The sequence below is a fragment of the Elaeis guineensis genome, chromosome 11 (genome assembly GCF_000442705.2).
Source record: "Elaeis guineensis isolate ETL-2024a chromosome 11, EG11, whole genome shotgun sequence".
Lineage (NCBI taxonomy): Eukaryota > Viridiplantae > Streptophyta > Magnoliopsida > Arecales > Arecaceae > Elaeis > Elaeis guineensis.
The window spans coordinates 4,807,911-4,877,677 of NC_026003.2; the positions used below are offsets into that span (position 1 = coordinate 4,807,911).

The 69,767-nt window shown below is 39.2% G+C and overlaps 3 protein-coding genes across 7 annotated transcripts; 2 read left to right on the forward strand and 1 right to left on the reverse strand.

Annotated features, from left to right (window-relative positions):
* The first annotated feature begins 28,446 nt into the window (after nt 1–28,446).
* On the forward strand, nt 28,447–38,741 carry LOC105053704 (uncharacterized). 4 transcript variants are annotated; one of them, XM_010934959.3, is made up of 7 exons: nt 28,447–28,684; nt 31,287–31,368; nt 32,568–32,698; nt 37,493–37,644; nt 37,849–37,996; nt 38,094–38,253; nt 38,358–38,741. In XM_010934959.3, the coding sequence occupies exons 2-7, from the start codon at nt 31,356–31,358 to the stop codon at nt 38,450–38,452; spliced, it is 699 nt and encodes a 232-aa protein (XP_010933261.1). In that variant the 5' UTR covers nt 28,447–28,684; nt 31,287–31,355; the 3' UTR covers nt 38,453–38,741. The 4 variants fall into 4 exon arrangements, with proteins under 4 accessions (XP_010933261.1, XP_010933265.1, XP_010933264.1 ...); XM_010934963.3 differs by having other exon boundaries at nt 38,361–38,741; XM_010934962.4 differs by having other exon boundaries at nt 28,463–28,684; nt 31,275–31,368.
* A 1,554-nt stretch (nt 38,742–40,295) lies between these two features.
* Nucleotides 40,296–47,564, forward strand: LOC105053702 (peptidyl-prolyl cis-trans isomerase CYP20-1). 2 transcript variants are annotated; one of them, XM_010934958.4, is made up of 7 exons: nt 40,296–40,463; nt 41,056–41,134; nt 41,612–41,659; nt 41,832–41,855; nt 46,765–46,947; nt 47,058–47,133; nt 47,211–47,564. In XM_010934958.4, exons 1-7 carry the CDS (start codon nt 40,377–40,379, stop codon nt 47,347–47,349), a joined length of 636 nt encoding a protein of 211 aa, XP_010933260.1. In that variant the 5' UTR covers nt 40,296–40,376; the 3' UTR covers nt 47,350–47,564. The 2 variants fall into 2 exon arrangements, with proteins under 2 accessions (XP_010933260.1, XP_010933259.1); XM_010934957.4 differs by having other exon boundaries at nt 40,317–40,475.
* A 524-nt stretch (nt 47,565–48,088) lies between these two features.
* On the reverse strand, nt 48,089–59,574 carry LOC105053701 (histone-lysine N-methyltransferase ASHH3). Its single transcript, XM_010934955.3, has 12 exons — nt 59,404–59,574; nt 59,033–59,162; nt 58,406–58,517; nt 58,011–58,110; nt 56,551–56,629; nt 56,247–56,418; nt 56,093–56,173; nt 55,809–55,986; nt 54,523–54,550; nt 54,269–54,362; nt 48,580–48,631; nt 48,089–48,471 (listed from the first exon to the last, which is right to left on the reverse strand). Exons 1-12 carry the CDS (start codon nt 59,413–59,415, stop codon nt 48,406–48,408), a joined length of 1,104 nt encoding a protein of 367 aa, XP_010933257.1. The 5' UTR covers nt 59,416–59,574; the 3' UTR covers nt 48,089–48,405.
* Between the last annotated feature and the right edge of the window lie 10,193 nt (nt 59,575–69,767).

Below are 69,767 nucleotides of genomic sequence, written 5' to 3' on the forward strand. Positions count from 1 at the left end.
GATCGAGGAAAGATGCCGGATAGCATTGCAAATATGGGATCTGGGCGTGTCCTGCGTGTCTGGGCCTCGGATCACAACTGGCGTCTAAGGGATCTAGTCCTCACACACCCAGTGCACTCAGACCAATGGAAAGTATCGGACAGCATTAATTATGTATTAATTTTAATAAAATTCATATTGCATGGAGCGATAAATCCATCAGTTGATTGGTGTACATATTCTAATGTATTGTACATTTATTTATTTTTATACGAATAAAAAATTATGTATATTAGTCAATTGATTATCCACTATGGATAGTTTAAAAAATATAAGTAATTCTATATATCATTACAATAATCAAATGTATGCTGAGGGTTCGAAAAAATTTTAGATAATATTTTTCTTTTGTTGTCCCTATACGGGAGAACTAAGGAGAAATACTGTCAAAATTTTTTTTAGCTCCTATTATGTATCATTTAATTATTGTAATTGACCTATAAAACTAATGTATTTCTTAAATAGGATAGGACCTATCTTTACCTATTAGTTGATGATAGGATGCATTTACTATATTAGCCATTTTGAATGATAAAATAGTATTTAACAATTATCTTGTATTTATGTATATACAGAATTCTTAGATGATTTATCTGAAGTGAATTTTAGTCAGGGGTAAAACAATAATTTTAAATTTTTTTCAAAATTATAATTTTATAGTGGAAATTATTAATTAATCAAATTAACTAACATGTATTAACCCTACACAAGATCTAAATATGATATATATAGCATGCATTTAAATTTAAAATTCAAACTTCTACAGTAAATATTTTATTGTTAAGTGTTCAGAACACATTACCTTTTGCGGGTAGTCGATCGTCGTAATTTGATCACTGTCGGAAGGGTCTGATCATCGCAACGTAGTCACATAGTGTGTCTGGCCTATGCGGATCGTCCACACGAAGCTCCAGGTCTGATCGGCTTCTCACGAATGCTAGTTCGTGGCAGAACCCTTTCGACGATCGATGTTAATGGAACTCTTCGATCTTGATCTGCTGATTTTTGGATGCTCCAGATCGTCAGTAGAGGTGCTTGAGAGGTTGATGAATCTCTCCTGAGATCTGGTGGGCTCACGACACTCGTAGCTCACTTTCTCACTTTCGAACCCTAGGCAGTAATCCTAAGGTACACACAGAAAACCCTACACCCATTCTCTTTCTTTTCTTTCCTCTCGGAATATTTGACCTTTTCAAATTCATGCAAAAAGCTTCCTCACGCCCACTTTTCTTTCTCAGAAATCTCGTACGCATGCCCCACCTTCTTCTCACTTTTAAAACAATGCAAGACGCATCTTAAACGCATGAGAGGATAAAGATAGGTGGTTGCTCATTTGAATTCAAATCGAATTTGAATTCAAATGCTAACCAACCCATCCTTATCCACTCTTGGCGTGAGAAGAGAAGGGTGTGGGCTCCCTTGTGCTGGAGAGTTTACATGAGAAACTCTTTCTCGTGTAGAAAAAGTGGCGCACAAGATAAGGTGTGGCGCATGGAGTTGGTTGCCCATTCAAATTCAAACTTCATTTGAATTTGAATGGCCAACCAATCATCTTTATCCATCCAAATGGCGCACAAATGGAGGGGCATGGAAGACTTTGCGTGGGAGAAAATGCACGAGAAGTTGTTTCTCATGAATTCAAATGGGCGCAGATGAGTGAGTGGAGCAGGAGAGAATTCAAAAGGTGGTTTCAACCTAATTGAGCCAACCTAATCAAAATAGGTTAGGCACAATTAGACTAAGTTAAACCTAACTTAATTAAGTTTAATTAGACTCAATAAAATCTTAATCAAATCAAAATTGACTAAGTCCAACTCCTGATCAAATCAGTGACCAAAATACCTTAGCGATTAGGTCAACATTTAACCTAATCGGGTCAAACCCAACTGAATCCAATTCAATTGGACTTGATCCAAAAATAATTACTCAATCAAATTGAGTTAATTAGCGATCAAATTATTAATTAAATTTTCATAAATACTGAGTCCAAATTCGATGGACAATCGGGCATCAAAGTCCATCGATATAAACCCTAATCAAAAAGTCCCAAACCAATGGGACTCTTGACCCCAATACCCAAAATATGTGGAACTCATTATTAAAGAATCCTGATTCTCGATCACAGAGTTTCAGACATGTAAGACTCAAAGTCTACTAGCATTAAGACTCTTCATCAGCCATCAGATCAGATAGGAACCTCTAATGTGTGTGATCCCGCAAGTTCGAACCTAAGTCGGTAGCACAGGAACCAATTCCTGTACTAATCGAAGTGACCATCTAGCAATGGTACCTGACATCCAGATAGGTGAATAGTCATAATCGCAACACTCAAACCTACGTGAATATGGTTATTGTATAATTCATCCTTTTGACCCCTGTGTTTAGGATGACTCAGGGTTAAACTGTCAACCCTGATTAGATCATCCGAATCATGCTCAACTCAAACAGTCCTGTGACTCCTCACTAGACTACCCTGGTCAAGATTTTGCTAAATTGAAATACGACTGTACATAGCTCCTAAATTGGAGTGGTCAATCCCATCTTGACACACGCACCGACAAGTCAAATACTTGACTACACCCAGCATCCTTCCATCACTGAATTAAAATTCAGGTAGTCCAGTGCCTAAGTGCAGTGAGTTGCTTGCAAGTCACTGTGGCGATCTCAGGTGGAGGGACAGTTATACTCATATCCCATCGGAGCAAATCTTGATAGCAGAAAAAGCTCCAGAGTCGGTCACGTTCAGTGCAGATGTACCTTTACATCTCACCTGTATGCCATACCAGTGTCTCCACACTCCTTGGTTAAGAGGACAACCAACCCATATGGCACACAACGACCTATGCTTGATAAACTTGTCGTCCTTGGTAACAATGTATCATTTGGTCACAAACAGGTTTAAAGACTAAACACAAATCCTCCTTTGTCGAGTCTAAATAGTCCTAAGGACTTCACCATAACACAGGAGTTCATTAGAAGATTAAACAATTTGTGATGAAAAATATCTAGATAACTTTTATTTATTTATAATTCATATACTAATATAAGAATGAGCACAACCGTCAACAGGCTGACGATTGGCTTTGGGACACTATTCCTAACAATCTCCCACTTGGCCTAAAGCCAATCGATGCAGCATCTAATACCCATCTTCAACTTGAAGTCGTCGAACTCCTTCACCACAATGGCTCTAGTGAATGGGTCGGTCAGGTTCTCCTTTCCGTCGATCTTCTGAAGATCGACATCACCTCGATCCACGATTTTTTGGATGAGATGGTAGCAGTGCAGAATATGCTTCGTCCGCTGGTGTGCCTTCGGTTCCTTCGCCTGAGCAATGGCTCCAAAGCTGTCACAGTAGAGCAGAACTGGACAAAAAAGGAGGTGCTACTTCGAGCTCGGTGATGAATTTTTTTAGCCACATGCTTCTTTGGCAGCATCTGATGCAGCGACATACTCTGCCTCGCAAACTGAATCAGCCACTGTGTGCGGCTTAGAACTCTTCCAGCAGACAGCCCCACCATTAAGGGTAAAAACAAATCCCGACACACTCTTGTGTCATCGTGATCAGACTGAAACTAGAGTCTGTAAATCCTATAAGTCTCAAATCTGATTTACCATAAACAAGCCACTGGTCCTTAGTATTTCTTAAATACTTCAGGATAGTTTTAACAATCTTTCAGTGATTTCTCCTGGATCAGATTGGTATCTACCCACTACCCCTAGTGAGTATGCCACATCTGGTCGTGTACATGTCATGGCGTACATGATAGATCCCACTGCCGAAGCATATGAAATTCTACCCATATGTTCTCTCTCTTGAGATGTTGTCGGACAATCTCTCTTCGAGCAAGAAATTCTATGGTCTATCGGTAGATAGCCTTTCTTGAAATTCTCCATGCTGAACCTCTTCAGCATAGTATCAATATACGTGGACTGGGATAAGCCAAGCAACCTTTTAGATCTATCCCTATAGATCCTCATCCCTAGGATGTAGGAAGCTTCTCCCAGATCCTTCATGGAGAACTGTGACGACAGCCAAATCTTTATTCCCTGTAATGCAGGAACATCATTCCCGATTAAGAGAATATCATCCATATACAATACAAGAAATATCACTACTGGACCATTAGCCCACTTATAAATGCAGGCTCTTCTCCATTCTTAATGAAGCCATACATTTTGATTGTCCTATCAAAAGTATGTTCCAACTCCGGGATCTTGCTTAAGTCCATAAATGGACCTCTGTAGCCTGCACACCTTAGACTCATCTGTGGATGTGAACCCTTCAGGTTGTATCATATACACCTCTTCGTCCAGCTCTCCATTTAGGAAAGCTGTCTTCACATCCATCTGCCAGATTTCATAGTCCAGATGGGCAGCTATCGCAAGCATAATCCAAATGGATTTGAGCATTGCCATAGGAGAAAATTCTCATCATAGTCTATATGATAACGTTGACGATATCCCTTGGCAACCAGACAGGCTTTATAGGTCTCCACCTTTCCGTCTGTGCCTCTCTTCCTCTTGAAGACCCACTTGCACCCTATGGGTTTTACTCCTTCGGTGGGTCAACCAATGTCCACACATCGTTGACCTTCATAGACTCCATTTCGGATTTCATGGCCTCTAGCCATTTCTCAGAGTCAGGTCTCTGCATTGCATCCATGTAGGTGATCGGATCCTCATCGTTTTCATCAAGTTCAATAGGATCGCCGTCCCGGACCAAGAAACCATAGTATTTGTCTGGTTGACGTGGTACTCTACCAGACCGCCTTAAGGGTGTAGGAACAATGGGCTCCGAATTTGATCTAACCAAATCGGTTCAGGTTCAGCTACTTGTGTCAATTTTTCCACCTGTGAACTTCCTCAAATTCGACCTTAGAGGCAACAGTCCCTTCACCAAAAATTCTTTTTCAAAAAGATTGCCTTAAGGCTGACAAACACCTTTTGCTCATCAGCAAGTAGAAATAATACCCTTTGATCTCTTTTGGGTACCCTATGAAATAACACTTGTCAGACCTAGGTCCAAGCTTGTCTGTAATTAAATTTAACATAAGCCGGACATCCCAAATCTAAGGTACGAGAGTACTGGTTACGTCCTATCCATATCTCATATGGTATTTTGGTTACAGACTTACTCGAAATCCTATTTAGAAGGTAACAAGCCGATTCGAGCACATATCCCAGAGGAAGATCGCAGACCAGCAAACCCATCATGGATCGAACCATGTCCAACAAGGTCCGATTCCTCCTTTCAGACACACCATTATGCTGTGATGTTCCAGGAGAGTCCACTGAGAGAGAATCCATTCTTTCTAAGATATGTCAGAAACTCATTGGAAAGGTATTCACCTCTCCGATCAGATCGAAGAGCTTTAATACACTTTTCAGTTTATTTTTCTACCTCATTTCAAATAGTTTGAACATTTCAAATGACTCCGACTTATGCTTCATTAAGTAGACATACCCATACCTCGATAGATCGTTTGTGAAGGTTATGAAGTAGAAATATCTACCTCTTGCACTTGAGCTCATGGGTCCACATACATCAAAATGTATCAGACCCAAGAGTTCACTAGCTCATTCACCTTTTTCAGTAAAAGGTGACTTGGTCATCTTCCCAAGAAGACAGGACTCACAGGTTGGAAGTGATTCACAATCATCAACTTCAAGAATTCTTCTTGAGCCAACCTGTTTATCCTGTTCTTACTGATATGACCTAGCCTACAGTGCCAAAGGTAGACTTCTGACATATTATCTATTCTAGGGCATTTATCGGAGGTTTGAACCACATTAACAGGCTGTGATAGTAAGTAAATTCTATTATTTAGTTGTCCAACAAACATTGTAACACCATTCAAAATGATATTGCAAATTTATATTTATTAAAAATTCATAACTGTACATGGCCAAAAGGCCTACAGAAATAATATTTAATAAAAAATTTGGACAATAGTGACATTCACTCAGAATTACATTACGAGAATTGATTACAAAGTTCATGATTCCTAAAGCTAGAACTGGAACTTTGCTTCCATCTCCAACGTTCAGAAATCTCTCACCTTCATCAAATCTCCTACTGACCTGTAGACCCTGCATCGAATTACAGATATGATAAGGGCTACCGGTATCCAATATCCAGGTAGTAGTATCATAAATAGAAAAGTTGCAAGGTGTTATCATATAATTACCTTGCTTCTTCTTCAGCCTGTTCGGATCCAGGGAGGCAATGTATAGAGGACAGTTTCTCTTCCAGTGCCCCTGCTTCTTGTAAAAGAAGCACTCCGTCAGGCTCTGGTCAAGCTTGCGCTTCTTGGTCTGACCCTGTGCTGACGTCCCAGCATGCGGCTGCACCTTCATATTCTTCTTCTTCTTGTTCTTCTTCCTTTTCTTAAAGGGTCGACGTCCAGACAAAGACCCTCCCACAACATTCACTGACTCCTTATAGAGCTGGTGGTTCTTCTCAAAGTTCTGCAGCAACCCCAACAAGCCGTGGTAGTTCACTGCAGGCTTTGTCATCTGAAAATGAGTAAAAAGGGGAGGAAGGACTTGAGCAAAGAATTAAGGATCGCATCCTTACCGAGCTGCTCGTGCAAGGAAAGCCCAGTTTACTTAGGCGCTCAATCATTTCGATCATGTACAGTACATGATCAGTGACTGAGGCCCCATCCCTCATCCGAGCATTGAAAATGGCACAACTAGTTTTGTGCCTTTCAACGTCGTCAGGCGTGCCAAAGAAGTCGTTCAACATTTGAAGCATCTCCTGTGGCTGGCATTCTAGAACCTGTGGCTGAACTCATCATTCATTGCCGCCAGCATTATGCACCGAACGGTAGTGCGATCGTTGAGCCACTTATGGTAAGTGTCTTGGACCGTCCCTCAAGCATTCGGGACAGGCTCCTCAGATATCGGATCCGTTACTACATAAAGGATCCGCCCATGCTCAAGGATGATTTTTAATTTTTGATACCAGCTATCAAATTAGATCCCATGAGCTTGTCATTATCTAATAATGACCGGAGCGACAGGAAAGTGGCCATAGCTGCATAAAGAAAAACCAGACCTTTATTAGTATATGAATTATTAATACTAAAGACTTGGACTTTAGTCTAAAGTTTCTCCTAGTATTTTTACGAACTGGTAGCCTCAACCTCCAATTCGAAAAATTACTTTAGTTTCTTAGTGGGTACTAGAATCCACACAGACCACACATGAACCCAACTTTGGTTGGTCAACCCATGTGCATCTATGGGTAGGTTCATAACCAATTATTTCTCTAAACAACTTCTAGTAATGAATTTTGCCCCAGAACCTAATCAGTAGGCTTTGGCCTCCACTGAAAAGATCTGGTTAGGTCCAACCATTAACATGACTTGATTTGGTGAATCGGACCAATAAATGATCAGGCCCGACTTTGGCCGGCCAACCTGACCACCATCAGAAAGACTCAACCAAATGATCATATTATGAATGATAATTCCATTAGTCAATAAGCACCAGACTTTTGGGCCTCCAGTGATTATTAAACTAATGGACTCATTATCACTCACTTAATGGGAGGCTATGACTTAGTTATCAGTATAACTTAAGCATTTTTAGGGACCTAATAATTTTTGAAATTTTATTAAAGGATAGAAGAGAAGAAATTAACCAACTAATTTCAATCCTCCCACTGACTTCACCAAGTTAGATTAAAAAAAATTAATTAAAGCCGACATTAAGAGCATCTAAATCAGTCACACTGATTTATCTAATGACATGGGTGAGCCTTAATCACCAATGATCCAATCAAAATCTAACTCACCAGGTTGGCCATGTAAGTGAGATCAGTGGTGAGGATATGCTATTAACTCGTCAGAGATCGAATCAATGCGAGTAGCTCCTACTTAAAAACCACTGGTCAGACTGCCGAACTTACTTAGACACCAATCGGTTCAATAGTTTTAATTTGATCAACTTAGTAAATAGGGTTCCACTGCGTAGCCATGAATTAAGTTCATCTTGGTCTAGTTAAAGACATGGACCCATTCAACTGTCGAAAGGGTCTGATCATCACAATGCAGCCATACAGTATGTCTGACCTCTGTGAATCATCCACACGAAGCTCCAGGTCTGATCGGCTCCTCACGAATGCAAGTTCGTGGCAGAACCCTTTCGACGGTCGATGTTGATCGAACTCTTTCGATCTTGATTGCTGACTCTTCAGATGCTTCGGATCATCAGCAGAGGTGCTTGAGAGATTGATGAATCTTCCCTAAGATCTGGTGGGCTCACGACACTCGCAGCTCACTTTCTCACTTCCCAACCCTAGACAGTAACCTTAGGTTACACACAAAAATCTTACGCCCACTCTCTTTTTTTTCTTTCCTCTCGAAATATTTGAACTTTTCAAATTCATGCAGAAAGCTTCCTCACATCCACTTTTCTTTCTCAAAAATCTCGTACGCATGCCCCACCTTCTTCTCACTTTTAAAACAATGCAAGACGCATCTTAAACACGTGAGAGGATAAAGATAGGTGGTTGCTCATTTGAATTCAAATCAAATTTGAATTCAAATGCTAACCAACCCATCCTTATCCACTCTTGGCGTGAGAAGAGAAGGGCATGGGCTCCCTTTGCATGGAGAGTTTACACGAGAAACTCTTTCTCGTGTAGAAAAAGTGGCGCACAAGATAAGGTGTGGCGCATGGAGTTGGTTGCCCATTCAAATTCAAACTTCATTTGAATTTGAATGGCCAACCAATCATCTTTATCCATCCAAATGGTGCATAAATGGAGGGGCATGCAAGACTTCTGCATGGGAGAAAATTCACGAGAAGTTGTTTCTCGTAAATTCAAATGGGCACAGATGAGTGAGGTGGCGCAGGGAGAGAATTCAAAAGGTGGTTTCAACCAAATTGAGCCAACCTAATCAAAATAGGTTAGGCATAATTAGACTAAGTTAAACTCAACTTAATTAGGCTTAATTAGGCTCAATAAAATCTTAATCAAATCAAAAATTGATTAAGTCCAATCCTGATCAAATCAGTGACCAAAACACCTTAGCGATTAGGTCAACATTTAACCTAATCGGATCAAACCCAACTGAATCCAATTCAATTGAACTTGATCCAAAAATAATTACTCAATTAAATTAAGTTAATTAATAATCAAATCATTAATTAAATCTCTCATAAATACTGAATCCAAATCCGATGGACAATCGGGCATCAGAGTCCATCGATATGAAACTTGATCAAAAAGTCCCAAACCAGTGAGACTCTTGACCCCGGTACCCAAAATGTGTGAAACTCATGATTAGAGAATCCTAATTTTCGATCACAGATTTCAGCATGTAGGACTCAAAGTCCACTAGCATTAGGACTCTTCATCAGCCATCAGATCAGATAGGAACCTTTAATGTGTGTGACCCCGAAGGTTGAACCTAAGCCGGTAGCACAGAATCAATTTTGTACTAATCGAAGTGACCATCTAGCAATGGTACTCGATATTCGGATAGGTCGAATATCGCAATCGCAACACTCAGAACCTACATGAATATGGTTATTGTATAATTCATCTTTTGACCCTGTGTTTAGGACGACTCAGGATTAAACTGTCAACCCTGATTAGATCATCCGAATCATGCTCAACTCAAATAGTCCTGTGACTCCTCACTAGGACTACCCTGGCCAAGTTTTGTTAAATTAAAACACGACTGTACACACTCCTGAACTGGAGTGGTCAATCCCATTTTGACACACGCACCGACAAGTTAAGTACTTGACTACACCCAGCATCCTTCCGTCACTGAATTAAAATTTTAGTAGTTCAGTACCTAAGTGCAGTGAGTTGCTTGTAAGTCACTGTGGCGGTCTCAGGTCGGAGGGACAGTTATATCCATATCCCATCGAAGCAAATCTTGACAGTAGAAAAAGCTCCAGAGTCGGTCACATTCAGTGCAGATGTACCCTTACATCTCACCTGTATGCCATACCAGTATCTCCACACTTTTTGGTTAAGAGGACAACCAACCCATATGGCATACAACAACCTATGCTTGATAAACGTTGTCGTCCTTGGTAACAACGTATCATTTGATCACGAACAGATTTAAGAACTAAACGACAAATCTCTTTTATCGAGTCTAAATATCCTAAGGACTTCACCACAACACAGGAGTTCATTAGAAGATTAAACAATTTGTGATGAAAAATATCAAAATAATTTTATTTATTTATAATTCATATACTAATATAAGAATAAGCACAACCGTCAACAGGCTGACGATTGGCTTTGGGACACTATTCCAACATTGTCATGGACCGTAATTAGATGGACCGTCCAGTAGTCGATGGAGAGATTTTTTTTAAATACAGAGAGGGTGTAGAGTACTTCTTGATTTTACTTTTGAGAATACAACACTCTTACATCAAAGATAGGCTCATTGCCCTTATAACAGATATGGTAATAGAGAAATATTTGATAGGGATATAATTACTATCTATTTGTATGAAAGTGAATTTATGCCCAACTATAAGTATTATAATCTATATGAAAAGATGTGGGAGAAAGTTGCAAGGGTTAAAATCGAGCAGGACATAGACACAGATAGAATGTGGACATAATTATAGATGCGGCAGGTCATGAATTTAACTGAGATATAGAAGACGATCCAGAAGCTGGCAATAATGATTTTTATGTTTACTGAAAAATACTGATGAACCACTATGATCGGAATGTGAAACATGTACTGTACTATCAGCTATATCAGAGTTTTTGAACTTGAAGGTCAAATTTAATATGACAGTCAATTGTTATGATGGATAGTAGCAATAATAAAGAAAATACTATCGAAGGATAAGAAGCTTGTTGGAAGCTTCTATGCTTCAAAAAAAATAATAAAAAAATTGGGCATGGGATATGAGAAGATAGATGCATGCCGTAATGGTTGTATGCTTTTCTATAAGGAAGACCAACAAAAGAGCTCATGCGACGTATGTGGTGCAAACCGATTTAAGTCGAGGCAAGAGGGTAGGAATCAGAAGGACATATCATATAAGGTTCTTTGATACCTCCCCCTCACTCCTAGACTTCAGAAGCTCTACCTATCTAAGAGTACTGTCAGACAGATGAGATGGCACAAAGAAGGACCATGCAAGTACTCCGATATAATGTGTTATCCATCGGACAGTGAGGTATGGAAGCAATTTGATGCTTGTCACTTTTTATTTGCTTAGGAATCACGCAATGTCCAACTGGATCTATCTACAGATAGTTTTACACCGTTCGATCATGCAGCAATCCCTTAATCATGTTGGCCAGTCTTTATCACTCCATACAATCTGCCACCTTGGAGATAATAGTATCATTCTATTTAAGTACCAATGGTTCAATATGGATAATGGTATAAAGATTGATCCATGGCACAGGCTTATTGAAATCAAACATAGATCAAAAGCTTATGTCAACGAGCCATTTGTATTAGCTGCACATGCTGCTCAAGTATATTATACTCCTTTTATGTCAAGAAAAAGAGGAAGAAAAGATTGATAGGCCGTATGTAAAATTAAGTCTCGAGCTGTTCAATACATATTCAAGAAGAAAAAGAGTCTCAATTATCAGAATGCTTTCAAGAAGATGAGACAATAGAAGTTCATCAATCATTTGAAGATGTGGAATTGGATGCTCCAGAAATTCTCCTATGTAAAAATGGCCAACATGAGGAGGTAGATCCAAATGAGATTGTTTTAAAGGATAAATTTTCCAAGAAGGGGAAGAAGAGGAAGAGCTGGAAGAAGAGGAAGAAGAAGAGAAAAGAGAGGAAGAATCAGAAAAAGATTTCGAAGGATACCAAACATTTGAAAAGGTCGACGAGTAGTGCTAAGAATATAATTCTTGGATCATTTTAATTGGCATTATAAATCTTGCATTGCCATGCATAATTGTGTAATTAATTTGATAAATCATTTATTTTTATTTTCAGAGAACATACATCATGTCTTTCAGAGGTCGGAGCCATGCTGCTGGGACACAGCTCTCAAGGAGAGAGTGATCATGCAGCCAGCTCGCATGGTTCGACACCTCTCTCACTAGGTGGTAAGCTCTAACACTTAATTTATATATTTTTATTTATTTATTTTATCATTTGTTAACTAATATAACATTCTTTGTATTAGATATTTTGCGCTCAAGTTTGGAGGATAGAGGGTCACTAGTGACCCCACAGTCGCATGCAATAGCGACCGTCGGCTCTCAGATACAACATCATGATCGAGGATCCATCCGGCTCACGGCACCTCTGACTTAGTTGTAGGATAAAGAGATCATCCATATCCAGAGCCGCTCGTAAGTACTACATGCTCAATTAATATATTTAGAATTTAATAATTTTAGAGTCAATATTTATTCTTCAAATCAATTTTTCAATACATTCAGAGAGCCTTCTACATTCATACATCGATTGATGCCATGATCGATGAACAAGTTTTTGAGTTGGCCATCGGAGCTCATGATGCAGTCTAAAAGATATTTTTGATAAGTCAAAACTAGTTTATTTTAATTTTTGATACGTTGATATTTTAATTACATATTAATACATGCTTGCTTTTATTTTGTAGAAGTACTACCAATTCGAAACATCTCAAGATGAGGAGGCTAGCCTTCGGATCTTCGAGGAGGTGGCCACATGGAGGTTCCAAGATGGCTTCTACAGCCTCAGGTAGTCTGCCATCCAGCACACCGATTCTCAGTACCATCAGACTAGAGGTCTTTCACAGATCACTGGATGTGGGTGGATATATGGCAGGCCCTCTGTGACTAATGGAACAGCAAAGAGTACTCCATAGGCAGCAGAAGGCTCGATAGAACTAGACCACCTAGCAGGATCCGATCAAGCACACGGACGGCTCGGTTGGCACAGATGTTGTGACTGACAGACTAGTAAAAAATCTATATCAAAACTCTTTACTAGAACTATAAAAACTCTTATATGCATACTTTAATTAATTTAATTTTATTATTTATTTATTATAGGTACGGAGTGGGTCATCCACCAGACCAGCTGTAATTGTGGGAGGCCACACACTAGTTTAGGAGGACTAATGACTATTTAGATTCTACATCGTAATAGATCGTGGTAAGAATTTCAAATTTTCTTTACTGATTAAGTTGTTATAGGATCTAATTTTTATATTAGAACTAATATATTTCTAAACTGTACAGGCATGTTATACAGAGTATGTTATGAGAGGTATGATGATGACCCATCTTCTCAACCCCTCCTTGATCTTGAGGAATGGCTCAGTGCCATCGAGGGGGTGAATAGGAGCCGGATCATAGGATTCGGCCATAGCTTCGATCCTTCACCAGTTCGATATCTTTGATGTCCTCACAGGCCTCGACGTCTAGACTTGGAGCGATGCGCACATGGAGGAGGTCATGCAGAGGCTTCTGAGCCAGCGATCTCAGAGCCTCCTGAATACCATCCATGATACGATCATGGAGCTTCTCCAGGATCCACAGCTACATGATCGATTGGACTCATCATTCCAACCATCACATCAGATAATTATATTACTAAACTCTTTTACTTATTTCAAATTTTTATATTTAAAAGCTTCATATATTTAGGTTTGAGTTTGGAAAGGAGATCTAGAAGCTAAAAATTCAATCTAACCATCCAATCGATGGGCCGGAGGTGTCTATAGTTCTATATCATCAAATAGAATGTGTAGGAATAATCTATTTGAAAATTAAAAGTATATTGAAAGATATATCTTTATATCAAAATTTATTAATATTATTTTATTTTTTTCATTACAAGATGTTGGGACATTCGGCTCTCATCCACCAGCCGTTGGAGAGGAGCGAGAAGAGGAGGAGGCAAACGATGATGAGGATCAGATCTAATTTTTTTTGATGTATTATTTTTTTATACTAATTATAAAAAATTATATAATTTATATTTTTAATATAATATAATTAATTTTTAATTTTTGTTGTCATATTATCTTTGAATTTGAATTATAATAGGTATTAGGAATCATAATTCATTATGATTAATTAAAATAAATTTTAAAAAATATTTTTATTATTTTTTTAAAAATAAAATTAATTATTAGCAACGGTATTAGCGATGAAAAATACCATCGCTAATGCTTATTAGCGATAGTATTAGCGACGATACCACCACCTCTAATATTTTTTTAAAAAAAAGTATTAATTTAAAATTAAAAAAATTAGAGACGGTATTAGCTATGGTATTTTTTATGGTTAATAATTATTAGCGATGGCATTAGCCATAAAAATACCGTCACTAATATTTTTTAATTTTTTTAAAAAATTTAATTTAAAAATTAAAAATAATTAGTGATGGAGTTATTGCATCACTAACACCATCGCTAATAGTTATATTAGTGATGGTGGTATTTACCATCGCTAATAAGGATATTTAGTAATAAAATTTTTTCAGATTAGTTGTTACGACGAAATTAGTGACGGTAATGTTATTAGCGATGGTAGCTGGACTATTAGCAATAGTAAATAACCGTTGCTAATAGTTTTGATTTTTGTAATGTAAGTAATGATAGATTTAGCTCAAGCCCTCTTAGAGGGCTCTTTGGTGGGTTTGAATCTTTTTTCTTCTTCATTACTATCGAGTGCAGTCTATCTTGAATGTCTGACCTTATCTTTGAAGAAAAGCTAAAGAGAAAAGTTAGAAAATAAGCATATGATAGGAAAATAAATAGAAGCAATAAAAATCTCGCCTCTCACAAAGCTGAGGCTAATATTAAATAACATTTGCTCAGATAGCAACTCCTTCAACGGAGGAGCCGCCTGACTGTGCAAAGTCTTTAATACTTGGTACTCCATGCTTAACAACCCTCGAACTCAATTAGCCATTTTTTAAACTGATCCCATGAAGTGCTGAACCCCCAAAATAAAAAAGAATCTCTCCTTCTAATCGTAAACTGAGGAAGGAGCTCTTTAGATGAGTTGGAGCTCCTTTTGAGGAATGATGTAACATCAGCCTCGTTCAATCTGATGCTTCTTCAAGGTGAAGTAGACATGGAAGAGACCATTGGAAGGAGTGATACTAGATAAGAAATAAGAAAAAAAAAAGGAAGGCGATGGTAAACTGCCATGAGTTCAAAAAAGTCATTATCGGGACAATCGAATAATAACCAAAAATTTGTGTGAGGAAGGAAAGAAGGGCCATTTTTTAGAAATTTTTCATAAAGTCCCAACTAACTTGCCGAGGAGTTGGAAACCCAACCCTCGAGGCTTGAAAGTTATAGTCAATACTCAGGGGAGATCTTGTATTGAAGGTGGATCACCTCCAGGTCCTCCTAAGTGAGGACCGTCTCAGATGGTAGGGACCATGAACAATGTTGGTCCTGACCTCAAAATGCTCAAGGATTTGTTTGTCGAGCCTGACATCTTGCTCATCCTTAGCAAAAGGATTGAGGATGAAAAGGTGAAGAAAAAAAAAAGGAAAAGCCTAGAAAAGAAAGAGAGAGAGAGAGAGAAAGAGAACCAAAAGGAGTAAGGCCCGAGTTTAACCTAAAGGAAGGTCGATGAAACAATCCGAGCAACCCAGTGGGATTCATGCCAACCTTATTGGGGTCAATCTATGGAAATGCATGCCAGAGTCATCATCGGAGAAAAGCTTGAAGGGACTGAAAATGATCGGAGACCACCGAAGCAGTGCCCTCACTCAACAAAATGGTAGGAGTAAGAGGCTAAAATGGGGGGAGGACCCCTATGAAACAATCCGAGCAACCCAGTGGGATTTATGCAAACCTTATTGGGGTCAATTTATGAAAATGCATGCCTGAGTCATCATCGGAGAAAAGCTTGAAGCAATTGAAAATGATCGGAGACTACCGAAGTAGCACCCTAACTCAACAAAATAATAGGAGTAAGAAGCTAAAATGGAGGGAGACCCCTATTTATAGAAGGACTGAATGGTCCTGATCAGCTAGAGTCTCATCTAACCACTTTAGATCCTCTTTACATTTCACTTCAATATTGGTTGAATCAAGCTGGCATGGATCATGCTGACTGGATCAAAGCATCATTTTACTAGAGTGGTTCGGGTCACGCTAACAAACTAATCCTCGTGGATGGCTCTACGAGGCTCATTAAATGAAGACGATAATCCGAAGGCATGTTAAATTAGAGATGGTAGTCGAGAAGCATTTTAATTTCATATTTAATGGCATAACCTCAGTCACACAGCCTTAGGGCTCCTATACTTTTCATTTGACCTACATCCCAGGTTGGACTAGAGAGTGGGGGGCACCTGTTAACGAGGGTAAGATGATGACCTCGATATATGTCAAGGACCAAACATCTTCAATTATGATCAATCTATCCTTCCCAGATTGGATTGATATGAAAATTTAAATCCGCTTATCCATGATCTGTTGTGAATTTTAGTGCAGGGGTAAAACGATAATTTTAAAATTTTTTCAAAATTATAATTTTATAGTGAAAATTATTAATTAATCTAATTAATTAACATATATTAACCTACACAAGAATCTAAATATATATATATAGCATACATTTAAATTTAAAATTTTAAATTCTACAGTAAATATTTTATTTTATGTGTTCAGAATACATTACCTTCGTGCAGGTAGTCGATCATCGTAGTCTGATCACCGTCGGGATGGTTTGATCATCGTAATACAGCCACACAGTATGTCTGACCTCTGTGGATCATCCACATGAAGCTCTCGGTCTGATCGGCTCCTCACGAATGCTAGTTCGTTGCAGAATCCTTTCGATGGCTGATGCTGATCGAACTCCTTCGATCGATGTCTGTCGATTCTTCGAATGCTCTGAATTATCAGCAAAGATAGTAGAGAGATTTATGAAGCTCTCTCTAAAGTTTGGTGGGCTCACGACACTCGTAGCTCACCTTCTCACTTCCCGAACCCTAGACAGAAACCCTAGGGTACTCACAGAAGACCCTGCACCCTTTCTCTCTTCTTTTCTTTTCTCTTCTTTTCTTTTCTTTTCTCACGCAGAGGCCCTTTCTCATGCCACCCTTTCTCTCTCTGAAAGTCATTCGCACACCCCAACTTCTCTTCCCTTTTAAAACAGTGCAAGACTGCATCTTTACCGCGTCTTCACCGCGTGAGAGGATAAAGCTAGGTGGTTGCTCACTTGAATTCAAATCAAATTTGAATTCAAATGCCAACCAACCTATCCTTATCCACTCAAGGCGAGAGAAGAAGGGGGCATGGGTTCTTTATGCGTGGAGAGTTTACATGAGAAACTTTTTCTCGTGTAGAGAATGGGGGCATAAAAGGATAAGGTGGTGCATGGATTAGTTGCCCATTCAAATTCAAACATCATTTGAATTTGAATGGCCAAACAACCATCTTTATCCACTCAAAATGGCACACACAGGTGAGGTGTGGGAAGGCTTCTGCGTGGAAAAAAATTCATGAGAACTTGTTTCTCGTGAATTCAAATAGGCACAGGTGAGGTGAGGTGCCGTAGGGAGATAAGTCAAAGGTGGTTTCAAACCTAATTGAACCAACTTTATTAAAATAGATTAGGCACAATTAGACTAAATTAAATCTAATATAATTAGGTTAATTAGGCTCAATAAAATTTTAATCAAATCAGAAATTGACTAAGCCCAACTCTTGATCAGATCAGAGACCAAACCACCCTGGCGATTAGGTCAACTCTTAACCTAATCGGGTCAAACCCAACTGAATCCAATTCAATTGGACTTGATCCAAAAATAATTACTCAATCAAATTGAATTAATTAGTGATCAAATCACTAATTAAGCCTCTCATAAATACTGAGTCCAAATTCGATGGACAATCGGACATCAAAGTCCATCGATATAAAATCCTGATCAAGAATCCCAAACCAGTGGGACTCTTGACCCCGGTACCCAAAATGTGTGGAACTCATGATCAGAGAATCCTAATTCTCGATCACAGAGTCTCAGACATATAGGACTCAGAGTCCCCAAGTATTAGGACTCTTGGTCGAAGAGTCCCAGTTCAGTGGGACTCTTCACCAGCCATCAGATCAGATAGAAACCTCTAATGTATGTGACCCCGCAGATTCGAACCTAAGCCGATAGCACAGGAGTCAATTTCTGTACTAATCAAAGTGACCATCTAGCAATGGTACCCGATATCCGGATAGGTTGAATAGTTACAATCGCAACACTCAGAACCTATGCGAATATGGTTACTGTATAATTCATCCCTTTTGATCCTTGTGTATAGGACGACTCAGGATTAAACTGTCAATCCTGATCAGATCATCCGAATCGTGCTCAACTCAAATAGTCCTGTGACTCTTCACTAGGACTACTCTGGTCAAAATTTTGCTAAATTGAAATACGACTGTACACAGCTTCTGAACTGGAGTGGTCAATCCCATCTTGACATATGCACCGACAAGTCAAGTACTTGACTACACCCAGCAACCTTCCATCACTGAATTAGAAATTAAGTATTCCAGTGCCTAAGTGCAGTGAGTTGCTTGCAAGTCACTATGGCAGTCTCAGGCCGGAAGGACAGTTATACCCAAATCCCATCGGAGTAAATCTTGATAGCAGAAAAAGCTCCAGAGTCGGTCACGTTCAGTGCAAATGTACCCTCACATCTCATCTGTATGTCATACCAGTATCTCCACACTCTTTGGTTAAGAGGACAACCAACCCATATGGCACACAACGACCTATGCTTGATAAACGTTGTTGTCCTTGGTAACAACATATCATTTGGTCGCAAACAGGTTTAAGGACTAAACGACAATCCTCCTCTGTTGAGTCTAAATAGTCCGAAGGACTTCACCACAACACAGGAGTCCATTAGAAGATAAAATAATTTATGATAAAAAAATTAAAATAATTTTTATTAATTTATAATCCATGTACTAATATAAGAAAGAGCACAACCGTCAACAAGCTGATGATTGGCTTTGGGATACTATTCCCAACAATCTCCCACTTGGCTAAAGCCAATCGGTGCAGTATCTAATACCCATCTTTGACTTGAAGTCGTCGAACTCCTTCACCACAATGGCTTTAGTGAATGGGTCGGTCAGGTTCTCCTTTCCGTCGATCTTCTGAAGGTTGACGTCACCTCTATCCATGATTTTTTGGATAAGATGGTAGCGGCGCAGAATATGTTTCGCCCGCTGGTGTGCCTTCGGTTCCTTCACCTGAGCAATGGCTCCAGAGCTATCACAATAGAGCAGAACTGGACCAACAAGGAAGGGTGCTACTCCGAGCTCGGTGATGAATTTTCTCAGCCACACCGCTTCTTTCGCAGCATCTGATGCAGCAACATACTCTACCTTGCAAACTGAATCTGCCACAGTGTGCTGCTTGGAACTCTTCCAGCAGACAGCCCCACCATTAAGGGTAAAAATAAATCCCGACACACTCTTGCTGTCATCGTGATCAGACTGGAAATTAGAGTTTGTAAATCTTATAAGTCTCAAGTCCGATTCACCATAAATAAGGTACTGGTCCTTAGTATTTCTTAAATACTTCAGGATAGTTTTAACAACCTTCCAGTGATTTTTTTCTGGATCAGATTGGTATCTACTCACTACCCCTAGTGAGTATGCCACATCTGGTCATGTACATGTCATGGCGTACATGATAGATCCCACTACCGAAGCATATGGAATTCTACCCATACGCTCTCTCTCTTGAGGTGTTGTCGGACAATCCCTCTTTGAGAGAGAAATTCCATGGCCTATCGGTAGATAGCTTTTCTTGAAATTCTCCATGCTGAACCTCTTCAGCATAGTATCAATGTATGTGAACTGAGATAAGCCAAGCAACCTTTTAGATCTATCCCTATAGATCCTCATCCCTAGGATGTAGGAAGCTTCTCCCAGATCCTTCATGGAGAACTGTGACGACAGCCAAATCTTTATTCCTTGTAATGCAGGGACATCATTCTCAATTAAGAGAATGTCATCCACATACAATATAAAAAATATCACTACTGGACCATTAGCCCACTTATAAATGCAGGCTCTTCTCCATTCTTAACGAAGCCATACATTTTGATTGTCCTATCAAAACGTATGTTCCAACTCCGGGATGCCTGCTTAAGTCCATAAATGGACCTCTATAGCCTGCACACCTTAGACTCATCTGTGGATGTGAACCCTTCAGGTTGTATCATATACACCTCTTCGTCCAGCTCTCCGTTTAGGAAAGCTGTCTTCACATCCATCTGTCAGATTTCATAGTCTAGATGGATAGCTATCGCAAACATAATCCGAATGGATTTGAGCATTGTCACAGGAGAAAATATCTCGTCATAATCTATACCATAACGTTGATGATATCCCTTGGCAACCAGACGGGCTTTATAGGTCTTCACTTTCCGTCTGCGCCCATCTTCCTCTTGAAGACCCACTTACACCCTATGGTTTTACTCCTTCGGGTGGGTCAACCAATGTCCACACATCGTTGACCTTCATAGACTCCATTTCGGATTTCATGGCCTTAGCCATTTTTCAGAGTCAATCTCTACATTGCATCCATGTAGGTGATTGGATCATCATCATTTTCATCAAGTTCGACAGGATCGCTATCCCGGAATAAGAAACCATAGTATCTGTCCGGTTGACGTGGTACTCTACCAGACCGCCTTAAGGGTGCAGAAACAATGGGCTCCAGATCTGATCTAACCAAATCTGGTTCAGGTTCAGCAACTTGTGTCGATTTTTCACCTGCCAAACTTCCTCAAGTTTGACCTTAGAGGCAACATTCCCTTCACCAAGAAACTCATTTTTCAAAAAGATTGCCTTAAGGCTGACAAACACCTTATGCTCATCAGCTAGGTAGAAATAATACCCTTTGATCTCTTTTGGGTACCCTATGAAATAACACTTGTCAGACCTAGGTCCAAGCTTGTCTGTAATTAAACATTTAACATAAGTCGGACACCCCCAAATCCTAAGGTGCGAGAGTACTAGCTTACGTCCTATCCATATCTCATAAGGCGTTTTAGTTACAGACTTACTCGAAATCTATTTAGAAGGTAACAAGCCGATTCGAGCGCATATCCCTAGAGGAGATTGGCAGACCAGTAAACCCCATCATGGATCGAACCATATCCAACAAGGTTGATTCCTCCTTTCGGACACACCATTATGCTGTGGTGTTCGGGAGGAGTACACTGAGAGAGAATCTCATTCTCTCCAAGATATGTCAAAAACTCATTGGAAAGATATTCACCTCCTCGATCAGATCGAAGATTTTAATACACTTTTTAGTTTATTTTTCTACCTCATTTGGAATAGTTTGAACATTTCAAACGACTCCGACTTATGCTTCATTAAGTAGACATACCCATATCTCGATAGGTCGTCTGTGAAGGTTATGAAGTAGAAATATCCATCTCTTGCACTTGAGCTCATGGGTCCACATACATCAGAATGTATCAGACCCAAGAGTTTACTGGCTTGCTCACCTTTTTCAGTAAAAGGTGATTTGATCATCTTCCCAAGAAGACAGGACTCATAGGTTGGAAGTGATTCACAATCACCAACTTCTTCTTCAACCTGTTCAGGTCCAGGGAGGCAATGTATAGAGGACAGTTCCTTTTCCAGTGTCCCTGTTTCTTGCAAATGAAGCACTTCATCTGGCTCTGGTCGGCTTGCGCTTCTTGGTCTGACCCTGTGCAAACGTCCCAGCATACGGCTGCACCTTCTTATTCTTCTTCTTCTTGTTCTTCTTCCCTTTCTCAAAGGATCGACGACCAGAAGAAGACCCTCCCACAACATTCACCGACTCCTTATGGAGCTGGTGGTCCTTCTCAAAGTTTTGCAGCAACCCCAACAAGCCGTGGTAGTTCACTGTAGGTTTTATCATCCAAAATGAGTAAGGAAGGGGAGGAAGGACTTGGGTAAAGAATTAAGGATCGCATCCTTACCGAGCTGCTCATGCAAGGGAAAGCCCAGTTTACTTAGGTGCTCAATCATTTCGATCATGTACAGTACATGATCAGTGACTGAGGCCCCATCCCTCATCCGAGCATTAAAAATGCATAACTAGTTTTGTGCCTTTCAACGTCGTCAGACGTGCCAAAGGAGTCATTCAACATTTGAAGCATCTCCTATGACTGGGCGTTCTCAAACTTGCGGCTGAACTCATCATTCATTGCCGCCAGCATTATGCATCGAATGGTGGTGCGGTCATTGAGCCACTTCTGATAAGTATCTCAGACCATCCCTCTAGCATTCGGGGCTGGCTCCTCAGGTGCCGGATCCGTTACTATATAAAGGATCCGTTCTTGCTTAAGGACGATTTTCAATTTTCGATACCAACTATCGAAATTAGTCCCATGAGCTTGTCATTATCTAATAATGATCGGAGCGACAGGGTAGTGGCCATAGCTGCATAAAAGAAAATCAAACCTTTATTAGTACATAAATTATTAATACTAAAAATTTAGACTTTAGTCTAAAGTTTCTCTCAGTATTTTTACGAACTGGTAGCCTCAACCTTCATTTCGAGGAATTACTTTAATTCCTTAGTGGGTACTAGAATCCACACAGACTCCACACGAGCCCAACTTTGGTTGGTCAACCCATGTGCATCTATGGGTAGGTTCATAATCAGTTGTTTCTCTAAACAACTTCTAGTAATTAATTTTGCCCCAGAACCTAATCAGTAGGCTTTGGCCTCCACTGAAAAGATCTGGTTAGGTCCAACCATCAACATGACTTGATTTGGTGAATCGGACCAATAAATGATCAGGCCCAACTTTTGTCGGCCAATCTGACCACCATCAAAAAGACTCAACCAAATTATCATATTATGAATGATAATTCTATTAGTCAACAAGCACCAGGCCTTTGGGTCTCCAGTAATTATTAAACTAATGGACTCATTATCACTCACTTAATGGGAGGCTATGACTTAGTTATCACTATAACTTAATCATTTTTAGGAACCTAATAATTTTTAGAATTTTATTAAAGGATAGAAGAAAAAAATTAACCAGCCAATTTCAATCCTCCTACTGACTTCACCAAGTCAGATTAAAAAAGATTTAATTAAAGTCGACATTAGGAGCACCTAAATCAGTCACACTGATTTACCTAATGATATGGGTGAGCCCTAATCACCAAGTGATCTAATCAAAACCTAACTCACCAGGTTGGCCAGATAAGTGAGATTAGTGGAAGGGATATGCCATTAACTCATCAGAGATCGAATCAATGCGAGTAGCTCTCAGTTAAAAATCACTGGTCAGACTGCCGAACTTACTTTAGACACCAACCGGTTCATTAGTTTTAATTTGATCAACTTAGTAAATAGGGTTCTACCGCATAGCCATGAATTAAGTCCATCTTGGTCTAGTTAAAGACATGGACCCATTCAACTACAACTATTGGAGTTGAGTCTAGAGTGTCCTTGACCTAATCTAATTCAACTTTTGATTAGATTTTACCAATTACTCTAATTTAGTCTATTTCTTTAAGCTAACCTTAGGTCTAACCCAATTATGGACCTAATCCATCTAACCCATTGATCCACAAGTTTATGCAATTGTCTTAGGTCTTAATTCACAATTCTAGACCAACTAGACAATACTTAATTCTTTTAATTAAGTATTTGGGCTGATGGATTAGGGTTTGGCATTTCGAAAATAATTTTCAAATTTGAAAGGTTTTATTTTTGTTCACCAAATGTATTGACTCATTTCACAAACTGATCAGCACATTTCATAAACAGCAATCCTATTGCTAATTACATAACAGAAAATAACTTAATCAAAATAAATCATGAATATTCCTTTAGATCTAATCTAACACATTCATGATAAATTTTACAATTGAACCTTTACAATTAAGTCCTTTCGCTGCTTCGTCTGCATGGGATATAATCGCTCGGCACTCCTACCGCCATAGGAGAACCCCATCGAATGGGAGGAGAGGGCCTTTAAACCTTATTTTTCTTCTATGATCGGACGACCATGGCAACCAACCCAATTAGACTACTTGCTACTTGGATCAAGTATATCTAAATATACCAATTTCAAATTTTAAATTTAAATTTTAAATTTTGAATTTTGAATTTTAAATTTCTAACAAATTTCAAATTTCAAATTTTAAAATTTTGAATTTTAATTTTAAATTTTTAAATTTAAATTTTAAATTTCAAATTTTAAATAAATTTCAAATTTCAAATTTTAAATTTTAAATTTTGAATTTCAAATTTTGAATTTCAAATTTAAATTTTAAATTTTAAATTTTAAATTTTAAATTCAAATTTTAAGTTTAAACTTTTAGATTACTACTTAATCTACGCATGCAAATGTATATCATATTTTAGAACCTGCTTTGATATCATTTGTTGTGAATTTCAGTGCAGGGGTAAAATGATAATTTTAAATTTTTTTTAAAATTATAATTTTATAGTAAAAATTATTAATTAATCTAATTAATTAATATGTATTAATCCTACATAAAGATCTAAATATGATATATATAGCATGTATTTAAATTTGAAATTTGAATTCTACAGTAAATATTTTACTGTTATGTGTTCAGAACACATTACCTTCGTGTAGGTAGTCGATCGCTACAGTCTGATCACTGTCGGAATGGTCTGATCATTGTAATACAGCCACACAGTGTGTTTGGCCTTCGTGGATCATCCACACGAAGCTCTTGGTCTGATCGGCTCCTCACTAATGCTAGTTCGTTGCAGAATCCTTTCGACGGCTGATGCTGATCGAACTCCTTCGATCGGTGTCTGCTGATTCTTCAGATACTCTGGTTCATCAGCAGAGATAGTAGAGAGATTGATGAAGCTCTCTTTAAAGTTTGATGGGCTCACGACACTCGTAGCTGACCTTCTCACTTCTCGAACCCTAGGCAGAAATCCTAGGATACTCACAGAAGACCCTGCGCCCTTTCTCTCTTCTTTTCTTTTCTCTTCTTTTCTTTTCTTTTCTCACGCAGAGGCCCTTTCTCACACCACTCTTTCTCTCTCTAAAAGTCATGCACACACCCCAACTTCTCTTTCCCTTTTAAAACAGTGCAAGACCGCATCTTCACCGCGTGAGAGGATAAAGCTAGGTGGTTGCTCACTTGAATTCAAATCAAATTTGAATTCAAATGCCAACCAACCTATCCTTATCCACTCAAGGCGAGACAAGAAGGGGACGTGGGTTCTTTGTGCGTAGAGAGTTTACACAAGAAATTTTTTCTCGTGTAAAGAATGGGGTGCATAAAAGGATAAGGTGGCGCATAGATTAGTTGCCCATTCAAATTCAAACATCATTTGAATTTGAATGGCCAACCAACCATCTTTATCCACTCAAAATGGAGCACACAGGTGAGGCGTGCGAAGGCTTCTGCATGGGAGAAAATTCACGAGAATTGTTTCTCGTGAATTCAAATAGGCACAGGTGAGGTGAGGTGGCGCAGGGAGATAAGTCAAAGGTGGTTTCAAACCTAATTGAACCAACCTTATTAAAATAGGTTAGGCACAATTAGACTAAATTAAATCAACACAATTAGGCTTAATTAGGCTCAATAAAATCCTAATCAAATCAGAAATTAACTAAGTCCAACCCTTAATCTGATTAGGGACCAAACCACCTTGGCGATTAGGTCAACTCTTAACCTAATCTGGTCAAACCCAACTGAATCCAATTCAATTGGACTTGATCCAAAAATAATTACTCAATCAAATTGAGTTAATTAATGATCAAATCACTAACTAAGCCGGTAGCACAGGAACCAATTCCTGTACTAATCGAAGTGACCATCTAGTAATGGTATCCAATGTCCGGATAGGTCGAATAGTCACAATCGCAACATTCAGAACCTACGCGAATATGGTTACTGTATAATTCATCTCTTTTGACCCCTGTGTATAGGACGACTCAGGGTTAAACTATCAACCCGGATCAGATCATCCGAATCGTGCTCAACTCAAACAGTCCTGTGACTCCTCACTAAGACTACCCTGGTCAAGATTTTGCTAAATTGAAACACGACTATACACAGCTCCTGAACTGGAGTGGTCAATCCCATCGTGACACATGCACCGATAAGTCAAGTACTTGACTACACCAAGCAGCCTTCCGTCATTGAATTAGAAATTCAGGTAGTCCAGTGCCTAAGTACAGTGAGTTGCTTGCAAGTCACTGTGGCAGTCTCAAGTCGGAGGACAGTTATACCCATATCCCATCGGAGCAAATCTTGACAGCAAAAAAAGCTTCGGAGTCGGTCACGTTCAGTGCAGATGTACCCTTACATCTCACCTGTATGCCATACCAGTGTCTCCACACTCCTTGATTAAGAGGACAATCAATCCATATGGCACACAACGACCTATGCTTGATAAACGTTGTTGTCCTTAGTAACAATATATCATTTGGTCACGAACAGGTTTAAGGACTAAACGACAAATCCTCCTTTGTCGAGTCTAAATAGTTCTAAGGACTTCACCACAATACAGGAGTTCATTAGAAGATGAAATAATTTGTGACGAAAAATATCAAAATAATTTTTATTAATTTATAATTCATATACTAATACAAGAAAGAGTACAACCGTCAACAGGCTGACGATTGGCTTTGGGACACTATTTCCAACATGATCTTGGGTGGTGGTTACATATGAGGTCAACTCTAGATCCTGATAATAATGATAACCTACCTTAAACAGCCAATGGATAACTCATCTTAACTGTACTCACCATGCGGAGTGAGATTTTTACGAATTCAATTGCTGCATATTATGGAAATGGCCTTCGACCTTCCTTTATAAATAGAGAGAGAAGGACCCCAAGTAAGCTCAAGTCTCTCCCTCTCCCTTCCATTATTCTCTATCTTTCATCTAACTTGAGCATCAAAGGGTCTTTGTTGAAAACAACTCCGATCAGGAGTCTTCTTTTGCAGATCCGGCCTTCATTTTCAACATTCTAATATGGAGGTGATCTTTAGTGACCCCACATCGACTGACCTTAGGACCAGCCCAAAAGCAACAACAACAATTACGGTAGCTATTTTATGGGGCAATGCTTTATTACACTATTCTCTATGAAATGATCAAAAAGAATACTTTGATCTTTACTACCGTCTTACAGGCCTCATGACAGATCATGCAGAGTTGATTTTTGAAAAGAAATGAATACTATTCAACATAATTTCCTGATCTCTGTATTATTGGACGTGACTTCAATATCACTAGGCACATGAATGATAGGAATAATATTGCACAAAATTATGCAGACACCATAGCTTTTTCTTTATTCAGTAGAAAATATGATATCCTTGAAATTGGCCTTAAGGGTGAAAAATTTACGTGGAGCAATATGATAAAAAATTCAATTTTGGCAAAAGTTAGATCAATTTTTATTAGATCACAAGTGGAGAGCTCTTTACCCTTTAGGACTCTCCTCTGCTCTTCCAAATTCATACTCGGATCACTCTCCCATGGGATTTCCTCTATACAAAGAGTTGCTATTTTGAACAGGGATAATGCATCTAGGCCTTCTCAGCCATATAACCGTTAGGCAATTCTAGATGAATCAACAATCGATACTATGTGGATGACATCCTGCCTTTTTTTTGTGAGTCATAGTTTATAATTTTCCGCTTCTTTTTGGATTGAGCATCGATTTTCACAAATGTTCATTAATTTACTTGGTAGAAGACAAGCAAATTCACTTAGAAAGTTGAAAAATTATGCCATCTTTTTCTATCATACTAATTATAATGACACACAAATACTCGAGTAATATAGATTTTAGGTTTAAAATGTATATTTTAAAAAATATTATTTAAAATGTATAACATGAGAGAGTTCTAGTATGATTAAAGCAAACGTTATCATATGTAGCACTTGCAAGTCCACTTAAGTCTACAAAAGCTATTTTTGTTGTTTGATCTGAGTCGGATACAATTCAAGACCCCATCCATTGTCGATCTTATTCTTGTGTGGTAAATATGTGTACATTCGTCAATAGAGAAATTCTCTGTGCAGCGCGGGCGGTGCAGAACCATGCACACCATCCACTGTGATTGACTCATGCATAGAATCGAAAGAAAAAAAAATTTTTTTTATGCATCATATTTTGACTCCATACGTGAGTCAATCACCATGGGCGGTGCACGTTCCGCTTATGGTGCACAAAGAATTCGTCTTCGCCAATATTGGTTGGCTGCATGGTTGACGCAGGCGCCAGCTTAAACGCCTAACAGCCCAGCTCGGGTAGGCAAGGCCCACTAGAAGAGCGGGCAAGCAGTGGCCCAATTCTACCGGGAGGTTGCCTACCAACCCAAGATGACCCGATATCCAATGGGCCCTAGTGTTTAGGCCTTCGATTTACAATTTTTAGAAATTGGCCGAAAAGGTTCGGTTTCAGTTTAAGTTTTTAAAGAACCGATTTAAACCGGTTTATTGTTCACCAAGTTTCTCCGATTCAGTTCACTTCTCTCTACCCTTAAGCCCTAGCCGCCCCGAACCCCGATCGTGCTCTCTCCCCTCCTCCCACGCCGGCCGTCCGCTACTCGAGATCGCGTTTCATCGATTCTCCTCGCCTGAGCAGAGCTTCCTCTCTCGTCCCACTCCACCCGTCCGGTGCTTTTCCTCGCCTCCCTCCACCACCAACATCTCGCTCAGGTAAGATCTTCTATCCTCTTCTCTGCTTCTTCCAAGAATGCTTGAAACCCTAGTTTCTTTTCTGAATTCTTTAATGCTTGTTTGGGTGCTATCCTGATTCTTTTGACAATTTGATCGGTCTAAATCTAGGGTTGGGTCAAGAAAAAGGGTTAACGGATTGGGTTTCCTCCTTTCTTTTTTTTCCCTCTTTTCCCTCCCTCTGTAGTCCTATTTTCTTCTTTATGTTTCGAGATGAGGGAGTTAAATCTCGAAGAGCTGTGTGTGAAACCCTAGATTGTTAGGATTCTGTAATAAGATGGAAGGAATTCGATTTACGGTGGAGGAGAAATTATCTGCTGTGGTACTTGGTAAGCTTTTACGGTTTTCTTTTATCTGATTCTTGGGGCTAGTTTGTGCTGAGAGATTATGGATATGATTTTGAAGATGTTTGGAATTAACCATCTTATTACTGGTGGAAGCCTTGTGGACGTGCTTGCGATGATTGCTTTCTTGTTGTAGTTGATACGCATCAGGTCATGATTATTGTAAGCTTGATATGCGTCAATTCATGCTTGTTGTTTTCAGTGTCAAAATCAAAGTTCAAATGTAATTAGTAGAAAGTTTGCACGTCTTGAAAGTTTGTATCACGGAGGAAGCAACATCATCGTCTTGAAAGTTTCAGTCCTTTTCTAGGTAGAATATTTCTTAGGTGGAATGTTTTATTTGAGAGTATACTGGCTAATCAGCCTTGGGAACGTATTGACCTGGGTCTCAGTCCTTTTCAAGTATTTTGTTTTATGTTTTTATTGGTCGGTACATCCTTCTCCAATAACTATCAGTCACTCTGTAATTTCATATATTGGGTAACTTCTTTCACATACTGCAATAATAGATTTGCTACTTATGTTTTAATATGTTAATATTAATATTTTATGTTAATATGATTGTTGGATGCCTTTCACGTATTGTAATATTAGAAATTTACCAGACTTGCTACTTATTTTTCAATCACCTGATGGTTGTGGTGCTAATACAATTTGCCTATATGAAAGCAGTCTAAAGTTCTTTCATGGGTACTAAACTGCTAACAATAAATAGCCTTCATGGTTTGCATCCAATGACACGTCAATATTGGTATAGGCTGGGAGATGCCATCAAGGTGGCAGGATTCCATAACATCAACATTTTAAGAGTTTGCATCATGATTTAGTTGTTTGATCCACTTCTAGAATCAGTTACTACTATGATTTGGTTGAAGCATCACTTTTCTCTAATATAACCTGTTTCATTTCCATTTTCTCGGAACATGAAGCAGGCTTTATTGTTTCTCTGAAGTTGGAAAAATTTCTTGTCAGGCATTATGATCAGTTATGCTATTTGAGGGAGATAGTGGGAAATTTATTCAAATTGAGTGGTTGCACAGTGAATAATGGAGAGGGTGGTGCTTGACCCCCAAAAAGTGGTAGGATAGCAGTAGTCGATCTTTACTAAGTATTAGAACCATAACAAAAGATGTGTTTGTGGCTTACACAGCTGGGTGAGAGGACTGCTGGCATGGAAAACATATTATTTTGCTGACTGATAAGGCTATCACCGAATGAGCTGTTCGTGAGCAATTCAAGCTTTAAGCTTCTGTTAACTATTACTGCAGTTTTCATGGCTTTTTATGTAGACTTATGTAAAATTGCGATTCTGTATTATGTGATGTTATATATGGCATTATTCAATGTATTAAATCTGGAAGAAGTTTGACAAAAAAAAGCCTGTTCAGATACAGTTGAGGCTGGTTTCAAGGCCATTCAAACTAAAATGGGCTGATTGATGAACTCGCATGTTGACAACTTAACATCTATTCTCATAGAAGCTTGCAGCATCTCTAAAATAGAGAACTTAGCCCATTCAAACTAAAATGAACATAAGCCCATTTAGCCCATCCATTTAGTTGCACATTTGACAAAAGCCCAATAGCCCACAACTTGATAAATCGAACTGAACTAAACTGATTTTTCTGGTCAGTTTGAACTTTGAACCAATTTTTGCATAAGATCAATTTGGTTTTGGTTTTGGGAAACTGATTTAAGTCAGTTCAATTTCAAGAGTACCCTTAAATTGACCCGACCCGAACCATACACACCCTCTTAGCATTGGGTCAGGTGTCATGCCCCGAACTGAGTACATAATAGATGTCACATGCCTGCAAGACGGACCATGCAAGTATGTGAGGCTATTGATCAAATTATAATAATTTCATAGTAATAATGAAATTTCTTCAATCCTCAAAAATTAATTTAACAAATATCCTAAAGTAACAAGAGTCATATAGTTCCAACCACTTATTATTGACCAACTTGCTATAAACTTATGGATCTTAATATGCTATACCTACTTATTCATCAAATGCAACATTATTATTAATCCAAGTTCATTGTTAAAAGAGAAATGCCATCTTAGCGTTGCCTTGAAGTCTTTCATATATCAAATTATTTTCTTTCAGAGCTTGTTATTAATAATCTTACCAAAAGAAAATTTCCCCTTTTAATGTCTGCAGATGTTTTTATTTATTATATTCTTGCTTGCATTAGTGAATGATGTCTTATTTTGATGACCTTAGTTTGTCTTGCAGAAAGTTGGACCAATTGTTGCATTGGTGAATTGAAGCATATTTGCAACTGCTAAGTTTTATAAGCGAAGGATGGCAGATTGGGGTAAGTTTTCTTTTTCATAAATTGTTCATAAATTTAAGTCATTTTAACTTATATTTTGAATTAATGTGGTGAATGTTAATATCTATTAGCCTTATTGAGTTATTGTTCTTTTTTTTAGGCAATCTTTCTTTTCATTTAGAAGTTGGTAGATATCTGCTACTAGATTAGTTGTGCAATTGTGATAGAGTGTCATTTTAGAATTTGTCACAAGAAATATTGTCTTGTGCTATATTCCAAGGATTCATGCTTATTTTTGTGCTCTCTTGAGTACTAGGTCAGTGTTGGTTCTTTTAAGCTTGAAAATCAAAACAAATGCTAGTACGATGAGATCAATTGAAATAATTGCAAATGTAAATAGTTCACAAGAGTAGTTCACATGCAAATATCTTCTACAAGTTTAGTTGCTGTAAACCAAGATTATATGTGCATCCTCTAAATGAATGAGATTCCACAAAGTTGATTACCATACATATGCTCTTTATCATGGGAGATATTATTGTCTTTTGGTGCATTTATCCTGTGTGTTGATTATTTTAATTCTTTTGTGGAATGCTAAAATTTAGGTTAAATGCCAAAAGCTATGCCTAAACTTGTAAAGGAATAAATTATGTGACGTACTAAAAGGTGAATGTGTGAATTTGTCAAATTCTTGTTTACTGTGGTTTTTAATAGCCTTTTAATCTCCATTGCTATAACTATAACCTCCTTTTCTAGTTGGTGCCAAATTTTGGGATAAGCAGACCTTAGGCAAGAGGAATGTTCACTCTAAGGACTGAAAGGCAATTTGATGAGTTGGGTAGGAAAGCTACCTGCATTATTTATCCTATCATTTAATCTCTTGCAGATGGAGACCAACCCTTCTGAAATTAGATGAAGAAAGAAAGTTCATACAATAATTTATCCTTTAAAATCACAATCCAGTTTATAGGTCTACTTGCTTTATGACAAACCGTATTTTTCTTGTTGTTTCTCTGTAAACTTCTGTTTTCATGGGAAGATGATAGGGTAGTATGCTCCTTTTTCTCTTTTTTTTTTTTTGCGTGGGGGGCGGGAGTGGGGGAGGGGGGAGGGGGGGGCATAATTACTTTGTCGAGTGAAATATTGTTGATCACCTTCAGTTCGAGGATGTGATCTATCCCCTTTGTTACATGTTTTCTATTGTATTCATGCTTCACTCTTTCTTCTTTTTGTCTTTTCAGAAGAAGAAGATTTTGAACCCGCACCACCTGGTCTGAAAACCAATCAGCCGAAGGGTCAGTGGGATGATGAAGATGTAGAAGAAAAGGAAGATGTTAAAGAATCCTGGGAAGATGAAGAAGATACGACACCGGTAAAGCTCATTTATTTTTTATAAAATATAATTCCATATACTTTTTAATATTGTCTTTTATAGGTAATGGGTCAGTTATGTAATTTTCATGTTTCTTGATTCTAAGTGTAACTTAGGCTGATCTATCAGCTGAGGCAGACTTAAGTTAGGTTTCCCTTCTTTGAAACCGTATGGTATTGCTCCTAGATCACAGCATAGCAGTGCAAAGAACATGCATTGGCAGCTTGCAGCGGTGGCGAATTATTGTTTGATCTGTACTTTTTCTTTCTTCTCTTAATAGGGATTTTCTAGGAGAAGTGCTCAGGGATCAAATAACTATTGATTTATTTATTTTGATCAAGTGAGCAGCTACCAGATACGCCTTTCGCAATATGCCACATCACATTATATAACCAAGGGGTAGTAGAAGAACCAAAAATAAGAGAAAATATTATTCTTACTCTGATTCTTTGCACTTATCTAGACAATTATTGATCATCAATTTCTATGCCTGCTTATAAGCTTGTAAGCTTGTTCTTTTTCCCTTTCAAAGGTAAGCTTTGTATGTTTCACAAATGGTGCAGTAGAGAACATAGGTTGGATGATGTGCAACTTGTAAGTTTGTCCAGTTTGGTGCATAGAAAATAATAGTTTTGGAATTTTAATTAGCGATGTTTAATTGTACTCATCCAGATTTTGTAAGTATCCTATTCCAAAAAAATATAAAGTTCAGAATAATCGGGATTTTCCAGATATTCATTGCAGTTAGAAAATAGATTAACAATTCAACTTATTTGTCCTATAGTGAAGCATTGTCATGGGGTGCGTGGAAATGCAGCAAGATATGCAGGCTATTTTGGTTATTTTGGTGGCCATGAATATGAGAATGTTACGACTTAATCAGATTAATGTGAAATTATGTGTTTGGGAGCTGGTTCATTAACTTGGGTTGTCATAAGCAGGATTGATGTGGATTATAATTAAATTACAGTGGCCTTGGCAATGCAATTACCGTGGTCCAAGTAAACCATGTCAAGCATGGGAGAACATAGGTTTCAGGCAATCACCTTGGTCTAAGTAAACCATGTCGATGATGGGAGAACATAGGTTGTAGGCAATTACCTTGGTCCAAGTAAACCATGTCAATCGTGGGAGAACATAGTCTACATCAACCATGTCTACCGTGGGAGAACATAAGTTTCAGGCAATCACCTTGGTCTAAGTAAACCGTGTCAATCATGAGAGAACATAGGTTTTAGGCAATTGCCTTGGTCTAAGTAGACCATGTCAATCATGGGGGAACATAGGTTTATCAAAGTGCTGCAAAGGAGGATTAAGATGTTCCTTGTGATAGACAGCTATTATGGTGGTTCTGTGCTCTCTAGTATTTTGAGAACCTTGTTTTGTGTTGTATGTTCTAAATGGCTTGTGGCATGTTCTCTGAAAATGGTTTTCTTGCTTGCTATCAGAGAGGTTAATGCTCTATTTCTTATCTCCTAGGGATTTTTATGAAGTTACTCACACTAAACTGGAGTGCTTGTACTCTCACAGACAATCTTAATCCTTCAATTTAAAGTATCTGAAGTAGCAGAGTGAATTGGCTGGGGTCTTCTTAGCAATCTTGCAATGTTGCTCCTGAGGTAATTGTGTGGTTGGAGCATAAGGAAAAGCATGCTGACCCCAGTGGTTTGTGTATAAGGAAAACCAGGCTGGCAGTTTGTGTGGGATTATTTTGATAAACATGGGGATAACATGGGCCCAAGTTCTGTGAGAGCATGTTGTGTTCTACCAACATTATTAAGGCGCTTGGGCGCGCCTAGGCGCTCAGGCGAGGTGTCCTTGGCTGAAAGCGCCTCAGGAGGAGCGTGGGCGAGGTGTCCTTGGCTGAAAGCGCCTCAGCCTCCTCCAGGCGAGGCATCTTCAGCCAGGCGAGCACTTTTGCCGCCTAGGCGCCGGCCTGGAGCGAGGTGCAAGGCGCTTGCCTGGAGCGCCCAATTAAAACTGCTTTTATTCTCCTGACTGTTCAACTTCCAATTTATAATTCACTTCAATTTGAAATTACAGCTATGAGTAATAGATAAATTATTTAAAAGTACAAAAAAGAAGGGTACTTAAGTAATTTATTAAAAGAAATTAAGAGACAAATGGTTTTAAAAAAGAGATTAAAGAGTCATAACTACATGCACCCTATACAGCTGTACCCCTTCAACTTCCCTAGACTTTGGATGGCTGGAACAGTTCCCTTCCCTCCATTGAAGTTGACAGTGCCCAAGGAAAAAAAAAAAGGTATGAATTTTGTTTTTTTTTTTTCATCCTCTTTTCACAATTTATTTTCTCTTCTCCTTCTCTTAATCTCCTCTCCTTCTCCTTCTCTGTTCGTCTGCATTTTTTATTCAATAAAACAGCGCATGTTTGTATTTGTCTTCAATAAAACAGTTCACAAAGCAGGTCTGCAGTGCACTGGTTTTACAATGAGAAGAAGAGATTGAGAACATAGAGAATGACCTATTTGATGATGGAGGAGATGATCATTATGACAACTTAGGCATAGAATCTAACAAAGACTTTTAGTTTTAGGCTTTTAGAATAGAATAATAGGCTGCCCTGTGTAAGTAATGGAGAAAACAGAAAACTCAGAAAAGTTTGTCTTTTGGGTGTGGTGTTTAGACAAAAAATCTGATGAAGACTTTTAATTTGAGATTAGATTATTGGAACAATAGGCTGTAATGAAGACTTTTAGTTTTAGAATAGACTATATTTATTTCCTATATTTCCTTTTTTTTCTAAAAAAATGATGCTTGACTTCAATCAGGCGCTCGCTTTTCCAGTGCCTAGTGCCTTGAGGGCGCTTGGCGCCCTTAACAACCTTGTGTTCTACAATGAACCGTGTAAACTGGAACATGTTTTATTTTATGAAAACATGTAAAACCCATTTCAAAGTAGGTTTTTGCATACCTCTAGTACATAAAACATTGTAGTAGCAAATAGCCCCTTAGTAGTTGAATGTGTTTCAAGTTGTCTCTCTGGCTTACAATTGTAGTAATTCCATATTTCAAATCTCAGCATCTTCTGTTTTTGTATGGACTATTTTCAAGAGTAGGGGAACTTCAAAAGGTTGCTTCTTGGTATCATTGTACACTATTAACTGAGGAAAAAGGTCTCTTTGTGTATCAACTTGTCTCTTGGGTTCATGGAAGGCTCGACTCATGCTTAGAATTCCCTCCAGCCACAAATTTGATACCATTTTTTGATGGTCGTCTTTAGGTTGCAGTTATTGCACAGATTTGCTCAATCATTAAATTGAGTATTTTTAATTAGAGATGTTCTCCATAGCCAAGCTCATTCGGATGGGAAGGGTTTGGATGATGATAAGAGGGTTAATGAAGCTGTATTCACTTGCTGATGGTTCTTACATCCATTATACAAGCTTTTGGATATGGTTTCTTGTGATGTCATTCAGCAGCACTAAATTCTAGTTCATACAAGGGCATATTACAGCCTATATGCACTTGCACCCTCTAGCATGCTTGTGCCATGTTATGCAAAGCCTCACATCTTCATCTTTTCTTCCAGATTGATCTTCAAATTAGGAGCATTCTCTTCTTTCTGTATTATAATAAGAGCTCCTGATGTGCTGGATGCCTAGCCATTGCTCAGTCTTTGAGGGGCAAGTTGTTAATTTTATCCACTGGCCTGTGTAGAGCTATTTGACAAATAGTTAGTCAAGTGCACTACACTTTTCACTGATGTGCGATATTCATTGATTTATTAAAGTCAGTGATTGATTTTGTTTCTATATCTGTGGTGTAGATGGGCTCTAGCTGCTTACTGGATTGCTGGGACTTGAAAATTATGCACTGATGCATGGCAGGAAGTTCCCCTTGGTTGTTTAAAAACAGATGATTATTGAGTGCTTTTGTTTTCAAAAAATATTGGTAAAACTTGAATAAGGCTTGGAGCTTTCCAATAGGACATTTTTGAACAGACTGTCTTTAGATACAATAACCATGTATTTGCTAAAACTTGAAAGGAAATTGATCTGGTTGTGATAGAATGCTGGAACAGATTTTCATCAGTACATATAAATCCCGTATATGGAGATGGTGAGTGAGTTTAAGGTAGAAGGCCCTCTACTTTCGGGTTTAGGTTTTTCAGGGACTACTTTTGGTTCTTGGATATTTCTGGTATTGGTAAATGATTCATTTGAAGTTGGAAAGGCCATTTTCTTTTCCTTTTTTCTTTTTTTTTTTTTTAATGAAGTACTATGCAATGATTTTTTTCTGAAGTTGGTAGGGCCATGATTTTTTTTTTCTTTTTTCTTTTGTGAAATATTATGACAATGGCGAAACATAACTGCGAGGTGTATCATTACATGTAATCTTGAATTTCTTGATTTTTAACTGCTTGAAAATGCAATGTCTTAGCTTGGTAGGGCTATCGTTAGCACAGCTGAACAGTATGTCCGGTGCAAATATTTTTTCCTCATGGTATTTTGTTTTCTTGTTTCTCTTCCTGCATGCAACCACACCCTTATTCCATAACTGCAGGATATCAATAGCTCTATCTTCCCAGGTTTTCAGGGATGTTTGTGGCATGAGGATTTTCATGCCTCTACAAGAAGATCTTTTTATGTAAACTATTCTATGCCAAGTTGCTAGTAAATATATTACATTTCCTTGTGCATGTAATAGGGTCCAAATGAATTGGCACTTTTGACACGAGAGAGCATTAAATTTTGATTGGAGTAACATGTAGGACTGCTGAGTTTCGTAGGTATTGTTAAATTATAGATGACATGTGGATTTGTTGATGCAGGCACCCAAACCAGAACCTCCACTAGAGAAGACTGAACCAAAACCTGGTAGCAAAGGTGCCGGAAAGAAAGGCAAAGTACTGGAAGAGAAAAAGACTGAGGTACCTGATGAAGTTCTTGCTGATCCTGTTGCTGAGAAACTTCGCCAACAAAGGTGAAAAATTTGGATTTATTTACATTGTTTATGAGAACAATTTAGAGGGGCTTGTCTCCGGAGAAGAGCTGTTGTCAAGTGGCGTCTGTTAAAGCCAATCTCAAATAGATCTTTTAGATTGGTCACTTTCATGCAAACTCCTGATTTCTTCGTAGTTGAATGATCCCAGTGCTTTGGTTGACATAGACCCATTACTTTTGGCAGACTTGTAGAAGAAGCTGATTACAAGGCAACAAAGGAATTATTTGGCAAGAGAGGTGATGAAAAATCTCTGGATAATTTTATTCCGAAGTCAGAGAGTGATTTCATGGAGTATGCAGAGCTTATTTCCCAAAAAATTCGTCCTCATGAGGTTTGCAGATATTATGAAGTTTGACTAAGATCCTGTTAGGACCTTTGATTTCTGGGTGCTGACTTGCTTCTGTGATTCTAATTGTTTTGTTCATCAGAAAAGCTTTCATTACATAGGCCTTCTTAAAGCTATTATGAGGATTTCCATGACTTCATTGAAAGCAGCAGATGCCAAGGAAATAGCTTCTTCGGTTACAGCAATTGCCAATGAAAAACTCAAGGCTGAGAAGGAAGCCAATGCTGGCAAGAAGAAGCAAGGTAAGGATATGTACATGGAAAGACTTTTATTGAAGAACATGGTCTTTGTGCCATCTGAATCACTTCACACTGGTTGCAAATCTGATGCTTGTGTCTGAATTCAGCAGGGGCCAAGAAAAAGCAGCTTCATGTTGATAGGCCAGACGATGACTTGGTTGGAGGTGCTTATGATGATTTTGATGATTACGACTTCATGTGAATACCACACAGAATTTTTCACCCTACTTTTTTTTTCATCCTGAGTGTAAGAGTCTGCGGTGTAAAATGAGCATGGTCAATCTTGACAGTAGTGCTTCGTGGGAGTCTTGATTTCATGTCTATGGAATAAGAAGAGGATGTTAGGACTTGATGACTCTTGGGGCTCATTGTGTGTGAGATTTTGCGTTTATTTTACTGCTCTTTGCTTCTTCTCGATAAGGTGGTTCAATGTGTTGTAATCAACAAATTGGTATTCTTATTCAAGGTATACAAAAGGCAGCTGGATCTTATATGAGCACAGTTTCAAATTATAAGCTTATTTTAAACCCTCGGTTCACAAATCTAATATGCTGAAGGCTTGCCGATCCAGTCACCTTTGGATGTTGGGATTGAGTAATTAATTCTGAATGTTGATCATTTTTTACTATTAATAAATTTGAGGAAAAATAAGCTTAGGTTTTGAATATGGATCACTGAAGTGGAATGCTATGGGTTCAAATCAAGGCTTTGCAATGCCTTTATCCTGTTATAAAGGTATTGATGATAGCGGTCATAGTTTTATGCTCCCATGAGATACAATTTATAGTGTTTGCTCGGTTTTGCATCATTTGACAAGGTTATGTTGTCTCGAAATCAATATGCGTACATTGGCATAATTTTTTGAGGAAGAAAGGAAAAAAAAAAAAAAAAAGGAGAACCAATGGTATTATTTGACAAGTCCCAGTCGTAGATGGTCCTCCAACAAACTCTTTTGCATCAAATCTTTCGCTAGTTCTTAAAACATGGAGTAATTTATCCACTTGCATTAGCCTTATGGTGCACTATTGGGTTGGAGAAAATTAAGATATTTATGTGGTGGACTTGTGAAACAAACTTCACATTGGAGATGTCTTAAGCGATAGAAAAAGATTTGATTATTTCCTTCTAGTATCAATTCATGTACACGCTTATATATCAGCAAGATATTATACATAAAATAGCCATCAAAGTCAGCCAGTTGGGGAAAAGTTTAATAAGCAAAGATTTAATGTACAATGATAATCCATCTAGGCAAATTACCTCATATAATGAGTCCTCATTCTAACTTTATGATTAATTAGAGTTGGCAATTGATCTGAGCAACTGGAGCTTGGCTCGAGCCATGCTTGAATGAAGCTTGATTCTAAAATAACTTGGCTCGAGTAGACTTGATTCAATATGATGTGAATGTGAAATTGATAAAATATATTATAATATGGGTTAGGATATGGTGTAACTCTCTTAGAGTTGCATCTTTTTTTTTTTTTTTTTTAAATTGGATGATCGGAGTCCTAGATTGATAATCTAAGTTATTGGATACGATGTCCACCAAAATTATTTGACTTGGACTATCCAATCTTTTATTATTCTATGCATAGCTCAAATCTCTTCAAATCACATGATTTTGGATGTACAAATAATTTAAAGAGTTCTCTAAATCTCATCCAATGACTCAAATCATAGATGTAAGGTCTCCATTATTCCATTCAAAAAAGCATGAATCTATAAGAGTTATATCAGGCAAAACTTAATCTAATTCAGCAATTGGCATATAATCATCTATTGAAGTAAGCCTGAACAAAAATAAATTCAAGTTTGATACAAGCTCAAATTAATTTCAACTAGATAAAATGTTATGAAACCACTTGGCTTGGATTAAAATTAGGCTCTATCAACTAATGAACAAGCTATTGCTTGATCTCAATTTTCAAAATCAAAATTAGTTTTTCCATGGCAAAGGTCCTCCCTCCACGACATCCCCTAGGTTTTAAGGCACTTAAAAATCATTCAGGTCACGTGCATAGCACGTTTCTAAAGCTAGGGCTAAAATAAGCTTTCGTCGCTGTGGACTATTCGATCGAATCGCAGGCGAAGGAGAAGAGGGGCAGCGCAGCACACAAAGGGAAATGATGGCGGCTGCGAAACGGATGGTCTCGACGACTTCGCTGCTGCTATGGCTGGTGCTCTTCGTGAGCACCCTCGGACTGATCCAGGTTCTTATCTATGTACATACAACAACAGACACATCCATCACTTCTCAGTCTATTTGTTGTGATTTAGTTGTCCTGCTGCACTGATGATCGAGTCAGATTCATGAATTCTCTTCAAGATTTTTCTTTTATTAATTTCGGTTGCATTGCCTTCTTCCTTTTCCATGAATTCTCTGTCTTTTCCCATTTGTATGTGCATGCATCAATCTCTGCCTTTTACCTCAGATGATCCAATTGTTTATTTTAATCGATCTCGATCACTGAGTTCCTTTTTGAGATCGATCGATCAGCCTTGCATATTCCATGCTGCATCTCAGATCCATGATCCAGTAATCATTGCTTGTGAAATGGTTTGTCAACGGTTGAATATCTCCTCTTGCTCTCAGTTATTCCAATATCCGTCAGTATTTGAAAAAATAGGCTACTTTTTTTTTAGTTGCATATCATTATTCTTTTTAATATCTAATGTATTTATAGATGGTTAAAATTCCAATGCACGTATGTATGGTAGAAGATAAATTGAGTTTTTTTACGATGGGGCAAAATGTATTTAGCATCATTATGAAAGCTTAAAGGTGCTGGATATCTGTCTTAGGCCAAAGCATCCAAGGAGGATCTGAAGGAAGTAACGCACAAGGTTTACTTTGACGTCGAGATCGAAGGGAAACCTGCAGGTATGCTTGTTATCATTCATTCCTCCAGAAATCTACCAGTATTTTCATTATTAGAACAGAACTTTTGTTTCCTTCTGCCTTCCTTTCTTTTAGGACACATTTGAGTATATGGTATGTTGTGACTTTTTTCCCAAGTTGTTCTATAAGGAAATTTGTGTTGGAATGCATATTAGATGGTTTGATTGTGTGATTGAATCATTATGTTTATTTAGCTTTGTAATTATATTTTCCTTTGATGCATGAATGTGCATGACATAGTTAGTGGTCTAATAGGAAATCATACTCCCAGCTTCCACATCTGATGTTTTGTAAATGAATCTAGGGTATTTATTTATAAAATCCTTTCAATAGCAATTGCAAAGGAGTGTATTTGCTTAACTTCTGTTTCATTGATATGTCAATTTAAAGATTTTGGCTGTCGAAAGTGGGAATTTGTGCTGATTGTACTAATTTGAGTGAGCATATGGTTGCAAACAGGTCGAATTGTGATGGGCCTATTTGGGAAGACTGTGCCTAAGACAGCAGGTATATACACGTTAATTTATTCATAGTGTTTGGAATATTTGTTCCACTTGTCTACCTTTGGTTGTGGTTTCTACCATTGCACTTTTGCCATATCATCAATAATTCTGCTCTTGAAATTAAGTGGTCTCCATCTAACCTTTTTTTTTTAATTTTATTTTTGCTGTTCCTACAGAAAATTTTCGAGCCCTTTGCACAGGTATGCTTATGTTATTCTTGTGATCAACTTGTTTCAGGTATGCTTACTGCTAGATTGAATTCTATGTAGTTCCATATGCTGATGCTCTGTTAGTCATGATGATTTTTCTTTTCATCCCCTGCCTTGCATCTGTTACCCAAAGAATTTTAAGCTTATGTCATCCAAGATTTTGATTGAAATATGGAAAATTGTAGCCAGCATGTTTCAGAAAGAAGTATTGGTGAAAGGATCAGAAAAAGTTCTTTCAGTTCATCAATTTAGTATCATTTGTATGTAATGGGTAATGGAAAATTATTTTACTCATGATTTTGTGGGATGAATGAATTTTGATTACTTGTTTCCAGAAATTAATTACTTGGAACTGCTACCTTAAGACCTTTATACGTTTGACCATTTTCTACATGATGATGCATGAGTTTCATCAGATCAAGCAAATGATGTTGAGACCCATCCTTAATGGTTGGTGAAGTGATATATGTGTTTCATATTAGTTTTAATTAGGATTTTGCTTGAAAATATTGTAAATTTAGGTGCTTCTTGATTGGTCAAAAAAGTTGGGATCCTTCTGATTCATCTATATGGTGGTATTGACATAGGATTAAGATCTGAGGGTTTGCAGGGCTTTTACCATTAACAAATTTCAACTTGGGCCCCAATTTTAGGAGTAAATTTATTCTCTTTTCAACGTAGATTCATATAGATAATCTTGCCGTGGTATAAACCCAAATTGAGATGACTGTCAAGTTGCTGCCATAGTAATAGTAGTATGGAACCTTTTTTCTTAGTTCTAAAAGGGGGTAAAGATACTTGCTAGCAGCAATAACCTTTTTTTTATTAGGTTTAGTCCCGGAAATTAAGTAGGAATGAAATAACTTTTCAGTCTACCACAACTTGTAATCAAGATACAGTTTTTTTGTCAAGTGAATATTATGTAATAGAATTTCTACTGACACTTCATCAACTAGTTATGGATAAAAATTTGTAGAGTTATTAAAGGTAGTTCGACTGGAAACTTGATGAATTAACCCCCTCAGGTTTTCTTGAAAAACCAGGGATGTGGAAAACCCAAGTAAAAATTCCTGCCCTGGCTAGGTTTTGGGAAAAATCAGTGAATCGACCAGTTCATTATTCTTGACCAAAAGACAAAAAATACACTCACTTTTAGATGTTCTGGTTTAAAATAGAGGGCATTTTATTCTCTTAACATAATAAAAAAAATTAAGCCCCTGAAGGCTACCCTTCTGTCCTATATGGTCCAAATGCCATCTTCATTAAGGGGCATTTCATGACGATACTAGTAGCAAGTGACAATGTCAGGCCAAGGTGATCTAATGATGACCTCTTTGAAGAGTGGATGAGATCATTTTCTTTCCTCTTTCTCTCTCATTTCTTTCATTTCTGTATCTTCCCTTCCTACGGTTTGATAAGGTTGCAAGCTCCTCTTCTTTTCTCTTCCTTTCTCTTTCTCCCTCTATCTCCTCTTTTCCTCTCACCCCTCTCCATGCCATCTTGCCTCCCCCCCTTCCCCCTCTTCCTCCCTTCCCTTTTTCCCTCCTTGTCAGTCTCTTTTGTGGTTGCAGTTGGCCATAGATGCCTAGCAGGCACTTCCTTGTAAAGGAAAAGGCGCCCCCGCGCCCCCCCCCACCCCACCCGACCCCAACCCAACAACCAGCCTCCCTTGCAGCTATGGCTAGTCATAGTGTTTGGTGGCCTCCGCCTTGTAGAGAGGGGAACTCTCTCCCCCTTCCCAATCTCCCTTGTGGATGTGACCAGCCAAAGTGCTTCGCAACCGCCACCTTGTGGAGAAAAAAGGGCCCTCTGTCACCTTTTCTTTGCTTTGGTTCTACTAACCTGCCTCTTATCCCCATCTTCCCTCTTTCCCTCCTTTTGAGAGGTCAAGGTCTTAGCATAACATCGAGCCTCCAAGAAAAAGAGCAACTGATTAATTAAAACAATTGCCATACTGTGGTAACAACCCAGGACCTCACCCATGAAACACCTATTTAGGAATGGGCATCCCTGTGTAGAAAAGATTAATAACTTTACTGAAAAAAGATAAATAACACTTCCATAAGAGGACCAACTATTTTTGTTATATTATTTAACTAATAGATAGCAGGAATTTAAATAATAATTATTTTTAAGGCCCGATAGTTTTGAAAGTGGCATATTATTCAGAAATATTGGAGCTATTGTGATCATGTCTTTTCTCTTTCTCTGCAAATAAAAATCATCGCTTTCATAAAAGATTAGAAATAAAATAAAATAGCATTTCATTTGAATTTACAATCTTTTAATTGCATGTTTCCAAACAAGATGGTTGCAATTGCAGTAATTGAAATTGCATCCATCCAAACAATGTAATTTTAGTCAGATGTTACTGTAATTGCAGCATTTCCTGTTACATGTTAATTTTTTTACAATGCATATCTTGTTGCGGGCAGCCAAATGACCCCTGAGATTCAACAACTTCCATCTAAAGTTGTCTTCTTTTTGCTATTGAGTTCTTTGACCATAATACATTATGTTGGACTGTTGTGATAAATGCTGTATACCGGAGAACATGTAGACCATGTAACTAGCCGTAGGATGCTAACCACCTATTGAAACCAAATTCAACCTGACTTCTTAGATGTTGATCCATCAATAAGATTCCAATAGATAACGAGGTTTAAAGTCAGATCTGGAGAATATCCTTGCCTTGCGTACATCTCCTTATGAAACTTGAGGTGCCTCTTTAACTGTGAACACCATCCTGCATTGACATTTGACACACTGCACCTTAAATCATGGGCAAGAGACACTAGTTATCTAAATGAGCAAAGTCCATGGATGAACGTAAAACATGATAAATTGCTGTGGAAGACTTATTCTTTTCAGAAATTCTGGAACATTTGTGGAGTCCTGTCCAGCAACATCTTGGTTTCATCACTAGAATTGGTGGTGAAGGAACTGAGATGATTGCCCTTATGTTAGTGAATATGTGCCTATGTAGCCTCATATGTATTAGATTGACAGGAATTTATTCTATCCAAATTCTTTTTTGTGCTTTGGATGGGTCTCAATTTCACCTGTGTAACTGTACAGTTTTTCAAAAGAACCCACAAAGACAATTTGGTAATCAATGAGTGTCACTTCTATATGCAGAATCAAGTGTCGGATATGACCAAATCTAAATATTTTACAGTATTAGAGAAAAGAAAGGTGCTCATACAATTAACTTTAGGTTAGGACAACTAATTAGCTAAAAGATGGTTACCTTGGGTGATGTTAGGAACATTTTAAGGTTTAGTTGATCTAGGGCCCAATACAATTCCATAGGCAGGTCCTGGTGATTTAGGCATCATCTCAACTTCATTTCTCTCTTCAATATGCAAAATTTGTTTGTGAAGTCACTGAACCAAAATCGCTACCGATTTTTTTCTGAAAAAAGATTTATATGGTTAACTTCAGGTTAGGACCAGTAATATGTTAAAATATCATTGCCCTTTTTCTGTCCTGGTGGCTATCGTAATGTTTGAGTATGGATGTTCTTTCTAATTGACATAGTAATATTGGATGTTGCCAAGGTATTGCTTCCTATGGACTTGCTACATTCTATTTGATATGCTATTTTTTATTATTATAACCATTTTTCTAGATTTCATATTGTATTTATTGGTTTTTAAGTTTATGATTTTTTGGGCTGCGTTGACCTCTGGCTACCTAAGTAGCATTTGGGGGCTAGACCATAGAGTCTCTTAAAACATTCACTATTTTGAAACCATCTAAGATTTTTAGCCTGGATTGCGGTGTATTCGATGGAAACCTAGATGGCCTTAAGCACTCAAGTTGTCAACCTAAGCAGAAAAAATAGGCCCAAACAATTCATTTATATGGAATCAAGAGAGCTAATATAGGGCATCCCAGTGCAGGATGCTTCAGCCAATGCGAGGTCTAAGGAGGGTCAAATGTGCGCAGCCTTACCCTTATATGTAGAGAGGTCGTTTCTATGTTACAAACCCATGGCACCTAGGTCATAATAGAGCTAATTTACTGTTGTCCCAAGGCCTGCCCTTAATCAAGAGAGCTAGTATTTATTAAAATTAATGCCTAATGACAGAAGATGGAGAGAAGAGAGACAAGAAATAGGGGATAAACTAACCTTTCTAACCAGCCAATTACTCTTATTTGTTTGTTCAGGGTATCCACCTCTAGTTCAGGAGTGACTAAAATGCTCCTGCTAGCCATGGCTGACAGGAGGGAGGTTATATGATTTAGTCCTTGCAAAGTGTGATTCATGTGAGAGAAGAAGCATGGATGGCTGTGATCGTATGGGGGTTTATTTTTATTTTTTCCATTGTCCATGTAACATGATGAATAGAAACTCCATGCCTCCCGGTGCAGGGGAACTTTACTTTTTCTGCTGTAAAGATGGAACTGAACTAGCAGAGTATATTCAATATAGATAGTGGTGGCTTTATGGCTGGAATTGGGATGCACAGGGTTGGTTGGACACGTGGATTCAGCAGGTACCCTTTTCCCTGGGAGATTGAATTAAAATAAACATATATTGACATGGCTAAACCTTGGATACATCAGCAAATTACCAATAATACAAAATGTCTGCCATATTCTTTTATTCAACCATGCATTTTGGCATGAAAGCATGATCAAGACACTTTATGATCAGGTGACTAAATGCTGGGTCTCCAAATGAGTCTAAACTGTTATTATCTGCACTTCCTGAGATATTATAGCACAATTCCACTGGTATATACTTCCAAGCTTTGAAATAGAATATCCACTTGTTTAGTCATTGGTAAAGTATCATTTTTTGACCACTTGATGACAAAGTAATGTGCCTCCAAATATTTTCAGTTCATAACAGTACTCATCCGCTAAACTTTTGATGTGCTTTTGTTCACAGGTGAGAAAGGTACGGGTAAAAGTGGGAAACCTCTTCACTACAAGGGGAGCACATTCCACAGAATTATACCCAGCTTTATGATCCAGGGAGGTGACTTCACACTTGGTGATGGAAGGGGTGGGGAATCTATCTATGGTACAAAATTTGCTGACGAAAACTTCAAACTCAAGCACACAGGACCAGGTAAGCATATAAGGTCAACCACTTCATAGGTTTACTTAGTAACTGATTGTTTCCTTTGGCTCTGTCAAGGAATGGTTGAACATAGCCTTGATGCTCACCTATTGGTGTAGGGTTTCTGTCAATGGCAAATGCTGGCCCTGATACGAATGGATCTCAATTTTTTATCACAACCGTAACAACAAGCTGGTAAGAGTTGGTTGCACCCCATTTGTTTTATTATAATTTTTCTGGGTAACGTGTGTTAAAGTTTCCTCTCTCTGCAGGTTGGATGGTAGACACGTTGTTTTCGGTAAGGTGATTTCTGGAATGGATGTGGTGTACAAAATTGAAGCAGAAGGCCGACAGAGTGGAACACCCAAAAGCAAAGTTGTAATTGCGGATAGTGGGGAACTGCCATTATAATTACATTTCACTGCTTAAGAAGCCGTGTGGGTGGTAGAAGGGTGATGACATTTGTAATGCAATTACTTGGATATGCTAGGACCCTTATTTCATGGTGCTAGCCGCCTTATTATCTTAAATCTTAAGATACGATATGGTGATACGTTTTGGATATTTCCAACTGGTTATATTATATTGGTGACATCATCTTTGCTGAAATGAATCAGGTTTTGGAATTTTTCTTTCTTCTGCTGTATCTTGTTTAAATTCCTTGTTTATCTTTGTGCAAATAAAGGGCCGGTGACCAGCTTCGCTTCAACAGGTTAATCAGGTTTTGTTTGATCTAATCATTAATAAGTCTCTCTTTTGACTTTCCACTAATTTTACCAGTGATGCAATTTGCCAAATTGCATGTTACATATGTAAATAGAGAACCGATGTGGCGTATGGTTATGATCCGAGAGTCATGGATTAGACATACAGAAACCATTTCTCCACATGCAGAAGGTTGCATATGTCTTACCTTTCCTAGATCACACAATGATGAAAGCCTCTTTTTCTAACTTGTGCACATAAAGTGCTCTGGAGTCTGGACAAATAATGGCATAAGCTTGGGGTTCAGTTTTGGATGCAATGAAGTAGTTAGCTGAGCAATATCCTCTCTCCTTACAATGAAAATCTAAAGCTCTGACATTTTGACAGCTGTACAAATTGCTTGGGGAAAGTTTTCAAATTGCTCAGCTTTACAGATGAAGCTGTATTACTGAATTAAAAACTGCATTACTAGAGAGCACACAGAAACTTTTGGCATCAGGGTTATCACTGTCTCGTACTAAGATGCACAGGACTGTTACCCTTGTGATAACACGACGGTGATCCATCCATACCTAAAAGCTGCTTTTGACAAGGTATTCCAATGGTTTCTGAAGATCCAGGTATCGAAGCTAGTGATCCGAGGACTTCGACATTTTGCATACATAGCATGTTAAGGTCAAATTGACGACTTCCATTTTGCACTTGCATAACGTTCACATTTAAACCACTTCAACATAATACTATCAAGATAACATCAAAATATCATAAAAGATCCCAGTCCTCCTTTGACATGTCAAGAACTTCAATCTGCTCATCCTCTGTAATGATCTGCCAAAGAAAATAAAGATCAGTTTATTCTATTACTTCCAAATATTTCAGACGTGTCTGATAGTTGCTATATGAATTGATATTCCAATACGAAAAAGTAACTCTCACAGTGTGTTTTCTGGAGCAACAGTTGAATTCAAGTATAACTCCCCCGTAGTACCTGCAACATTTGATGCTTGAGCTTCATATATCGAGCAAAGATGAAACAAGCTTAGCAGCGAGCAAGCATAAGCACATTAATGGTACTGCTCGATAAGCGATAGAATGTAACCGTGTATAGATACTGAACATGAGTACTAGATTGACTAAGGCTTTATTGATACCATGACCAATACCCTAGACATAGAATGTTAAAGTGATATGTATCAACTCATGTCCAAAGACCCGGTATCAGAGGTATACCAAATATCAAATGATCATCCCCTGAACTAATTCTGTCGTAGGGGATCATTGTGCAAGCTTTTGACATTACTCATCAATTTTGACCACTCCAACACAATACTGTGTCCCAAGCAAATGCCATATACTCAATATTGATGCATCTGGCACCTCCTTGATGAATTAGTCTAACAGCAGAAGCAATCCAAAGGAACCGTGATTGAAAATACCATAAATATTTGGGTGACAAAAGCAGCAAGGCAACAGCCTTAGGTATGCAAGTGGTGCTCACCATGATTTTGGATGATGAACATATATCCCACCACACCTGTCAGAAAGGGTGGATAGTTGTAGCGAACTTTCCCTATGTTGGGTAAGAACAGGAAATCCAAAATAATAATAATAATAATATAAAACATCTGTGAAATTAGGATTCTCTCTGGACTAACACTCATTTTACATTTAGTCCTTGTTAACCAAAAAATTTATGGCCAGTACTTGATGTCAACCAACGTTTTATGTCCTAGTAGGACGGGAGGCATACCGATCATCCCATCCTGTTCCCGTAAGAAAAAGGGTTAAGATGGGGCCGGAACTCTGGAACCCATCTACGTAGAGGGAGAAGAAGAAAGAGGAAGGAAAGAAAGAAGGAAAGATGAAGAAAAAAAAGCAAAGGAAGGAAGAAAAAGAAAATAAGACAAGAAAAAGGGAGAAGAAAAAGAAAGGAAACCAGGAAGAAAGGAAAGAGAAAGAAACAAAAGGAAAAAAGGAAGGGATCAGAAAAGAAATAAGAAAGAATGGAAAGGAAGGTATAAGGAAAAGAAAGAAAAAAAAAAAAAAGGGAAGAGAGATGGAGGATACCTATTGGGAGGCATGATCGAGACCACTACATACATACGTATCTATATATCTATATCTATATATGCATGTGTTGAGAGGCATGATCGAGACCACTACATACATACATACAAACATACATACATATCAATGTATCCATATCTATATATGTACATGTATGTATGTCTCTATGTGTGTGTGTGTTTTGGGAGGCATGATCGAGACCACTACATACATACATACATACATATCTATATATCTATATTTATATATGTATATGTATGTATGTCTGTATGTGTGTGCGGGCGCACGTGTGTGCTAGGAGGCATGATCGAGACCACTACATACATACATACAAACAAGCGTACATATCTATCTATCTATCTATCTATCTATCTATACATATGTATGTATGTACATACATATGTATGTATGTACATATGTATGTATGTATGTACATATAGACACACACACACACATACATATCTATATATCTATATCTATATATGTATATGTATGTATGTCTGTGTATGCGTGTGGGCGCACGTATGTTAGGAGGCATGATCGAGACCACAACATGCATACATACATACATATATATATATATATATATATATATATATAGACAGACACACACACACACACACACACACACACACATACATACATATATGTATATGTATGTATGTATGTATGTACATGCATATACAAAGATATGTATGTATACATGCACATACAAAGACATGTATGTATGTATATACATATATATATACATGCATATACAAAGATATGTATGTATGTATGTATGTACGTACGTACCCACACACACACACATACATATATATATATGTATGCATGTATGTATATGTATGTATGCACGTGTGTATATGTATGTTTGTGTGTACTGTATGTATGCATGTGTGTACTGTATGTATGTATGTATATAACACACACACACAAAGCCTTCGAAGTAGTGCGACAATTTACACAGTTTCTTTATGTGACTAGGATAAATGACAAAAGAAAGCACATGTAAAAGGATGAAAATTAAGAAGGAATAGATACTAAAGGCAAACAAGAGAAAATGAAGGAAAAGAGTGAGGGAGAATTAATGAATTTGAGAAGCAATTCTAGCAACATCTATGAAAAGGTGGACCTCCAGCTGAGTACAGGCTAGGCCCTTATTTCTTTAAACTTGTGATGATGAATTACCTTTTGGTATTAGGAAGCATTATGGTACATGTCATTCATTAGCATGGTGATTGACGTGTATAGAATGTTGAATTGGGCTTATGGAGAAGGTCTAAGAATCAATGGAACCGAAACGGAGTATATGGATTGTGTATTAAATGTGAAATAAATATAAAAGTAACATCTTAATCAAAATAACTAACTGAAATATGAACAAATGAAAAAAAAAGGAGATAGATGTAACGGACCATGACCACACGGTGTCCTTACTGTCAATGGTGGATTCGAGGGAGCTAGGGGGGCACCACTTCTAACCCCACCCCCCATCCCCTATTTTTAAAATCAGGGAAACATATTGACCCCAGTGAGACTTTCCATGTCATCCCCCCTCCCCCTAACTTTTCTGCATCCTTCTTTCTTTTGGATTTATATTTGGTTGGATCCTTAAATTTCTGCAACGCTGTTATTTGTTTGCTAATTTAAATATTTCCTCTATCACATATGAAATCTTTTATCCCATTTCGGTTTTCATTCTAAGATAATCACTTGCAAACCACTCCTCATGTACCATTGGATGGTGAGATATTCTACCACTGAAGGGAGGCGAGGTATTCTACCAAAAGGAATAAAAGGATAAAACAAATGACTCTGAGATGCGGTAACATTCTTAAAAACCAATTACTTAGGGGCCCAACTTCCCACTTAAATCTAGAAGAAATCTTCCATTTAGGAAATATAGGAGCCTCTTTTTAGTATGTATATGTATTTAAGCAATCCAACCCTGCAGGATTCTTATTATCTTTTTAAAGAAGTTATCAACAGAAGCAGCTTTGAGAGAAGGAAGAAAAAAGGAACAGATGAATGTCCTCGTTTTTATGCCTCTTCTTCACAGAGAATTTTAAAATTTCTAGCCTTTTTTTATTGTAAAGATGCATTATTAGTTTATCTGTTTACATAGCTCAAACAATGAATGGTTAATTAGATCCCCCTTTGGTGCTTCTTATTCTTTAAATAAGTCAATGTTCAGAGTTGTTTGTTTGTTTTTCTTTTTTCCATATGATCACCCTTCATTAGAGTTTACCTTTTTGGCGGGATATCAAATGAGAAAGTGTTGGCTTTGATTTAAATCTATAAACATTATTATCAATCCTGTTTTAACATCCACAGAGGAAATGGTTTAGTGGTTAGGACAACTCCAATATATATCATACTTCAAATTTTCATTAAACTGGTTTTTTTATTATAGAATTTTGTTCATTTTTTATATCCCCCCCCCCCCCACCCCACCAAACCAAAAAAAAAAAAAACAAAAGAAGAAAATTCTGGATCTACCACTGCTTATTGCTGTGGTCTTTTTTGGTATTTGAAAAGATTTAGAGAAGGAAAGAAACTTGTACGTGATATTTATCAACTTGCAAAGTGCATGAAAAACAAAGCATATTAAAAATGGTGGCCCTAATGAAAACAGGTGCATTATACAGCATAATTAGAATATCAAGGAAATGTATAAGGAAGCAATATCAAGTCCAAGAGGCAATTGCAGAAAGGTTGCTGACAGTGGGTGGACACCAAGTTTCAAAACCTTAGTTCATGTCTCTTTAAATTTGTCATTATGAATTGTCTGTCAATCATATAGCAATATAATGCTGCATTGCTTTGTCAATAATATAATCTTGAATGACGAGACAAGATCAAATGCTACATTGGGATTAAAGAGGACAGATGTTGTTGACATATCCAGAACTTTGTAGAACTGACTAGACCACATGGAACGCATTTTATTCCCAAAAAATGAAAATAAAGAAAAAATGAACAATAATGGTAAACAGGACCAAGAATTAGTACCCATTACATCATAATAGAGAAATAAATGAAGACAATAGTCAAAGTTGGAAAAATGAGGATGAGAGTGAGAAGTACTTATGACACGTAAGCCATTCTAGAAGAAACAATAGTCAGGCTAATAAATCTAATTTGTACTGTCCTGTATAAATTAAATCATTGTTTCAAAGATGACAACATTATAATAGAACAATGGGGGATATAGTTAAGAATGGCAGATAATAGGAAGCATTAGGAGTAGCATCATAAAAGGAAATAAGTAATGAAAAACCATATTAAATGGCATGTTTAACACTGTAGAAGAGGACTTGGCAGAAGATGCCTTAGATTTCTGCTGAAAGCTCAAAAAAAAGGGGGTGGAAGATCTAAAAGAACAACATGAAAGGAAGGAGAATAACTAGGAAACTGGATCGCCAAGGGGTAAGATGCAGGAATAGTTCCATTGACAAAATATGTAGTACGTGACAGTCTACTCAAAAGTCGACCCAAGATTGGTAGAGAGGATGAAATGGAAAGCCACATTGTTAAAGAGGGAAGAAATGCAAAGCACTTCATTACTGAATAATATTGCATTTTTTTTAAAAAAAAAACATATAAGCACGTAAGCATGCTTTTAAAAAAAAAACAACGTGCTTGAACTCATGACATGTGCATCTCAAGCAAATATTATACAATAACCATATTAGTCAACATGTTAGAGAGTTTCCTAAGTTTATGCGCAAAATGCCGACCCTCTGTTTGACAACTTGACATAATCATGGAGCAACTTGAATTATTTCAGCATGGCAAAAAATGCTAATGTCATGTCAGGTCCAAGACTGTTGCAACTCTACAATCACTACAGATAAATGTCTATTGCAACATAAGACCATACACATGGTAGTATGTTAGTGTACTAATTGTCAATTTTATGAAAGTGCTCAACATCCATTAGCTGGGAAAAGAGTTGATATCTATGATAATTCCCATGCAGCCACCTGCATGCTCAGGCATACAAGTATCATACATGCAGAAAAGGCATGTAGCTCCAATTCAGCTGAGCATTTGCAACACATTTAAACTAATGTATGACTCTTTTTTACATGCTAAGCTTATAGCAAAGAAGTTCCAAGAAGCAGTCTCTTGCACTTGACATCTTATTAAGTGCATAGATTGATTTTCATGTTTGCAACCAGAAAGAATATATAATACGGTGCTGAAAAAAATTTTAATGCCATGCTTCAAGTGAAAGATAGTATCAATCAAAGTGTGTTATGATGAACAATTTGAAGTTGTTCATCATAACAATTTAAAGAATATATTTTCTGTGCACTTGATGCAATTTGAAGTTGCTCAAAGCCTCAAACAAACATACACTAAACATGAACTTGTTCTATAATTCAAGTAAATTCATCCACAAATGATGCTCAGAATTATTTATGATGGTATTTCTCTGAACAAGAATAAGTAATGAATATGACTAGGTAAAATGTAGCTAAAATTTCCCCATAACAGCAACTAGTAATGTCTGAAGTAAATGAAAAGAGTAAAGAAAGAGATTCTCTGATACCTTTTATACAGAGGGGACCATATTCGCACAAGTTCCCCAATACAATTCTGGAAGCTGCTCTTTTTTTTGAAAGGAACAGAAAGATGTGAACTTCCTGCTTGACCAAAATAGTGCTTTACCATAAATAATAAATCACAGGAAAATCAATAATCATTAACACAACCTTCTCAATCTCAAAACCATGTGCCTTTAGATAAAAAACCACATTCAACTAAATAATACAGTTGTTATAATCTAGAAAGTTTGTGTCTTACCTATATCAGATCTTCCATTTGGCAAACCCTACCAAAACAACATTTCGAAAATTAGTAAAGTTTTTTCATCAGATTTAAGAGAAAAACTAGTAAAGTCAAATTATCTTCAAGACTGAAAGAACACTTCTGGTGACAAACTACAGGACGGGAGTGTGCATACTCATATCATTGCATAGCCCCATAGCAGTCGACATTGGCCAATGCTGGGGCATGCCTACCCAGATTGATAATGCTGCCATGGACACATTTTAATCTTTACAAGCCTTTGCATGCTGTTGGACACATGAATGACATGGTTTGGCGAGTGCTAAACAGCAACCAGCATGAGCATTGTATGTGGTGCTTTTGTCCTTTGGTTACAAAGGTGAGCCCAGGGATGGGGGGAGGTGCATTGCTTCCTAAGTTACAAAATTTCTACTATGGTCCAACTTCATTGATGCCTTGTTGCACAAGTAATAATATAGTCATCTTCCTAGCTTCTCTCTTGAGTATACACTGCATTGAGGATCAACCTTAGGTTTAAAGCAAATTGTTGATTGGTAAGCTTTGATGACTCCTATGTTGGCTCCTCAATCCAACCAATATACATCAGATAAGAGAGTACAGCCTAGTCATTGCGGTGGTCAAGGATAGCCTAAACTCTCATAATTATTTGATTCAATTTTCAATAATTTACGGAAAGCATCCTTGGTTGTGCAATGTCACATTAAAGGGTCTCAATTAAGTTCATAAATATTCACTTTAATTAAGGCTAAATGGAACCTAAAAGCAACAAAAACTGATACATTGATCCTCATGGATCTCTTAGTATGACACACATTATAGCAACATTTCCACCTTCCTCCAACTTCAAGTGATGCCTTGTTGCAAAAGCTTTAATTGCACAAGAAACAATATAGCCATTATCGCTGGTGGTCGACATGCTAGGTTCCATGGGTGGCTTCCCTATTGAGTCTACAGCATTAGAAGGTCAACTTTAGGGTGAGAGCAAGTTGCCCATTCTTGAGTTTTGATGACTCATATGTTGACCCATCCAGCTAATATAAATCAGGTAAGACAAAAAGGTCTAGTCCTTGTGATGGTCAACGTTATGCTCTAAGTTATTTTAATTTGAGTTTCATTCATTCTCAGGAACTGTCCTTAGTTATGTAATATCATATCAAAGGGTCTCAGGTCAACTAAGTTCACACAAAAATCACTATTAGATAAGGCTAAATGCAACAATCAAGTCAAAAGTGACACCTTGATCCTCATGCATCTCTTAGCATGAACACATTATAACTTACATCCTTTCCATAAAGAAGAGCCTTCACAGTGGGAGATGAGGCCGCCATCTCACAAAGAACTAATTGCAAAGCAGTATCTGAAGAAGATAACTTAAGCTTGCTAGGCTTGCTTCCCAGTTTCTGCCTGCAACCTATAGCACCACAATAGCAATCTTGATCTGCTCCAAATTGTACAAATCTGCAGATCACTTTGGACAAATTAGATTATTGAGAAACATGAAAGAATATGAACAAGCATGTAGTAAAAAAATTTTCTTCAATAAACCATGGCAAGGTGCACATACTGATAATCATAGGTCAGTTCCTCTCCCTTTCTTATGTCACGCGTTGCAAATATACCAATTCGAGTTTCACCATCAATTGTCCTGTAAAATAAATCATATAAGACATGATTATCACTAAGAATGAGTACATGTGATAAAAAAGATAGGGGATAACCATTTCTGCATCTCTGTATTAGGCTGACAGCTATGATTTATAAATCTAGACTTGTTTCCTTTGTATGTGGCATCAATAACCATGTCTCGATTAATCTCACATAGATAAAAATTGGTCTCGCCGCAGTGCTTCATTTTCCACAGCCGTTCCTCACAGGTTTTGTCATCAATAACTGATTTAAAAAAGAAGAAGAAGAAGAAGAAAGAAAGAAAGAGTACAATTTGTAATTTAAAAACATACGTAAGGTATTACATGATTTTCATACTCAATAATTTCAGAAAAAACACTGGTTTAAAATAATTACCTTCGCCCACATATTCAATCACAAAATCTCCTTGTCTTATATCTTCATCTGCTACTAGCCCCGATCCACATTTCTCTGTCTATAAAACATGGATAGTATTAACATAAACAAAAAGTACACTTACAATCTGTGGATACTATACTGAGCTTAAGAAAATGATTGCAATCCATTTTGTTACATCCTCCAATCAAATAGTAAAGTTGCTAGTTTCTCATATTAACAAAGAGGAGAGATCTTTCAATTGGGTATTCTGTCGAAAGCAAGCAACCAAGTGCATAGCAGCATTTACTACTACAACAAGAAGCGAGTGGCCTTACAATAGGAATAAGAGTTTATCACAAGCACTATTTTCTCAAAAAAAAAAAAAAAAATTATATGAGCTACTTACTATCCAGCTTGCCATAAAGAACAATTTGACAACCATACTACATTTCTTCTACTACCAGATGCTTTCCATTGCAGAAGACTTAGTCTGGAGAGTGAAACTTAAGGAGCATGTGGAATTCATGCGATACCTTGTAAGAAAACTAACCAATACATCTACATTTTTATAGGACTCACATCTAAGTAGAGGTTTCCAGACCATGCGGAGCATGTACAGAAACAGTGAACTACATAAAAAAAAAAAGGAAGCATATTGGACATCTGTGTAAACCTTCTTCAACTTCTCACACTCTCTAACCAGTAACTACCATCATACTTTTTGATCATATCAAGGTTCAAAAGTATCATGTACTAACACTGAAAGATAATCACCTTCCCCAACAGATTCAATCACAAAACTTCTCGTCTTACAAGTCCATCTGCTACTATGCTTAGTCCACATTCCTATCTACAAGATATACCTTCTATTGATAGAAAAATGATGGGCACAAATATTACACTTGGGCTTAAAAGGAACAAAAAAGAAGATATCTGTCAATATGGGAACAGAACTAGCAAGCTTTCTTGAGATAGATGGGAAGTCCCATCTGGTTCTTCGTCAAAGACAATTGAACAGGCAAGTTCCATGCACTGGAATTCAACAAAAAAAAGGCTAGTTTTTGCATGAGTCTATCCCAAAATAAAGGTAAAATTATCATTAGGTTTACCTAACAAAAATTATCATTGGGTTTACCAAACAAGGTCTGGTAAAAAAACTAAAAATAAAAATCAGATTCATGCTTCTAACTATATGCTTGGTATATCACTATGTCATTTACTGATAATGTGCCGACTGTACTTGTGTTAGCAATGATTTATTAAGTCATGATAACAACAATAACAGCCATGATAATGTGCTGACTGTACTTGTGTTTGAGTAACATAACGACACTTTTAAGAGGAAATTTTTGCTGATAATAAATGAGGAAAGGATAAAAAAAAAAGTTCACCTGGCTTCTACCCAAGCATAAGCAGAATTTGAAAGAAAAAAAAGTAGATAAAAGGTAGAGAGGAATGTCATTTGCTCGAGTTCATACCTTAATTAATTTCATTTTCTTTACAGGTCGATATTGAAATGGTTTGTTAACACACAAGTCTCCACAGTTACAGCTTTGGGAGCAGCTGGACAAAAGCATTCTGCAAAAAGAAAGCCTCAATTTCAAAAAGTCAAGAAAAAGCAATGGACGTAGGTTGGACATCGAGCCTCCAACACATAGATTTAGCCCCTTGAGCACCCAAAAATACAAGATTCTTCATCACATGATGCTCCAGAAATAACAATAATCACCAATCCTTAAAGACATCTCAGCATGACCAAGAAAGGCAGCACCCACGATCAATCAATGACAAGCAAGCGTTCAACTATGCAACTTCCAATAAGGCACTTGCATTGCACCTATGTTAATTTACGAGCGACGAAGAACTCACGTACCCACATAGGCAATCTTTGTCGCAGACAGCCGATGCCCCAGAAGAAGGACTGCAGGAGCAGAAGATGCCGTCATCCTCAGCACGCCTTTTTATCTTTTTGGTGAGATACACATCTTTGCAGAGTCAAGAGAATCAACAAATACTTATTCCAATTCACCCAGAAATAATAACTGCTATAAGTGTGTAACACCACACAGACGCCAACATTAAGAAAGTCGATAATTGATTCTAGGCCGACAAACAAGTCCTAAAAAGTATTTTTCAAACTACGAAATGGATCAAAATTCAAGCTTGGCGAATGAGGTACTACGAAGCCAACCCAAAATAGATGGGGCAAGGCTCGATTCTTGTGGTCATGGTTTTACAGATGCAAGTGTGCGCGCGTGGGTGCATGTCATTGTGTGGCGCAGAAGCTGGATGAATCAGCTAAGCACACATGCCCTGCGAGCACATGGAAGTAAAGAAAATAATGGGATTCAGAATCAGGAACCTACAAAACGAACAACAGGATGATAGTGATGGCATCCACAGCATTCTTTTTACGGTAAGAAGGAAGAAAGGACCCAGGCAGGGCAAAGAACCAAAAAAAAAAAAAAAAAAGCACAAATTTATGCGTAGGGAAGGATGCTGCGCCTTATGAAGGTGTAGGGCATGGATTTCTGCTTCTTTAACCAGTCCGGGAGCTGGAATTCGAGGGGGTTGGGGTCATCGCCCAGCTGCTGCAGAAGCTGATGGAATGCGTGTCCGGCGCCGCCGCTCTGCGCCGCCCGAAAAAACAAAGTGAGATTTGGAGAGAGAGAGAGAGAGAGAGAGGAAGATTCACATGAGGAGAGAGAATCAATGGATCGGAGCCCCCAAATCTTTGTTTGAAAGGACTACAACCAAATTAACAGGAAACTAGTTTCACTGCAGAAGATTAGAGAGGTGGTACTTCTGGGACAAAAGAAGATCTTGAAATTAAAAAAATAAAAACCGAAAAAGAACAAGCAAGAATCTTACTCTTTTTTTCATGGCTGGGGTGATGCGGTGCGAGAAAGGAAAGAAAGGCCCGAATTGGAGATGAAGAATAGTGCAGTCGCTGAGCAAGAACTGGATTTGACGCGGATGAGATGGACGGGGAGAGAGAGAGGAGCCCTCCGCTTCTTCCTCCCCGTCAACAAAATGACCAAAACCCGGTTCTTTACCTTAAAAGGGGTCGTCTCGTGTCGGATCGGATCGGGTCGGGTCCTATTAAATCCCGAAATGCAAGCTTTTGCCGGGTACAAAAATCGTATTTAATTTCAACGTCGAATTTACCAGCAGCTATTTGGTTGCCCACGATTCAATCACAAATTATAATTTAATTATAAAAAAATATTTGGTATTGCGGGGGGAAAAAAAAAGACCACGGCATTAATCGCAGCCTGAGGTGCAAATCAAAAATGCAAACCGAGTTAGGCTCGATGCGATATCTATTTTGTATTTTATCAACTGACTTGACAAACTCCTGACCGCACATCATCTGGGACAAATTTGGTCAGCAAAAAAGGCTCGGGACAACCCCAATCGATTTGGCCGACCCAGGACCCCAATCATTCAAACCTTCTCCTTCGCACTGATTATTTTTTTCCCAAACTCAAGACAGGAACAAGTTGGGTTAGGATCAAGAGATAGAGAATTTTAGATGGATTTGTGTTTGCCATCAAGCTAGTCCAATCTATTGAATTTGTAGACTTATTGCAAATCCTATCTCACTTCCTATATCCACTCACCTTTCGCCATATTAATTTAATTTGCAACTTATATTGTATAATACTAACATATTAAATATCAATTGACTATTACGATTGTAGAAACATTAACATATAAACTTTATTAAATAAATGTATAGTATTATCATATTAAATAAATTTAGTAATATATATTAATAATAATAATCTATTTTAGATCCAATTGTAATATAAGATATAATAACTATTATAAATATAACATCTAATAATTGTTATTTTATGTTTATTATTATAGAATTATTATAAAGTCAAATGGTTATCATAACAAAATATGTCCTATTATTTGATTAATTATTTTTAAAGTATTTCATTATATTATATTACTAAATATTTATATTACAAATGAAATGCTATTAAATTGGTAATATGCTATAGTAGTTACAAGACAATATTATAATTCCATACCCTCAAGGACAATTTATAAAAACATTATAATTATATTAGACTATATTATAACATTATGGTCATTATATTGTATATGTAATATATCTTATATTATAGTATAATAAGTACATTATCATATAGTAACATAATGTTAATGGTAGTAATAATATTATGATAACTATTATAGAACAAAAGATTATTATAAATTATATTGTTTTATATGTTATATGATAGCTAAAAAGATAAATATTTTTTATTTCTTAGTGAAATATTTTTAAAAAATAAATAGTTCACTACTCTAATAGATAACCTTGCATAGTCATCGACAGTGCTACCACATCTCTTTCCATATATAACCAAATAATTGTAAATACAAATGTAATTTTAAGTATATAGAATCAATTCCAATTATAACTAAGATTCCTATTGCAACATTGGAATTAAAGGCAACCACGTGGCCTGTAGTATCATCCATATGCACTTTTATCATGCATGGATAGCTATAATATCTTTTTAAAAATACATGATAAAATACTTCATTTATAATACTATTTTTATACATAGATTCTTTAGCTATCGAAAATTAATTGAAGAAAATTTTGTACCTAGAATTCTAATTTTTTTTCATTCTATGGTGCTGGGAGCATCGTATTCTCTCTTCTTGTTTGGATTGGAGTTGGGAGGCACATGGCTTTAGACCTTAGGATATAATAAAAATAATTAAAGGATCAACGGATTTTCCTCAACATATATCTTTCTTTCTTTTTTTTGTTGATAGAACAGATTACTCATACAAATCTAATGTGAATACAACCAAAAAATCAGAAAAAAATAAATTCTAGAAGGATAACAGTAAAACCAAAGCATCAGATCAAAAGATTCCACCAATATGGTAAGCTACAAAACTAGCAATCCAATCTGTAGTGCTGTTCATCTCATAATAGACATGCCGGATGTCCACTACGGCACAGCACTCTAATAGCCTCCAAATATTGTGAGCCGATGGGTGGGCAGTAGTAGCCTCCATCTATCTCTGCAGTCAGTTGACCATCGTGGCCAAATCCCCTCAATGATAAGCTGATCAATCCAAAGGGACAGCCTCACATGAGTGATGCCCTCCCAAGCAACCCAAAATCCCACCTGGGGATGGTGGTCCCAATGAGATGGATCCCACTAGCTACAAGAAGTCTGGAGACAGGACCCCAAATCATGAAATCGACTCCACTACTACTGATTATGCTACCATCGAAGTTGGCTTTGAGAAAACTTAGAGGTGGAGACTCCCAGATGATGATGATCTGATGGTATGCTATCTAAGCATGATGTGAGTATTAGATGTCCCAAGTCCTCAAAGAAGAGTAGACGATGAGGTATCGTCAAACTCAAAAGTCTGGATCAAAGCCCTCTCAAGTACAAACTTTGCCAACTACCATCTGGCCTCAAAGATGCCAGTGTTCTTGGCTAGCCAAATGTGATGAGTAATACAGATGGCTTAAATGCCGAAGAACCTGGTGGGCTCACCCTCCATGGTTAATCATAGAGCCCCCACGAAAAATCTAAATGGGCTGCTTCTATCAAGTAACCTTAAAGAAAGAGGAAACAAACACCAGACCTGTGTTGCTTTCAGCTAGGTAAAGGAGGCATGCTCCACTATCTCCTTGTCCCACCTACAATTAGGGCACGTGGGTGGAATATCCATCCCTTGGGCTCTCAGTAGCATCCTGGTTAGGAGGCATCTCTAGATGACCTTTTAAAGGAATAAACTGACTTTCGAATGGATTTTGAGTCTCCAAATCCAAGCACCATCTTTCAGCTAGCTTGGACCTCTCCATCGCATGTCTAGGAGCCGTACTTAGCTCGCATCATCAAGCTCCAATAGTTATCTAGCTGGAGTAGAAATCTCATAGCATAGCGAACAATCAGAGTATCAAGTAGGATCAATAAAGAAAGCCAAGCCCCCCCTCTCGCTATTCAGCTAACACACGACCTCCCAAGCTACCAAATGCACCCTACCTGCTCCATGGTATGATCTCCATAAGAAGTTCCTAAAGAGTTGCTCCAACTTTAGGAAGGAGACTTTCTATAGAATGATGTTGGATAGTAGATAAGCTCGGACAATATTGAGGACAAATATGGTCAAAGTCACCCTTGTCATCATCGAAAGGGCTCTGGCTTACCGACCCTCTAACTGCTCCTGGATCGATGCCTCCATATCTAAACACTCACTCTTTCGGAGTCTCCACCTTATAATGGGGACTCCCAGGTAACGTATAGCCCCCATCTACTTTGTGATGCCCAAGATCTCTTTGATTGCTTACCTATGTTGAGCTCTGATCTTTGGGCTGAAATAGATTGCTGACCTAAGAAGGTTCACCTTCTATCTTGAGGCAGCATAGTAATCCTCCAAGATCCCCTTAAAGTCGGTAGCATTCCAGGCAAAAGTTCGGCCCACCAGAATACAATTATCTGCAAAGAGCATGTGCGAGATTGGCTGGGCCCTGGCATTAGAACATAGAAATTTATGGCCTGGCTAAGGATAGCCACTCATAGAGCATGAGAAAAAGCATCAACGTAAATAATGAATAGGTAAGGAGAAAAGAGACAATCTTGGCGAAGTCTAACAATAGATTGGAAGAAGTCTTTCGGGGTGCAGTTGATCCTGAATACAACCCTTAATCCAACTGACCAATGACTATGGAAACAAAAGATCCCCAGAGCATGAAAAACAACTCCTAGCACATCCGATCATAGGCCCTCACCATGTCGAGCTTGATGGCCATGAGGTAGCGACAGACTAGGGCTCTTTGAAGGCCATGCATAAACTCCAATACTATCAGCATATTAACAGAAAATGCTGCGGCCACCCATGAAGGCTCCTACTCAAAGCTGATTAGAGAGGGGAGCATCGGCTTCATCCTGTCCACTGGAATCTTGGCACATATCTTGTACAGGGTAGTGCAAAGATTGATGAGCCTAAAATGATCAGCTCCAAAGCATCCTGCCTCTTCAGAATCAAGATAATGAAGATCCTCTTTCAAGCTGTCAGTATCTACAATTTGACAAAGAATTGCTGGATTGCCTCAACTACCTCCTACTGAATGATGGTTCAATATCACCTAAAGAAAAGGGGAAAAACCATCAGCATCGAGTGCTTTGTCCTTTGCCATTGCTCAGATAGCCTTTCGAATATCATCTTTATATTAGATGTATGTCCTAAAAGTCAATATGACTGACACATTATAATAAAGTTAGGACACAATTTTGTACTTAATACATTGATTTGATCAATAAAAGGACTAGTTTATTTTTCATTCAAGTATGATGTATCCTTGAATCATCCATGAAATTAATATTTTGATATATTGAGAATTAAAAATATATATTTAATTCTTAAATACTTCTGATCATAGTATCATCATGAGGACGGTGATTGATCCGGATAGATCGGTGCACAGATCGCTTCCTTCAAGTAGATGAGTCTCTGGTCTACATTATAGAGATACTGAGCGATAAGTGCGGATAGTTGTTAGAGAATAACTAATACTGAGTATGACTATATAAGAGATCATTTGGATTTCTACTCGATCGTCAGTGATTGTCTTGATACTGTGGTTGTGTGAATGGTCCTTTGACCTGCGATAGTATGACTGCTCGCAATGAGACTGCTAGAGTTTGACTGACATATAAATATGATCTTAATGAGCTCTTATAATGGATATTAACGATAATTGATCCACTATCGAAGTAGAGTGCACATCAAGATGAAATCTATCAATCTTGATAGAAAGGAATAGTCCTATAAAATTTGAGAGGCTAAGTCTAAGAGTCTATGGCCATAGCAGTATGATTAATAGAAAAAAAATTTTATAAGGATCACAATTGGACTTGAGCTGATCGAATCTATCATATAATTGATGATGAGATTTGATGATTTATCCATAACCTACCATCTAGTCGGGACTCATGATAGAGAGACTGAATCACACGCGAACTATACCTTGAGATTCATTTTCGGTTCTACTGGGTTGTCATTATATACTGCAAGATGTCATTGATGGTGTTGGTGCAAAAATCTGCTTGCACCGGAGAAGCTGGAGTCGCGGTCGCCGCCGGGACCTGCAAAAGAAGTCTAAACCGGAGGTGGGGTTGCTCCGGCAAGACCCTCCGACGCTCAAGTCAGTTCTCTGTCTCAACAAGAATGGAGTGGTCGAACGAAAATTTTAGCAGAGTTTCTAGGTAAAAATGAGAGCTTAGAGAATAACGTATCTGGGGTCCCCTTTTATAAGCGGAGGGGGCAGCAAGCTGATAGCGACATCTGTAACCATTTGGTAGTGGGGTGCCCAGGATCAGGCAGAGTTTATTGCGAAGAGTAGTGGAGTAGACCCGTGGCTATCACCGAAGCGCGCCATGTGGAGTCTGCCGCAGGGAGTGGAGTGGCGTCCGTTGTCGCGACTTGCCAGGGGATGGAAGAATCGCGCGATATCCGTCGCAGGAAGTGGAGCAGTGCTATGGCCGTTAATGCGGCCTGCCAGGGAGTAGTGGAGCCGCGTAGGATCCGTCGCAGGGAGTAATGAAACCGCGTAGGATTTGTCGAAGGGAGTGGAGCAGAATTGTGACCGTTACTACGGCCTGCCAGGGAGTCCAGATTTGTCGGCTAAAGTTCGGTTGGAGTCTGTAGCTGGAGAGAGGTGGCTAGCTATCCGTCTGAGAGGAGCTTGGAGTTCGACTCTCGCAGGAGTCCGAGCGAAGCCTGCAGGTGTAGTCGTGGGCGAGGTCCGGCTCCCGTAGGAGTCTGGAAGAAGTTTACCTGTAATTAGAGTCAGGGATGAAGTTCGGCTCCCGTAGGAGTTCGAACGAAGTTTACCTGCAGCTAGAGTCATGAGCGGAGTCCGGCTCCCGTAGGAGCCCGGGCGGAGCCTGCAGGTGAAGTCGTGGGTGAGGTCCGGCTCCCGTAGGAGTCCGGACAAAGTCTGCAGGTGAAGTCGTGGGTGAGGTCCAGCTCCCGTAGGAGTCCGGACGGAGCCCGCAGGTGAAGTCGTGGGCGAGATCCGGCTCCCGTAGGAGTCCGGACAAAGTTTACATACAATTAGAGTCAGGGACGAAGTCCAGCTCCCGCAGGAGTCCGGACGAAGTTTACCTGCAGCTGGAGTCGTAAGCGGAGTCTGGCTCCCGTAGGAGCCCGGGCGGAGCCTGCAGGTGAAGTCGTGGGCGAGGTCCGGCTCTCGTAGGAGTCCGGACGGAGTCTGCAGATGAAGTCGTGGGTGAGGTCCAGCTCCCGTAGGAGTCCGGACGAAGCCCGCAGGTGAAGTCGTGGGCGAGGTCCAGCTCCCGTAGGAGTCCGGACAAAGTTACCTGCAATTAGAGTCAGGGACGAAGTCCGGCTCCCGTAGGAGCCCGGGCGGAGTTTGCCTGCAATTAGAATCAGGGACGAAGTTCGGCTCCCGTAGGAGTCTGGACGAAGCCCGCAGGTGAAGTCGTGGGCGAGGTCCGGCTCCCGTAGGAGTCCGAACGAAGTTTACCTGCAATTAGAGTCAGGAACGAAGTCCGGCTCCTGTAGGAGTCCGGACGAAGTTTACCTGCAGCTGGAGTCGTGAGCGGAGTCCGACTTCCGTAGGAGCTCAGGCGGAGCCTGCAGGTGAAGTCATGGGCGAGGTCCGGCTCCCGTAGGAGTCCAGACGAAGTTTTCCTGCGGTTGGAGTCGTGGGTGGGGTCCAGCTCCCGTAAGAGTCCGGACGGAGCCCGCAGGTGAAGTCATGGGCGAGGTCTGGCTCCCGTAGGAGTCCGGATGAAGTTTACCTGCAATTAGAGTCAGGGACGAAGTCCGGCTCCCGTAGGAGTCCCGACGAAGTTTACCTGCAGCTGGAGTCGTGAGCGAAGTCCGACTTCCATAGGAGCCCGGGCGGAGCCTGCAGGTGAAGTCGTGGGCGAGGTCCGGCTCCCGTAGGAGTCCGGACGAAGTTTTCCTGCAGCTGGAGTCGTGGGCGGGGTCCAGCTCCCGTAGGAGTCTGGACGATGCCCGCAGGTGAAGTCGTGGGCGAGGTCCGGCTCTCGTAGGAGTCCGGATAAAGCGAAGAATCCGATCGACGCTGGTGGGGTCCTGTCCGTCGGTAAAACTTGGGAGTGTGGCGGAGGTCGAAAGTCAGTTGGATCCCCGGAGGGTTACTCCCATCACGAACTTCGGTTGGGGGGTATTTTATACCCAACACCAATCTCCCTACTTTCGAGTTCGAATCTCGAATGAAGGAAGTACAGAAAGATTGTCACAGCCAAAGTTCCTCCTTCGATGTCCGCACGCGATCGTTCTCAGATATTTTGATATTTAATGTGCGCGTGATGGAGCCTTTTTCCGATTAGGGTGACCCGAAGAGCCTTTTCGGAACTCCCACCAGGGCGTGATCCCAAGCGTCACGCCATGAAAGTCTGCGAACGGTCAACCCTAGGTCGCGGTGAGTGGGACACACGGTGAGCACTGGTGGGCCTAGGGACACCTGCCACCATAATTGCGCCAGGCTCCGTTGCCTATTTAAGCCCCCACCTCTTCTCCAGAGGCTTCACTTCACCTGAGGGACGACAACTTTCCTTCGCCTGAGAGCTTAGCCACTCAACCACTCCATCGGTGCCCCTTCCGGCTCCGAGCGTCCCTCGCGCTGATCCTCGCCATCTCCGTCGGCTCTCCGCTGCTTCCAGTCCCTCGAGTCTCTTCACGGGGTTCCCCTGCACGGGCCTTCGCTCCGGAGGCCAATCTCCAGATGACGCCACGGGCTAAGAAGAGTACAAGGAGTAGAACAGCAGTCTGCGAATTCTCCGATCGTCGAACTGCCGCTGAGGGTTCCCGCCGCCTTAAAGGGGGCTCGAGGGAGAATTTCTTCAACAATAGGGGTTTAATAACAGGGACAACCGGTGAGGACGTTCTGCCTGAGAACTTCGGAGTAGCCGAACGGGGCAACACCGATCAAGGGGGCAGAGTCTTCGTCACAAGCCGTGGCAGGATCCTTGATGCCGTCGGGGCCGAGGGACCAGAAGCGGTCGGTGCCGACGGCGGGGAAGCAGAACTTGTTGCGGGGATGGTGAAAGTAGCGCATGCCGACCTTACCGGAACATCTAGGATGGTGGTTGTCATGGAGCACATGGCGGTGGCGTATGCCTTCGGCGCCACCGCTGCCTCCGGAGTGATTTCGGTTCTTCTTGAAACAGGTCGTCATCACCGCTACCGTTGCCCTTGCTGCCCCCTGGAATCTATCCCATCCTTTTCCCCCTAGGGTTGGGATTTCGGAGGTGGAGCAGAACGAGGCGGGGGACGAGAGCCAAGAGGTTTGTCACACGTGCTGGAAAATGCTGCTGGGAAGGATAGAACTTGGAAGAGAAGTCTACAGCTCGAAGTAGCCTCCGGTGCATCCCTTTCGAGTCTTGTAATAATGTTTTCTTTTTTCGGCCCTCCGGGTCTTGTAACGTACATCGAGAAATGAGAAGGAGATTTTGTTACTTCGTTTGTGCCTGCCGAACTTTCTTTCTTTACCATTGCTGTGGTTGTATTCCCTTCTCTTTACTTCCCTCTTCTCCTCTCTTTTTTTTTTTTTTGACGTCGTCCATAGGTTGCCGGTAGTGGTCACGTCGGCTCGCCTTTCAGTTGTCCTTCTCCTTCAACTAATGGCTCTGATTGCCATCGTATCGACCCATCCTTTTCGTCCATGGCCGCAGATTTGTCCGGGGCCACTTGGGTTTGGTGCCCCCCATCAGGGCTCGAGCTCGGAGGTTTGATCTTTCGTCGCCCCGAGGAAGTCTCATCTCGGGCTCGCGCTGAGGGCTTTCTTGAGAGCTGGGGTCCTTGATAAGAACCCCAATCCTTGCTGAGACGGAGTTCTCTGCGTCTTCGACGCTGTTTGTTTTCCGTTCGTCACTGACGTGGTCCATCGCCTTCCTTTTTAGCCCTCTTCCCTTTTTCTTTTTCATTTGGAATTTTTTCTTCGCTCTTGGTGGGGCTACGGGAGTTCGGCTCCCGTAAGCGAAGTCGGGGCAGAGTCCGGCTCCCGTGGGAGTCCGGACGGAGTTTGCAGATGAAGTCGTGGGCGAGGTCTGGCTCCCGTAGGAGTCCGGGCGGAGCCTACCTGCAATTAGAGTCAGGGATGAAGTCCGGCTCCCGTAGGAGTCTGGACGAAGTTTACCTGCAGCAGGAGTCGTCGGCGGAGTCCGACTTCCATAGGAGCTCGGGCGGAGTCTTGTTGCGAAGGGGCCGCTGGGGAAGGTCCTCCCTTTTTCTCTCCTAGTCTTGAACGACCAAACTTTAATTGATGCCGGGACGAGGTCCTTTTCCTATTTCTATCATAACAGGTTCCACCCTGGGTTAGAACGAGGTCCTTCTCTTGTCTCTAACACGGCCGTAGGCGTACATATGGGCGTTGCTGGGCCCTTCCCCCCTTCCGGTCTAAAGAGAATCGGGCCTTCGACTTTGCTCAAGTTAGGGCGAGGTTCTCCTCCTGTCCCTAACAGGGCTGTGGGGGCACATATGGGCGTTGCAGGGCCTCTCCCCCATCCAGTCTAAAGAGAACTGGACCTTCAACTTTGCTCAAGTTAGGACGAGGTTCTCCTCCTGTCCCTAACAGGGCTGTGGGGGCGCATATGGGCGTTGCAGGGCCTCTCCCCCCATCCGGTCTAAAGAAAATCGGGCCTTCGACTTTGCTCAAGTTAGGACGAGGTTCTCCTCCTGTCCCTAACAGGGCTGTGGGGGCGCATATGGACGTTGCAGGACCTCTCCCCCCATCCGGTCTAAAGAGAACGGGCCTTCGACTTTGCTCAAGTTAGGGCGAGGTTCTCCTCCTGTCCCTAACAGGGCTGTGGGAGCGCATATGGGCATTGCAGGGCCTCTCCCTCCATCCAGTCTAAAGAGAATCGGGCCTTCGATTTTGCTCAAGTTAGGACGAGGTTCTCCTCCTGTCCCTAACAGGGCCGTGGGGGCGCATGTGGGTATTGCAGGGCCTCTCCCCCCATCCGGTCTAAAGAGAACCGGACCTTCGACTTTGTCAAGGTTCCCCTCTTGCTTCTGATACAGTTCGTTTGGGCTGTCCAGTCGATGTAAGATAGTGCCAAAGGGGGGAGACATGTAGATATACAACTTTTAATTAAGATAAAGTTATTGGTAGTACATCCGTAAGTTTTTCGAGCTCCATGATCGCGGGAGGTCGGCTCTTCCGAGCTCCTTAAGATAATAAGTTT

Coding starts and splice junctions, on each gene's coding strand:
- LOC105053704 (XM_010934959.3), top strand. Junction 37,645..37,848: donor GAGAAACTTCGCCAACAAAG/GTGAAAAATTTG, acceptor TACTTTTGGCAG/ACTTGTAGAAGAAGCTGATT. Junction 38,254..38,357: donor TGCTGGCAAGAAGAAGCAAG/GTAAGGATATGT, acceptor GTCTGAATTCAG/CAGGGGCCAAGAAAAAGCAG.
- LOC105053702 (XM_010934957.4), top strand. CDS start 40,377: ATGATGGCGGCTGCGAAACGGATGGTCTCGACGACTTCGCTGCTGCTA. Junction 40,476..41,055: donor TGATCCAGGTTCTTATCTAT/GTACATACAACA, acceptor TATCTGTCTTAG/GCCAAAGCATCCAAGGAGGA. Junction 41,856..46,764: donor TTTTCGAGCCCTTTGCACAG/GTATGCTTATGT, acceptor TTTTGTTCACAG/GTGAGAAAGGTACGGGTAAA.
- LOC105053701 (XM_010934955.3), bottom strand. Junction 58,518..59,032: donor CTACACCTTCATAAGGCGCA/GCATCCTTCCCT, acceptor GACTCTGCAAAG/ATGTGTATCTCACCAAAAAG. Junction 54,551..55,808: donor CTCTTCTTTATGGAAAGGAT/GTAAGTTATAAT, acceptor TTGTTTTGGTAG/GGTTTGCCAAATGGAAGATC.